At 31.0% G+C, this 72,089-nt stretch overlaps 8 protein-coding genes across 10 annotated transcripts; 2 read left to right on the forward strand and 6 right to left on the reverse strand.

The window, feature by feature from the left end:
• The first annotated feature begins 268 nt into the window (after positions 1-268).
• Positions 269-3,756, forward strand: LOC107409118 (root phototropism protein 3). 2 transcript variants are annotated; one of them, XM_048480114.2, is made up of 5 exons: positions 269-425; positions 550-713; positions 911-980; positions 1,125-2,417; positions 2,974-3,756. In XM_048480114.2, exons 2-5 carry the CDS (start codon positions 601-603, stop codon positions 3,520-3,522), a joined length of 2,025 nt encoding a protein of 674 aa, XP_048336071.2. In that variant the 5' UTR covers positions 269-425; positions 550-600; the 3' UTR covers positions 3,523-3,756. The 2 variants fall into 2 exon arrangements, with proteins under 2 accessions (XP_048336071.2, XP_015872039.3); XM_016016553.4 differs by having other exon boundaries at positions 278-713.
• Positions 3,757-6,935: 3,179 nt separating this feature from the next.
• Positions 6,936-11,649, reverse strand: LOC107427606 (transcription factor bHLH143). The gene is made up of 4 exons (XM_048480133.2): positions 11,380-11,649; positions 9,594-10,294; positions 9,218-9,369; positions 6,936-9,131 (listed from the first exon to the last, which is right to left on the reverse strand). Exon 4 carries the CDS (start codon positions 9,112-9,114, stop codon positions 8,014-8,016), a length of 1,101 nt encoding a protein of 366 aa, XP_048336090.2. The 5' UTR covers positions 9,115-9,131; positions 9,218-9,369; positions 9,594-10,294; positions 11,380-11,649; the 3' UTR covers positions 6,936-8,013.
• A 5,281-nt stretch (positions 11,650-16,930) lies between these two features.
• On the reverse strand, positions 16,931-18,179 carry LOC125424004 (mitochondrial uncoupling protein 5). Its single transcript, XM_048480139.2, has one exon. It carries the CDS (start codon positions 18,045-18,047, stop codon positions 17,070-17,072), a length of 978 nt encoding a protein of 325 aa, XP_048336096.2. The 5' UTR covers positions 18,048-18,179; the 3' UTR covers positions 16,931-17,069.
• A 999-nt stretch (positions 18,180-19,178) lies between these two features.
• LOC107408059 (peptidyl-prolyl cis-trans isomerase FKBP12) lies at positions 19,179-23,444 on the reverse strand. Its single transcript, XM_016015417.4, has 5 exons — positions 23,245-23,444; positions 21,079-21,112; positions 20,872-20,933; positions 20,302-20,354; positions 19,179-19,455 (listed from the first exon to the last, which is right to left on the reverse strand). Exons 1-5 carry the CDS (start codon positions 23,330-23,332, stop codon positions 19,354-19,356), a joined length of 339 nt encoding a protein of 112 aa, XP_015870903.1. The 5' UTR covers positions 23,333-23,444; the 3' UTR covers positions 19,179-19,353.
• Positions 23,445-39,556: 16,112 nt separating this feature from the next.
• LOC107409212 (protein ETHYLENE INSENSITIVE 3) lies at positions 39,557-42,947 on the reverse strand. Its single transcript, XM_048480117.2, has 2 exons — positions 42,648-42,947; positions 39,557-41,765 (listed from the first exon to the last, which is right to left on the reverse strand). Exon 2 carries the CDS (start codon positions 41,657-41,659, stop codon positions 39,824-39,826), a length of 1,836 nt encoding a protein of 611 aa, XP_048336074.1. The 5' UTR covers positions 41,660-41,765; positions 42,648-42,947; the 3' UTR covers positions 39,557-39,823.
• Positions 42,948-46,891: 3,944 nt separating this feature from the next.
• LOC107427658 (protein ETHYLENE INSENSITIVE 3) lies at positions 46,892-50,473 on the forward strand. 2 transcript variants are annotated; one of them, XM_048480116.2, is made up of 2 exons: positions 46,892-47,052; positions 48,042-50,473. In XM_048480116.2, exon 2 carries the CDS (start codon positions 48,199-48,201, stop codon positions 50,083-50,085), a length of 1,887 nt encoding a protein of 628 aa, XP_048336073.2. In that variant the 5' UTR covers positions 46,892-47,052; positions 48,042-48,198; the 3' UTR covers positions 50,086-50,473. The 2 variants fall into 2 exon arrangements, with proteins under 2 accessions (XP_048336073.2, XP_048336072.2); XM_048480115.2 differs by having other exon boundaries at positions 46,894-47,052; positions 48,182-50,473.
• An 11,249-nt stretch (positions 50,474-61,722) lies between these two features.
• Positions 61,723-64,650, reverse strand: LOC107418988 (aspartic proteinase 36). The gene is made up of 6 exons (XM_060820117.1): positions 64,049-64,650; positions 63,796-63,952; positions 62,895-62,977; positions 62,715-62,811; positions 62,469-62,538; positions 61,723-62,262 (listed from the first exon to the last, which is right to left on the reverse strand). The coding sequence occupies exons 1-6, from the start codon at positions 64,600-64,602 to the stop codon at positions 62,069-62,071; spliced, it is 1,155 nt and encodes a 384-aa protein (XP_060676100.1). The 5' UTR covers positions 64,603-64,650; the 3' UTR covers positions 61,723-62,068.
• Positions 64,651-67,869: 3,219 nt separating this feature from the next.
• Positions 67,870-68,966, reverse strand: LOC132799426 (uncharacterized). The gene is made up of 3 exons (XM_060811242.1): positions 68,433-68,966; positions 68,037-68,118; positions 67,870-67,934 (listed from the first exon to the last, which is right to left on the reverse strand). The coding sequence occupies exons 1-3, from the start codon at positions 68,964-68,966 to the stop codon at positions 67,870-67,872; spliced, it is 681 nt and encodes a 226-aa protein (XP_060667225.1).
• Positions 68,967-72,089: the final 3,123 nt, after the last annotated feature.

Raw genomic sequence — 72,089 nt, forward strand, 5'->3', positions numbered from 1 at the left:
ACCAAAATGGTAATTTTGTAAATTATGACCATTTCTATTGTGCAAATTAAAAAAAAAAAAAAAATATGGCCCTCTTTATTCTTTCATTGTATTTTGTCAGAGAAGAATGTTTTCCTTGCAATAAATACGAAATAATAGCCAATAAAAAAGGCCTAGAAATAATAATAATAATAAAATGAATATCAAGAAAACCAAAAACTGAGTCTCCACATTCTCTGCAATCAAAGTGAGAAAGTTTCTCAAAAAACAAAACCCAAAAAAAAAAAAAAAAAAAGCAAAGGGAAGTTTAAAAAAAAAAAAAAAACAGAAACAGTCAAACTGATCCAAAAACAGACTAACAATGCCCATTACTACACAGCCTGTAAGGAGCTCTTTGGAAAAACAATTAAGAAGCCGACAGTGGAAGATAATTCCAAGCATCCCATGTGGGATTTTTCTTTTTTTCTCTATCTTAATTCTCATTTATATCTCTGTTCACAGGCTTCTTCTTGTTCTTGTTCTGCTTTTGTTCTTCAGCTCATTTTATCTCTGTTTTTGCTCTGCTTTCAGAGCTGCTCTAAATCCAGCTTGAAGTTTTCTGGGGATTTTTGTCTTTTTACCATGTGGGAATCAGAGATAGAGTCAGTTTCTGGAAGAGATTATGGCAATGTAGTTCTTAGTTCAAGCAAACATGCTGTCAAAACTGATGGGTTTGAACTACGAGGCCAGTCATGGTAATTTTGTAGTTAGCTTAGCTTTACACATAAATGCTATATTTGATAAATTCTGTCACACAGAAATGCAAAATCATTATCTAAACATAACTTTTCATGGTTTTACTTTCTAAATTCTTATAGAAGTAGAAGAAGTTGGGAATGTTTAAGCTTTTGAAACATTTGCTGTTTTTTCTTTTGTCCCTTTGTGATTAAAGGTATGTTGCGACTGATATTCCAAGTGACTTTCTTGTTCAAGTTGGAGATTTCAATTTTCACTTGCACAAGGTACTTGATAATTTTTCCAAATCTTTCCCGATTATTTGAAGGAAAAAAAAAAAGAAAAAAGAAAAAAGAACAGAGTTTTTCTTTGAAATTGATTATTTCACAAAGAACAGAAATTCTTATGACTGTATTTGTTCTGTGTAAAAGTATCCCCTGCTTTCAAGGAGCGGAAAAATGAACAGAGTTATATACGAATCCCGAGACCCAGACTTAACCAAGCTAGGTCTGGATGATCTTCCTGGTGGACCAGACGCATTTGAGCTGGCAGCCAAATTCTGCTACGGAATTGCTGTTGATCTAACAGCAGCCAATATCTCAGGCCTGAGATGTGCTGCAGAGTATCTTGAAATGACAGAGGATTTGGAAGAAGGCAATCTCATATTCAAAACCGAAGCTTTTCTGAGCTATGTAGTTTTGTCCTCATGGAGGGACTCCATAGTAGTGTTGAAGAGCTGCGAGAAGCTCTCTCCTTGGGCCGAAAACCTCCAAATTGTCCGGAGATGCAGCGAGTCCATTGCTTGGAAAGCCTGTGCCAATCCAAAAGGTATAAGATGGGCATACACTGGGAAACCACCAAAGGTTTCGAGCCCGAAATGGAATGACAAGAAGGATTCTAGTCCAAGTAGGAACCAGCAGGTTCCGCCGGATTGGTGGTTCGAAGACGTTTCAATATTGAGGATAGATCATTTTGTTAGAGTCATCACAGCGATTAAAGTAAAGGGTATGAGATTCGAGCTCATCGGAGCTGCCATAACGCATTACGCGACGAAATGGCTACCGGGATTGATAAGCGAAGGGTCCGGAACAGGGGATGAAGGAAGCCATAGCAGCAACAGCAACACAAGCAGCAGCAGCACCAGTTGGAAAGGTGGGCTGCATATGATAGTCGCCGGAACGAAAGACGATCTTCCGACGGTTCAGGCGAAAGATCAACGGATGATAATCGAGAGCCTCATCAGCATAATTCCTCAGCAGAAGGACAGTGTGTCCTGCAGCTTCCTGCTTAGGCTTCTGAGAATGGCAAACATGTTGAAGGTCGCTCCGGCTTTGGCTACCGAATTGGAGAAAAGGGTCGGAATGCAGTTCGAGCAGGCTACTCTGGCTGACCTCCTCATTCCTTCATACAATAAGAGTGATACCATGTATGATGTGGATCTTGTTCAGAGGCTTTTGGAGCATTTTCTTGTTCAAGAACAGACAGAGAGCTCGAGTCCTAGTACACAGTCTTTTTTGGACACACACTTGTATGAAGGAACTCAAAGAGGGAATGGACCAAGTGCTAAGATGAGAGTATCTAGGCTTGTTGATAGTTACCTTACAGAAGTGTCAAGGGATAGAAATCTATCTCTAACTAAGTTTCAGGTGCTTGCAGAAGCTTTGCCAGAATCTGCAAGAACTTGCGATGATGGACTTTATAGAGCTGTCGATTCCTATCTTAAGGTAATTTCCTTCTTCTTGATAATTTGATCTTTTCTAACTAACCATTTTTTTGAAAGTAAATCATTAATGCAATGTTTGGATTGAGGATAAAATGGAGAAGGAAAAGAAAGTGATTTTCATACTTGTTATGGAAACTTAAAATTTTGAATGTAAAAACTAGAAAATATTTATGCAACTCACTCTTATTTTTTAAGTCAATATTATCATTTCTCATAATTAAACAAAAAGAAACCAAAATGCTTCATTATTTTCTTTTCAAATTTTTCCATGACATTTGAAGAATAAGACTTTTGAATGAATATTCGTAGGGTGTGTACTTTTAATAGGCGTGGCCTGCTTAACATGAATGTGCTACTCTTACAAGCATAGCCAAACTGGTTTTGTAAAGATAACAAGAACAAAGGAAAATAAAAGCAATGCCATTGGACATTGAATAGAGAAATTCATTCAGAAATCATTTTTTCAGAAAAAGTGTATGTTTTGGATCAAACATATTCTATTTTTTCGGTAATTTCGTTCGGCTAAGGAGTTGTTATGTCTCTACCAAATGAAACAGGCTCATCCTACACTGTCCGAGCACGAAAGGAAGAGGCTTTGCCGTGTGATGGATTGCCAAAAGCTATCGATCGACGCCTGTATGCACGCTGCACAAAACGAACGGCTGCCATTGAGAGTAGTAGTCCAAGTTCTCTTCTCGGAACAGGTTAAAATAAGCAGTGCCATAGCCAACAATTCACTGAAAGACGGAGCAGAATCCAATTACCAACCAATGGTTGTGAACCGAAAAACACTACTCGAAGCCACTCCACAATCGTTCCAAGAAGGATGGGCCACGGCGAAAAAGGACATAAACACCCTTAAATTCGAGCTCGAGAGTGTTAAAGCCAAGTACCTTGAACTCCAAAATGACATGGAAAATCTTCAGAGACAGTTTGATAAAATGGCAAAGCAAAAACAGACATCATCATGGAGCAGTGGGTGGAAGAAACTTAGCAAGCTCACAAAGATGTCAAACTTAGAACAACAAGATATTGGGCCTCAGATCCCAACTTCATCAGAACAAACTAGAAAAACACCAAGAAGATGGAGAAATTCTATTTCCTGAGACAATGACAAAAAAGCAAATAGCGGTTGCTTGCCAAGAAAATGATACAATTCTACTTGTTGATCGTGTTTTACAAAGATTTTTATTTTATTTTATTTTTTTATACTTTTTTAGGAGGGTGGAGTTTCTCATTTCATTGCAGGGAAACTGAGGCTTCTTTTCCTTTCTCTTTATAGCACTTGTTTGACAAAAGCTAGGTTAAGAATATTTTGTGACGACAAATTTGTTAGTGTCTTCTCGTGAGTGATTTCTCTGCATTTGTCATCTGGGTATTTATTTTATTTTCATAAAGGAAGAAGCTTTAATTATGAAGGAAAAGACCCTCTTGGCGAATTACTTGATTATTCTCATTTTTCATCTACGCTAAAATAAATACTTTGGAGCATAATTACTCACTAAAATGTATCTGATTTACCTATATTTTACTTGAATAAATTAGTTAACATCTTGTCTCAAACCATGGGATAAAGTATAAGTTTTCGGTACAAGTCCATATATAGACAAGAAAACAGAACTGGCTAGGATTATTACATAAACAACATCTATAGCAAATCTCTTGCTAACCACAATTATTTGTGATGACAATATGATCTGTGATTGAATACTCATATCTCCTCCAAAATAACTTTCCGTTTACAAAATAATGCCTTTTGTGCGATGGTAAATATTTGATCAAATTTGAATTCGTTGCTAAATTTTTTTGCCCCCCTAGTGTACATAGTTAATAAATTTTTAGAAATCATACTTTCTTTGAATTCATTGGGGGGTGTAGCATTAAAGCCTGGAATCTCTAATGGAAGTTGGTAAAGTGTATAATGGATCATAACTATATAGATAAGAAGAAGTTTGACATTTTACATGAAAATTGCTTAATTGATGTAACATGTCGTTTTGGAAGGTTCATAATCATAAAGAGCCGAAGCGATTTTCAATCTAATAGAGAGAGAAAAATGAATGTGTGGAACACAATTTGCCACGACATTTGTTTTTTATATGACAGTTTTTTAAATAGTGTCACTGGCCTATAGATTTGTGACATTTGGAATTGAATTAATAATGCTGAACAAGCACCAAGATATGGACCTGGTCGTAAGAATTTTTGGCACCTCATGACTGAATCAATGCGAATGATAGGAGGAAAACGAGTTTGGACCAAACTATTAAATGCATTTAAGAGATTGATATGTTTAATATATCAATAAGATTCTAAACAACCCAAAAAACTTGTGGTTGCAATAAAAATGATGGTTCTTTTTTTTGGAAAATAAACTTCCATTAATTAAAAAGGAAAAACATCAAGCTTGGATAAGAAAGAAAAGCTATGAAGGTTCCTCTTCGATCCAAATAATAAGTTCGTGACAACTTAACTGTATCTTTGCAAGCTCATGTACAACAAAATTATTAGAAAAGACATTCTAACAAAACATTGAGCCATCCTCTTAATATCCTCAAAAAGAGGACTATTAACCTCAAAGTTGTCATCAGGCTTCAAAAGGACATTAATAGCTAACAAAGAATCACTTTCAATGCCACCACATCATGATGAACTGATGTAGACCTAGAAGGAAAAAAAAAATTTTATTGCACTTCCGGGAGTACCAAAAACATACCCTAAGGAACATGCACGTTTAATAGCCCCCTATTTGAAATTCTGCTATACACGTTTTGTTTTGTTTTGTTTTTTTATTTTTTTTATTTTTATTTTTATTTTAATTCTGTCTATAAAAAATTTGCAACATATATTAATAAGCTATAAGGTTTACATGTATTTGATTTTATATTAATTAATTCTCTTCAATTATTTTACACTTATTTAATTTTATTCTATATTTTTTAATATAAATGAAAATATTAGTTATTTCATAAGGCTAATTTATTAACGAAATTTAATGTTCAACAAATAAATTCTTAATAATAGAGAATACTTAGACATTTTATATTTATGCATTAACTAGGAACTAGTTAGATTAAAAAAATATAAATATGATAACAAAACTCTCTCTCTCTCTCTGTTTCTTAATTTTGATCAATTGGGCTAGACCTTGCATGTTAAAGAACCATGGCCATTCCTTCAGCTCCGAATAGATTGGGCCAAGGATTTGCCCGACTTCGTTATGACAATGGACTGGATGTACCTGATATTGGACTAGCTTGACTTTTGTTCCTTTGAAATTATTTTATGAAAATTGTATTGATTTTGGGTTGTTTCATTTGATTACCGCCACTATAATTTTTTAAATATATCTAACATGAAAAATTTTGTTTGCCAATTATTGGTAGTGGGATCTATATGTATATAAATATGATATTAAAAATATTAATAAGTATTGTAGTGTTAAAATATTTTAGATAAATATTATAATTATATTAAATGATTAGGATTACAAAGAGAAATAAATAAATAAATATATATATATATAGCGAGAGAGAGAGAGAGAGAGAGAGAGAGAGAGAGAGAGAGAGAGAGAGAGAGAGAGAGAGAGAGAGAGGGGTGTGAGAAAAAAAGAGAATTAAAAAAACAAATGTAAAAGAAAAAATAGAAAGGAAAATTATTTTAAAAAAAAGCAAATTATTAAAAAATATATATATATATAATAAAAAAGTAAAAGGCATGATAAATTGACACGTGGGCTGTAAAAGGATGGTCATACACAGGAAGAAAACAGTAAAAAGTAGAAAGTAATAAAAATATGAAAAGTCAAAAAATCTAAGGAAGCACTTGTCCTCGAGGTCGAATGTGGGTCCGCCTCTGTTCTATATCACGCGCACTTTTTGCATCTTTCTCGCTGACAGTAAAATGCAATCCATTCTTATTTATTTATTTATTATTTCGGGGTAAATCAATCCAGTATGTTTTTGATAGAGCACATTGAAATCAAATCCTTATATAAAACCATAAACTTTTTTCTTTTTCTTTTTTTTTTTAATTTGTTTTTACTTTTGTAGATTCATTATATAGAAGCATGCTTGAAATGGACAAATAACTATTATACATTTCTTTGTGCATCTTAAGAAATTGGAATCATTCAACAACAGAACAAAACTAGTGTCATAGTCAAGTTTTCTATGACAAATGATAATGACCATTCAATTAGGAAACATTTGGATCATAATCAATCAAATACACTTTTGTTACCATTCTTTACATCAGGCCGTGATTATTACTTTTACAATCACAGGATTTGGTAAAATTTAGCTTTCCTTAACAAAACTCAAACAGTCTATTGTACCATATAAATAGCTAGTGTCTTTTTCTAACTCATCCTCATTGCATTTAGAAAAAGCTAAAAACTTGTATATTGATTATTGACAGATTTTTTGGGTCATATCCAAGAAACACACAAAGTTCCATGGGACCCATTTAAAAACGAAAAATAAAAAAAAAACAAAACATTGGGACCCACAATACCACAGGTACAAGTCATTAGTCATCCACTAGAAAACAACAGAATTCAAAAGTACATGGTTTTTCTGCTAAAAACCAAATACAAATACAAAATACAAACACGGAAAAATACAAAAGGAAAGCCAAAAGGTGTGAAATACATACCATAAATCCATTGTCCCAAGAACCACCATTGCCAACACCACCACCACCATTTCACACCCAATTATTGATAACACACACAACCAGAGACAGAACTGACAAAGCCATATGTATATATATATAAAAGTAGAGCATCAAACACCAAATCCAATTTCACTCATTGAGGCCCTCATGGAGCTCTCCATATGTCCTTAGAAAAAGACAGCAGAAAAACACCAATTCACTGTTCAGCTTCAGTGACTTTTCCATCACCACACTAAAACAAGGTACAACCTTTACTATGTGATTTGATCCCTCAAGGTAAAAAAGGGACCCCACTAAATTTCATCATTAAACATTAGCCCACCGTCCAAGCCCACTTCACTCCCCCACACCAGCAATCTTTCTGCATAACGCTTTTATGGATTTATACCAACATGATAGGCGTGAGAAGGTAAAAGAGGGAGGACAAGCATAGAATCAAAGAGGGAAAAGAAGGTGAAAGTGGGACCCATTTAAACGCGCATGCACTAAATCCATAGGGGGCTCTCCACACTTCCGAAAAAGAAGGTCTTCATTTTACAGCACAGCCCACCACTAGCCTTCCCATGCGTTTGAAAATTTTTGTGACTTTTTATTAAGCTTTAATCTCTCTAAAGGCTTAAAGGTAATCATTTCTGGTCAACAAACAAAAAACCTCCATATATCAATCCTCTTCCTAGCGTGCAATAACATCTCCAATAGTTTGTTCCTTTATTGGTCCATTATATACAACTTCTTTAGACAGAAAAGAGAGAAAGCAACAGATGAAGGACCCCACACAAAAAATACCAAAGCCACCACCAAGTCATTTCAAATTCATCAATCATTCAAAGCCAAGTATTTTTCTTGGGTTATTGCCTTTTCACCTCCTTCTTTCTACCCTTTTATCAAACAAACTACAGAATGAAAGGAGGAACTGCAACTTAATGGAAACTCATTCCCAAGTTTTCGGCTTTTAGCTTCATAGACTTCAAATAATCTATCGCTTCATCGATGACTATCAATGCGTCTTTGCCCTTTGCACCAGGAATTATGCTCTCCAGAACTTTCAATATCTCACGAATCTTCTCCTTTTTGGACTGCATCTTGCCTAAAATAAAACCGGTTCCATCTCCTGGGTTATGGCTATCAGCACGACCGGATTCTACATCATTGTCATACTCATTACATCTATCCAATTTTACTGACCTATCAGTGTCAGTTGGAGATGATTTGTTGTACCCACCATTAAGCAATTTCTGCCTTTTGTTTGGACCATCATAACTTGTAACTTCTTTTGTTAATACCTCAACCTCTTCTTGATATCCATTAACCTCTTTAATTTCCAATGGAGAATTACCGGTGCTTCTTACTTCGTCGTCATCCTCGCTATAATCATCATCACCGTCGCCATCATCATCGGAGTAGAGTAAGGCATTGATTTCTTCAGTGTCTTCATGCATCTCACTCTCTTCATCAGCCATGTGATTCTTACCAAATTCTTCATGTGAAACATACTTTGTTGGACCATTTTGATCGACTCTGACTGCATGCCCCACCTTGTACAAATCATCATAATTGTGATTGAGTTTTGCACTGGCAAAACAAGGATTCTGGATTGGAGGGAAAACAGAATTATAGATTAGCCTCGTATGATTCTCAGACTGATCAAAAATAAGGAGTCCCCTCTGACATGACACTGAATTTGTATTCGGCACAGCAGATTTTTCAAGCCCACAAGAAAATGCAGATTGCTTTCCATTAAAATCAGGGTTTGGAGTGGAAAGTGATGTCCGCAAGTGAGGAGGCAAATATCGAAGCAAATCATGAGCTTCATTTTTCTGTTCATTGTTAAACCTCTGTAGACCAGGATCTGTAGACTCTGGCAATTCTACATGTGCAGGAAACGTGCAAGTGCCATGGTCTGTATGTGATGGCAAACATTGCTGTTGCCTCTGTTCAAGCAATGTGCTCATACAATTCAATTGAGGCAGTTGCCAAGAAGAATGCTGCAGATGAAGCCAAGATTCGTTGGCCTTAACCATCCAACCAAAAAAATTACCTATAATCAAGAAGATAAAGTAATCACTCAAATGTACTACAAGATCAATTTAGCTATCAAAATCAAGAATAATAAAAAATACTTACAAGGTCCCTTGATATGCAATGTTCAATTTTTGCTGCTTCTTTCAGAAAGAAAGTATACAAAAAGAAAATCTACAACTTCCAGCTTGGGATAATCACTGAAATATGGAACCGATCTACGTAACAGGTTTAAGCAAATGACGGAAGTACTCGGCCTGGAAACATCATCAAAACACAGTATTAACCAAACTTTTAGAACATTAAGCACACTAGGTTAAGTATTCTTAAAGTCAGCAATGTGAGCAATGTATGACAACGATATAATGGAGATTGCACTAAAAAGCCAACTAAAAAACTGAGAATCCTTGAAATAGTCAAAAAGAAAAAAAAAAATATATATATATATATATATATATATTATAACAAGTGTTGTACGAACCTGGCAATCCTGTAAAGGTTGAAAACATGCAATGACTCTGACTATAATTGTTGGTTTTCCTGCAATCCCATTCTCATGCTTTAATGCCCGAAATCTTGTTTGGCTTGCTGCTTGGCACACCATAACTACTTTTGGTCCTTAAGAAAATCACTCAGTCTATCCAACTTAAATACCCAAAATACAGACCGTGGAGAGGATGAAACTATATCTGAAAATTAGCAATGGATTTGGGAACAGGTACAGACACCAACACTACCTACAGGTGCAAAAAGAAAAGACGGCCAAGCTAGAAACTACGATCAACAAAGTATCAGGGTTTCGGGTGGATTGAAATGAAATCAACAAGAACAGAAACTAATAAAAGGTGTTAAATGTTACAAGGCTTAGCTATCTATCTTTCAGCTAATCCTGTAAATATCAGGAGAAATTACAAAGAAGTGTTTTAGTCCCATGGAAGGTTCAATCGAGAACAAACTAGATGATAGAAAAATTAACTTCGCTCGGTTGAGTAATTAATTACAGAATAACCCTGCAATACAGGTTCAAGCGCATGACTGCGCGAAACACATCAACTGATAAACTCAACCAAAGCATACTGTTGTCCTTCTCTCTCTGCCAATGAATTATCCACAATTGCACACTTTTTTTTTCCCCTTTTTTCTTCTTTTTTTTTAATTTTTTTATAATATATAATCAATATCCTGCAGTAGAATTAGAACAAATATACCGCATTAGAAAACCAAATGATTTTGAAACTGATGAAAACAGGGAACAATAAACCTAAAAACTAAATATACTACAAGAATAAAAATGCTCCTGTTTCTCTAAGCACATAAAGGAAACAAGGGAAACAAAATGAAATCATATACCAAACCATGCTTTAGCATATTCAACATAAATATATAAACAAACCAAGTTCAAAACCCATATTGGTTCTGGTTTCTAACACAGCTATCAGATCATTTCAGGGAAAGTAAAAAATTTCGAATAGATATTCCTGGTAACATACACCACCTTTCCAGACCATATATTCTTGTTTATGTTAAACAATTTGATTAACAAAAAATAGAACCACTAATACATGTTTCCACAAACTTGCTAAGAGCACAAAAAATTAGGGCCTATAAATGAAATTCCATTTTCCTTTTGTCTACCGTTTACAAAATAAAGATTTAACAAATAACATTTAAATATTGAGCAAAAGGAAGAAGATTACAAAACTTACATATAATATTTTTCTCTAATTTTGCCAATAAAGTTTTTTTTTTTATCCGGAATTTAAATTTTTTTAAAAGAATCTCCCCTCAGTTAAACATATCAATTCAACCATTTGGAGAAACCATAACATACTAAACGAAAAGATCACTAAATTCAATTTCCTGTCTTTCATTTTCTCACCAACCAAACACAATGGCCTAAAAACACAAAACTGCCATCAATGGAAAATCTAAATAAATAAATAACAGTGCATACACAAGTAGCGAGCTTGAAACAAAAAGTTCCAGACTTTCCTACATATAATTAGCTAAATCACCACAATTTACCATAAAATTAAAAGTTGGCTAAAACTGAATAAAAACTTGGATTTTTTTCTCAGATCCAAAACAATCAGAATTCCAAGATCCAACAATTCAATCAGTTTCTTTCTGTTTTCCCAAATTTTCTCAGCAACCAAACAAACAATGAAAACCCAGACGGAAAAGAATGGAAATTGGGCAGATGAGAAACATAAACCAGAAAACAGTTGCATATATACAAAGGGGCAGGAATTATAGGAGAAACTTACAGAAAATAATAATAATAATAATAATAACAATTAGATGGGGTGGGTATGGATCTGAAGGAAGAGAACAATTGACTGGAAACTCTGAAATTGACAACAAAGAGAAAGATAGAGAACAGAACAGTGAGAGCAAAGATGAATGAAGGAAGAAAAATGAATTGCTTGGTCCAAAGGTGACTGGAATTGAGGCCGCTAAGATTTTATAGAATTTTTTTACATATAACACTGTTGCCTTTTTCCAATCCACTGTCAAACTTTTCTTTTTTTTTTTTTTTTTTTTGGCTCTGGCTCCTGATCCACTGTCAAACTTTTGTTAATTTCAACCTCTTTGCCAAATATAGCGGCTTCATTTACTTAAATCTTTTTCTTTTTCCCAAACTTTCTTATAAAACTATTCAATTTGTACACCGCACCTTTTCATTTATTTGACTTTCAATATTTTATATTTTATATCCATTTTTTAAAGTATAATCTTACTGACATGCGTTCACAGGATATGTACACTAAAATATTTACATATAAAAGAGTTTTTTTTTTTTTTTTTAACACAGTTTAAACACACTTATACTAAATAAACTCATTTAATTGTTTTCTTTTTTTCTTTTTTTTTTTTGAATAACTCATTTCTTTTATATACTATAATATATTTTTGTCCTTTTATATTTTTAATGTTATATAAGATGCCTGTTATTTTTGTCAGTTTTTATAATGTCTTCTTTCCTTCAACTGAATTTTATTTTTTTATTTTTTTTTTATGAAGTTTCTCCTTCAACTATTAAACTAAAGAAATAAATTCCTATGATACTAACGCAATGAAGATATTATTATTTAGTCATAAATAACTTTACGTTAAAAAGGAAAATCACTCAATCCTTTTAAAGAATGAAGGGTTAAAAATTTTTGTGTGGTTAAGAAATAAGAAGCATTAAACTTGATTTAATTGTCTAACAAGTTTGGGATTGTAAATGCTAATATATTCATAATTCATAAGATAGATAAATTTTAAAAATTGGATTTTTAAATATAAGTTAGGTATTAATTAAATAATATAACAATAAGTACATTTTTTTAATTTAGAGTAGTTTTTATTTATTTATTTATTTTTAAAAAAAAGTTAGGGTAGTTTTGTAAGTTGAAAATAGAGAGTCCAAATAGGAGTGTAAAAAGTTTATTGTGGAGTGTTAATAGTGCCTCCCAAAAGACATAATGTTTTGTTCAACCATTTTAACGCCCTCAATTTAGTCACATGCTATCGCTACTTAGCCCAACAAAAAAGATATTATGTTGAATTAAATAAAAATGAAAAACATCATTAAAACTCCATTAATATTTGGTATAATATAAAAGAAACCATCATAAATTTAAAATCCATTTGTTTCCTTCTCCTACCAACTATTAACAACAAAAAATTTAACCTAAATACTCAAATTATATGCGGAGGTTTTTTGATAATTATGTAAATAATGGTTCAATATTTGTAGGATTTCATTTATATTGAGCATCTAATCTAATAAGGGAAAAAAATTATACACTTTAAGTATGTGTGACAATTTTTACTTTTTTTTTTTTTTTTTTTTTGGGCAAAGGTCATTGACATATATTTGTAGATATATAACTCATCATTTTAGGAATTTATTCATTATTTACGTAATTTAAGAATGTTATTCAAAACTATACATTTGATAGTTTAGGTAGGTTTTGTATACTTTGTCCTTAACTTAAACCGTAGATTACAACAATATTGATAGTAAGAAGGAATAAGAACATCTAGCATAGCTTGGTTAATATTGGTAGTAAGAAGGAACAAGAACATCTAGCATACCTTGGTAATAAATGTTAATATTTTCTTAAATAATAATCCCGAATTCAAATTCTCCTCTACAAATATCAACACAAAATAATACTAATAATAATAAACAAACATATCTAATATATGAATATCTCACACAAAACATTACATGTGACATCCACTTATTAATAATCTAAGATACTCATTACTAATATAATCTTTATGGTCTTTTGAAATTAAAAGGCAAAAGGTTTCCGGGCCCTTTATTAAGAAGATATATATAATTTTTATATGAAGACCTATTGAATTATAGTTGAGTCATCTAGTGCAAGCTCCAATATGTTGCATACCTACAACAATCATAATTCCAATATATGATCCTCGTGTAACAAAAGCCAGAAAAAGAGAATAAATAAATAATACATATTTTGGAACCTATTTTTGTCGAAAAAGACGTTTTGATTATGTGAAGGTGGATCAATAATTTATGTATTATATAATAAACAATGAATAATTAAACGCATGGTGCAATACCATGTTGCTTAGAGTGGAGGGAACAAGTATAACATACACCATTTTTTATACTTATAAGTATCATAAGGTCTGCTCTTTTGGTAGCACCAAAATATGCTCTAAATTTAGCTGAATGCAGGAATTCAGGGATTCTAGATCCAATCTTATTAATTTATATTTTAAATTGAACAACAATAATGAAATCAATCACTTCTAGCTCTACTTTATTAACGCATATATGGGGCTATCCCATGTACCAACATTTTTAATCATCTTGGCCATTAAAATAATATAATTTAAAGGTACATAACTAATATGAAGTTAATCCAAAATCAAATATGGATATAAAATTTTGAAACTTTTCATCTTTTACCACCGTCAGATTATAGACCATTTTAATTGGCCGCAGTAATGATTTACAAAAGATATTGGTACATATAACCCTCCCCTACATATTCATATATATACTGTTAGGAAAAATACTAGTCTTACTAATTTTCTTCAGGGAAAAGAAAAAAAATATAAAAATTAGGATTGATACTTTTATTGAATCTGTCTAAAGGATTAAGTACTAGTTGGTAAGTGGGTCAAGTACTTCTTGTATATGGTCAAAAAATTAGTTTCCTTTTTATAATTAATTATGCTAAACAAATGCAAATGTGAGTTTAACTAATTGCCATTAATTAGTCCTAATGCCGTAACCCACTTGGTTTTCCCATTTTTTCAAATTCTTTAACCCAAAAAAAAAAAAAAAAGATACAAATACATGTATGTAAGGTGATGATATAGGAAAAGCAACTTCGGTGGATCAAGCATTGTAATGAGAGTGGAAATCTCATATATGGAAAAGGATGATACATATGTTAATACTCATAGTGGATGTACAAATGAACCACTAGATGATTATTGGGGGTTTCTTTTAAAATTTTCTTTTTCAGTGGAACCCTTGAATATAAATGAAATTAGAATTAATAAAGCAAAAAAGAAAAATTAAACCAATCATTAAAGAATTCAAATGAGTATTATATTTAATTATCATAGTGCTTAATACCGTCTACCTTCCTTTTTCCAAAGTATCTTAATATTTAAGGGTCCAGTAATCAAAATTTGACATTCAATGATGGTGTGCTGACCCTTTTACACAGGTAATCTAAGCTAAAGTTTCAACCTTAATCATAGTTTTAGCCCAATAAAAAGAACCAATAAGCGTGGCAAACTCTCATTAATTATTATTATTTTGTAAGATTTTTAAGATGACTAGGTTTGAACTCATGAAAAATTTGGTTAATTTGGACAGGTACTGTAGAGGACCAATAAACCCTATAAAGTTGTAGCAGCTAGTGTGAAAAAGAAAACAGTAATATTTTTAAGATTGAAATTTGAAAGTAGAAAATTATAAAACCAAAAGTATACAAGTCAATTAAATTAATTTGTCAACAAATAAATTCAGTCATAAGAATACTCTCTTACTGATAAAGACCAGGAAAAAAAATAAAACTCTTTAACCAAGCTCTTTGGGAATTAAAGTTGAATTTGTTTGGCCTTTATGCGGATAGACATGGATGCTACCCACCTCCACAAAATTTGCTAGTAATATTTAATACTTTTCTTTTTCTTTGTGAGTTATAAGTCAAACAGTAGATACTTAGTAACTTATTATTTTCAATGTCAAAAAACTACAAAATTAATTGATTTTATATAAAGCATTTAAATTTTCTGAAGAACCAGCCTTGTTTGAAGATCCGTATAATTAAATTCAAACTGGCTTTTATATATTATTTGATGAAGAATTTAAAAGGTTTTTCTTTACCAACATTATATATATATATATATATATTATCATACACAAGAAATAATGTTTTAGCAAAAGACAGCTTATTAGGTCCAGAATCAGCCATATTATAGATTTTGACTAGTTTGGTTGTAATTAAAAATGTTAAATTTTCAAATAGTTTTAAACTCCTGCAACACAGACAACCAAACTATATGTTATCTTCCTCTCTAGTTTTAACGATGTTGACTTTAAATTTTATAAAAAATAATAAATAAATAAATTAAAAAAATAAAAATAAAAAACGTAGATTACTCGCTTCTAATGACTTGAGGGGTTAGGCAGTGGTTTTTGTTACTATTTTTTCAAATAATAATCTTTAATTTTAAATTTCTATGCAATAATATTAAAGTAAAAAAATAAAAAATAAAGTACTCACTGATAAATACTTGATAATCAAAGGGACAGCGAGGAAAGTAATAGAAGAGGAGGGGAAAAAATATCAGAGAGAAATGACTAATTTGTCAAGAAAACAAAAATTGTACATAAATAATGTCGATGTCATTATGGTTAAAAACGTTTTTATGATCAACTCATATAGCTGTAAATATATAATATAAATATTATATTATATGGCAAGAAGATGGTTTTGTCGGTTTTGTTTAACTAAAGTAAACCTGAGTTGGCATTTATATGCAGTTGATATTGCCGACATGAATCAGAAGTTTGATTCTGAAGAGCCATATCAAGCAAACATTACGTCTTGAATCTCAACCACAGAACGTTGAAACCTTAAAGTTCTCAAAACTTTTGCAAAATATATATCTCAGAGCAGCCTGTTCTTTTAGTTGGCATATTTATATGTCACTTTCAATGTTGTCTTGCAAAACTGTCTCACACAAAATGAAAAATCAATTTTAATGTGTTTAATTAGCATAAAACAGAAGCAGCACCAAACCAATATAATTTACATTAATGGAGAAAAGTTTAACTGCAGTTGAGCCAAATTTTGTAGCTAGTAACTCTTCAGCCATAGTTTCAATTTGAGCCCTTTACTAAACCTCTATATTCGATCTAGCAAGTTAGTAGCAACAGTTTTCTTCTTCTTTAGGTCAGACTTCTGTAAGCTAATATGTTTAGATATATATATATATATATATATGATTTTACTACAAAAAGAATTAATTTCTCTTTGTACAGTGAGAATATAATGCTAAACATCATTTTAAAATGAAATAGAAAATATATTTTATAGTTATATTTTGTGAAAAAATATCTATTCTGCAGTAAAATTGATCTTTTCAAAATAATATTTAATATCTAATTTTTTTTTAATAGAGAAAACTTGATTATTTTTGTAGCAAAACCATATATATATATATATATATATTTTCAAACATATTCATTAAATTGTCATGGAAGTTATAATACTATTTCTCAAGTGAATTAATAATTTAATAATAAAGTGAAGTGCAAGTAGATGATTTAAACACCCAAAAAATCACTTAATTTTTGAATTCATAACTTACAAATAGGCACTCTCAATGTGAATCAGCTTATATAATAAATGAGGCTATACATATAGAACAAATATAAATTGTCTCCTTGGAAGGACAAAAATCAGAAATCTTTAAGCACTTTCCGGACCTGTTCCAGTGTCACAAACAATACCACAGTAAACGGTCCCTGCCTTGATACAGTAGGTATAAAGCCCTTGTACAAAGCCATGGGACCTTCTTTCTTCACAGTCTTCATGGCACAATCTAGTGCACCAGAGTAAGGAGGTATCCCTCCCGCCTCCACCTTCATGTTCATCACCCTCGTCTTGATCACATCCACCGGGTTCGATGCCACAGCAGCCACGAACCCCGCCGTAAAGCTCGCCGTTACGTGTGTCCCAATCCCATCCTTCATCACACCCTTCTCCAACACCACTTCCTTAATCTGATCATAAGTAGCGAGCTGCGCTGCTGTGACAATCATGGCACGGTTGACAGTCAGAGCCGAACCGCGCCACAGGCTAGCAATCCCCTCTTGCTTAGACATTTGAGTGATGGCATCGACGACGCTCTTATAGTTGCGGCGTTGGTCTATTGGGAGGCGACCATCAGCCTGCATGCGGACCATGGCAACATCGGCCGGGTTGCCAACCGCTGCACCGACACCGCCGGAGATAAAGCCAGCCGTTATCTTCTGAAAAAGTGGCAAGGTATGGGTTTCGGGGTCGGACCATTTCTGCTTAAGAATGTCGTAGAGTCCCATACGAGTTGTGGAGTAGAGTGTTTGGCGGAGCATAGTGGCCGAGACGCCTGAAAACAAGGCGGCTACGCCTTCGGTTTGGACAATCCGGACACCAATGGAAATGGGTCCAACACTGGGTGGTTTTGCAGCCGAGAATGTCGCCGCCGCCGGCACTGAGATATTGCCGGCTGTGGAGGTTAATGTTAATGAGGGACGAAAAGAAGCCTGCACGGCTGGATTTGGGATGTGGGATTCACCGTGAAGCTGCAAGCGGACCTTGATCAGGTCGAGAGGGTGCGTGGAAGCACCAGCTACAATGGAAGCGATGCCACCTTCAACAAAACCTTTCAAACCCATAATTACGCTTAAAAGGATATTATCAAAGCTCTGGTAGAAAATTTGTTTAGAAATGAGTTGAGCGAGGGAGCTTAGGAATGAGATTTAAGGAAGCAGAAAAGAGTATTTGGTTTAGTGTGTTGAGGAATCATATAACACACACACATATATATACACGCAACACACAGTGGGATTGAGAAGAAGGAAGGTAGAGATGATTAGGAAGTAGCTAGGAAGAGTTTGCATGACGAAGTTGAATACGCGGTTTTCTCAGCCAGCTGAGTCTCTGACCGTAATGGTTTTCTCAGTGTGTTAACATTATTTGTTAGGAAATTGTACATGTGAGACTATTCCTGCTCTTGAATGCCGTTTGCATTTGACTTTGACTTGGACTTGGACATCTATATTTAAATCTTTATCCGAATTTGGTTGAGTGTCTTTTTCTTTTCTTATATTTAATTTCCTAAGAAATCGGCGGGTGGTGGGTACTGAAGAATAAATTATTGTTTCATTTTGTGCCCTTCTTCGCTGTGGATCCCATGTGGGAAGACCATATCCCACCTCTTACAGAGTCACAGGACCAAGGCAAAACCAGCTCTTCTTGAACCAGTCACTAACTTCCTAGAACAAATTAAATCCAAGCTCATTATAATTCAAATAAATCCATATAAATTGGAAATGAAAACTGTCACTGCAAATACATGTTACTGTATTTGCAATTTTTTTTTTTTGAATTAATATTCTTTTTACCGTATTCTTCCTTTTAGACAAGAAGTTTATAATTTTCAAACTTTAAAAAAATGTGAACCAACAAAGATAAAATTAGAATAGAAACCTACCGTGCAACGATATACATATATACACACACAGACAGACACATGCAATACTTAGGAAAAACATTATAGATTACCATTATTGAACCTTGAAGTTGATTTGATTAAAAACAGCATTGCGTTTTCATTATTTCAAGTCGATTATATCCAAGTTCTGACATTGGCTTTTGAAAATTTTTCAAAACCCGCAAAAATATCAACAATTTGCAGATTGCAATACCATAATCCTAAGCTCTTAGAACATGTCGAAATATGCTGTCAATATATGAAAAAAATAATTTCATACTCAAAACAGTTTAAGAAATATGGAACACTGAGGGATCATAATCAAGAGAGTTTATTATTACTTAAAATACCCAGTCAGGTCAATTATTGAAACATAAACATTTATATATGTCACATGCATTTAGATATGTCCATCATATATAAAGCAAGTAGTTCTAGATACTTGGCTTGGGTTCACTGAAAAGTTACCCACTGCCTACATACTGTATTCACTCTACACTCAGAACTTCAATCTCAAAATCCAGAACTGAATTCGGCTGTATTCCCCATGCTGGAAATCCACCTGCACCGTATGCATAATCTGGAGAGCACTGTAAAATCATCAAACATGAAAATAAAAGTTAATAGGCTTGTTCCTGTCTGCAAATTTCCAGAAACATAGTCAAATGAAAAGCAAAAAGTGAGGGGCTTGCAGCTTCTTCTACACAGCCTTCAAAAGCAATTAATCTGACATGGCTATGTTGCAACAGACCATAAACTTGAAAACCACTTTAGCATATGGGACTATATGAGCAAAAAGGGAACTGGTTTCTGATCTTCTATGGATGATCAAACAGAAAATAAGAATTTACACTTGCAAAAATATCATGAAATGATTGAAACAGAGGTTACAAATCCTAAGGGAATAAATATTAATGGACCAGGCAAATTGATACTCAAATTTTTGGAACATAATTGGGTTACACAATTAAGAGCACAAAACTCTAATTTTTGGAGTGAAAGAAGAACAAGAACAGAATTCTAATAGAAATGTTAATCAACAAAATATGTCTAGGAGCTAACTCTATAGGTTTTTCCATGTAAGTTATTTATATTACTAGGCTATATATGTGTTATCAACACTGATTCTAGAAATATTTATTTAAATGTCTATGGAAGCTTTCCTAGCAGTATACATATTCATTATCTTTTTTTTAACAATTTTTCTGCTTTTCAAATAGAAATCAAGCAAGTCCTTAACTTCGACAAATTAATCACAAAACGCCTCTAATTATTACTATCACAATTTAAATCAAACAACTGAATCCTTAACATGTTGATAAGTTTTTCAATGGCCCTTTAACCATAACCATTTAAATTTAACATAAGAAAAGTTTCCTATCCACTAGAAACATTGCAGAACACAAAAAGTTTGAAAAAGTAAAACTGAATGTTACCCGTAAACGAGCAACTTCTCCCAGTTGCATCCCTAGCACACCTTCATCCCATCCTGCAATCGGTTCAAAAAGGAAAAAATGATCCTCTAAATAAACACATCTAACTATAAATATAACTAGTCCACAAAACAGATTGACTGTTGTGGAATTTTATGTTTACACTGCATATAAAAGCAGAAATGTACAGTAACTGCATGTTCATTCAGAGGAAAGAAATGAATATGATATCACATAAAGTGTTCCCAAATGGAAATGTGCAATGATCTATTCTAAAAACACAGCCTTGGTACACTTCCATACTTTCATTATTCAGAGCATCCATGCAACAGACTAAAAATGCCTTACATAAAATTTGCATTTCTTATCAAGCAAAGAATGGCTCAAGAGAAACAAAAGAAAATGGTCATTGAATATGTTTCTGACAAATTCATCAATTTAAAAAATTTAAATTACCAGAGACCCAAAAAAAAAAAAAAAAAAAGAGAGAGAGAGATGACAGCATGATGCTGCTTTCTGCGAGGAATTTATATTTCTTTACGACAAAGAATACTAAAAAATTGGCAGAGTTACCTTTTATAACAGAACCTTGACCAATTTTGAATGCAAAAGGCTGCTGCCCAGGGTCCTTTGTGCTATAGCAAAACAAACAAAAGGTATAAAAAATAAGATAAAATTAAAATTAATTTCAATTGAAAGAAACAAGAAGAAAGACAAGCTATATAAAAATCATCGTTCACTCTCTTTTTTTAACAAAAACATCAAACCAACAACCCTCACCTCCAAAACTTCGCAGACAGATTACCATTTTTACCTGCAGAAAGAACAACGGAGATCAGCACAAATTATTTTGTCAAAAATGCAGACAGTCACTTAAATAATTACCTAGAAATGATGTGTGAACTGAGCAAATAAGAAAAGTTAAACATTCAAAATAATAGCATAGTCATTCAATTAATGCCTGTCAAATTCATCAACAATGACAACAGGAGAAAATAGGGGGACGTTGCATTAGAGGCAACTGAAGAATGGGCAAATTCATTGATACACGTAGTATTGGGAAACAATACAAGGGATGGAAAAACTAAATGACTACTTTCAAAGACAAAAGCAGCAAAGTTACAATGGAGCTCTAGGAAAATACATCAACCAGTGGATTCCATACGGCCATAAGGAGTTCTTAATCTATTAGGCAATCATCTAAGTAGGTGTTAACTTCTATTATACAAATTTAATCTCTTTCAGTGATAAGGTTCCATTAAATTTCTTCTAGGTCCCAAACGTCCTTGAGGAGAATCTAACGTTTAATTTCTTTCAGCGGTCCTAATATTAACGTAGCAAGGCATAAGCTTAATTAATAAACTACCTTATACATGCTAATACGTCAGTAACAGTATAATTAAGAAACAACATTAAATTTAAGCGTAATTAACATACTTTATTCACCAGTAGTTGTTGACATTTCTGATCAGTTTTATAAGAAATCCTCACAATAAAATTGTAGCACAAATCAACTTCAACGAAAGCATGTGGTCTTTAAAGAAAGGAGCTACGCAATAGTCTTATTTCATTGAAGTTGATATCTTCCAACCATTTTTACACCCCTTAATTTCCTATATTAGACACTAGTAAAACAGAGAAGGGCAAGCTGGGATTAATGTTGAAGGGGAAAAGAAAATATCATTTTGCATATTAGTTATTTTAAAAAAAAAAAAAAAAACACACACACACACACAAAAAAAAAAAAAAAAAAAAGTTAAAGGGAAAATAAAGGACAAAGATAGTGGTTGAGGAAGGAGGAGTTAACATCTTTCTTCTTATTATATAAACAAAGCATGAGATTTCCATATATGAAGGGAAGAGATGCCATGACAAGTAGGAAGACAACAAACTGCATATTTCATATCTTTCACAAACCACATCAAGGAAAAGCAAAGAGTTTTTTTTACATGTATGTCTCAGGTCAAGCATGATGCAAGTGCCTAAATTCTTCAGCATTCCAGTGGAAAGTACTGAAAACTGTCTTGACACATACCTCTCGCCAAGAAAATTCATTCATCAAGTTCTACTTAACTGAAACAGTATTTTCTCATCTCTACTCCTAAAGCACTTACTTTCAGCATAAAATCCGATAATTAATATACGATTCTTTACTTTGAAAAAGTGGAACACACATTTAGGAATAATAAAAAATTTTAATCCAAACTTGAACTTTTATGAAATCATGAAAGATAGTGTCAATCGATCCAAATAAAATCATGAATTACAGAGGAGTCTGGAGGAAAAGCAGGATCTCACACTCACATCATATATCCATTGCAAAGGTTAGGAAATTTCATCCATCAAATTCTACTAATCTGAAACACTATTTTTCACTATCACTCTAACACCACTAACTTCGAGCAGAAAATCCCAGAATTCATAGCAATATTTGTTCTTTACTTAATAGCTGTGGACATACTAACAACAAATTAAGGAGCTTAATTCAAACACGAAGTAAGTGAAATCACAAGTCAATCCAAAAGAAAAGGGAAATATCCAAAATTCTTTAAGTAAATTGACCGCAAACAGCACTAAAACTATAAAAGGGATAAAATTCACTCTAAAGCTCATGTGTCTTCCAATCTGTTCAGCGGAAATAAGAATCACAAGGAACCCATCAAATTCATCCAAAAGAGCAATCACATGTGCCAATACAATACAGATGCTTGTACTTAGCAAATACGCCAAACAAATTAAAGCGGCAAAATAGAAGATATTTTGAAAACGCATACCAACAAAAATAACTCTCAATCAAGAATTCAAAACAAAAAATAAAACTAAATGAATCAATTAGGTTTCTGTTTGGTTTCCAAGAAAGCAACTTTGATTCTTTTTAAAAAAAAAAAAGTGAAATTGGAAAAGGGCGTATAAATTAGGGTTTTTGAGAGAGAGAGAGAGACTAACCATAACCAGTGCAGTGAACGGTGACCTTCTGACCGGGTACGGGTTTGGGACCCGTTCCAGGCCTCAGAAGCTGCTTCTCCACTCCCATTTTTGTTTTTGTGTGTTTCCGATGCTCAAATCTGCTGCTCCTCTCCTTTTTCTCTTCTCCTTTTACACAGTCCCTTGCTAAATTTCTTTTTTTTTTTTTTTCTTTGAATTTTGTATTATTTATTGCTTCTTGTTTATGGAATTTATTTATATCTTTATTTTTTTTATTATTATATCTTTATTTTTAAATGCATGAAATAATGAAATTGTTACGATGGAAGTATAAATATTGGTTAAATAAAACTGATTCTTTTTTTTTTTTAAACCAAAAAAAAAAAAAGGGATTCTACATGATTATTTTAAAGAACATAAAAAAATAGTATTTTTAATTTTTAAAAAATTTAAAAGCTTAGAAAATGATTAATATGTCAATTTCACAAATGAAGGAGAAAGGTAAATCTATATCTCTTTTTATAGGGTGTCAATGAAAATATTTTAAGTCGAGAGGAATTTTTTGTAATATTGGCGGAAGATAAGGGGGGAGTTGATTATATGTTTTTTCATTAATTATTTAATTGTTGTTTTTTTTTTTTTTTCCTCTCACCTTTTTGGCAATGGACAGTTGTTTGTTAATAAAAAAAAATATTTATAAAATAAAAAGGAGAAATATTTTATTTAACTTAATATTATTTAACAAGAAATTTTTTGTTTCATGGACTATAGTTGAATTAAATTTGAAAATCTTCCTAACAAATTTTTTTTCTCAAATAAAAATAAGCTTTAAGGAATAAATAAATAAATAAATATATATATATATAAGTTAGAAATATATATACATATAATAAAAATAATATATTTAAAAAAAACACTAAACAAGAATAAAAGCTAATAATATGGAATACAACATGTTTTCAGAATTGGAGCAAACTCGGTGTAGGTGAGAGTATAACAGTCAAATATGAAACTATTTTTAGAATTTAAAGGAGGGCATAACAAAAGTTTTGTTATAATTGATGGGTGTAGTTGTAAATAATAAAAAATTAAAAATTGGATGGCCATGTCCCCATATAATTTTTTGTTACGTACTAAATTGAAGAGAGGAATCTTATCATTGAATTATCATTATTTGCATTTTTAATTAGATTGTCTCAAAAGGATATTAGAGCAAATTTCATTTATTTTTTTCAATTTTTTTATTATTTCACTTAAATTCCATATTTTAAAAAAAAGAATAATTAATCTCCTTTAAAATTTTTATATATATTAAAACAGATAAATTTATTAATTTTTGTTAGTTTTTATCACTTAATTTTAACAATTAATTAGAGGCCCAAAAAAAATTAAAAATCTGTATTTTATGATTGACCTTTAACCAGTAAAACTGACAAGAACAGATAAATTAATCTCTTTTAGTAATTTTAATAATATAAAAAAAAATAAATGATAATTTTTTAAAAGCATAAAATATAAAGTAAAATAATAACAAAACTAAAAAAGTATAAATGAAATTTTTCCTATTTATTTATATTCGCAATTACTTTACGTGCTTTTCATTAAACAATTGTGACTTTAAAAAAAAAAAAAAAATGTTGTTATCTATCGCTTGCATTGAGACGTTGATCTACACATATGGAAATTAACTAGTTGGTACTAATTCACCAATATATATATATATATATATATACACTAGTTAGTACTAATTTTGTAATTTGGTTTTGTTTTTAATCGATTTTAACTTTTTAAACCTGAAAATTAATATGTAAATATTAAATTCATAACATTCTTCTAATTAATAATTATCATATTATTGGCTATTCTACTGATAATGATCATTATTAAATGACATATAGCAGTTTTTGCTCATAATCGCTGTCAATTTTTGTAAACGTTTCCTCTACGGGTTTCTAAACCCAAACAGAGGATTAAAAATTAAAATTTTAGTTACGGTCAATTTAGCCGGTCCAACCACAACCAATAAAAAATGTTAGAAGTCAAATAAAAAAATGAAAACAAATAAGAGAAAAACGTCAGAAGGAATTTAAAAATTAAAAACATTAAAATAATTTTTTTATAGATAAGATTGAACCAAAGACATGAAGAGTGGATAAACTCTGAGGCTGTACCTACAGAAGTACTATATTGCATTTTTGTAATCATCTTTTATGCTATTGACTGTTATCCTAATAATTTTATTTTATTAGTTTACAATAATTTTTAAGAAATAAGAGTTTCTGTTGAATTCAAAACTTTATAATGGTATGGGTGTGAAAGAATTTACTACTGATTAATCTTACTTGCATTGTCATTAGAATATTTGAAAGCTTCTTTTCTTATATAAGTTTACTTACTCTTTTTTTTTTTTTTTTTTTTAATAATTTTCAAGGTGAAAAGAAATTTAAATATAGATTTGAGGAAGCAAAGTATTTAAGGAGGACTTGAAGGTTTTTATTATTATTATTTTTTTTTCAGTCATTAGAAATACGGAATTTGAACTAAAGATAATTGTGTAAAAAAACATATACATGAAAATTGTGTAAAAAAACATATACATGTTACTATGGCATCATAATATTTAACGAGGGTTATTTATATTCTCACTCAAATGGATAAAATCATAGGAGCAAACATTACAAGGGTGGTGATTATCTCCGATAATCCTAGTCCTAGATCATTAGAAGATGTACCTTTTGATCGTCCATGTTTTGTGATTAGCTCAAGGTTAGAAAAATGGCAGTCAAATTATAAGTACATTTTATCTGTGGTGCTTCAAATCCAATAAGTAATGGCAGCCAAATTATAGCTAGGAGAGAAAATATCTTTATACAATGATAATGTTATAATTTATGAGGCATCTTTGGCTTGGCTTGCTCACATGTTGCTGGTGTATTGCATTGCTTTTTGAAAAGCAAGTAACCCAAATAGAGTCCTGCTTTTATAACGAGCAAAACCTTTGGATAACACTTTGAAGTTTAAACCCGATTAGAGATTATGGAAACAACCTAAAATCTGCTTCTTCTCTTGATATGTGTTATGATTTAATTGATACCTATAAGAGCTAATTACATCTTAATATCTGTATTTTAGTCGGTTTGCATTTTGAATTCTCAAGTTTAAAAAGCTCCACATCTGTATTTTAGTCGGTTTGCATTTTGAATTCTCAAGTTTAAAAAGCTCTACGCAAACTTTCAATTTACGATTTATTTCATATTAGTTAATCCAGTTTTTAAATTGACTCATAAATTAACTAACAAAAAGTTTAAAAATTAAAAAAATTGATTTTTTTTCTCAATTTAAAGATGAGAAAAAAAAATTGTTTAATGTTTAATGTGAAAAATAATCAATTTTCTCAAATTTTAAAATTTTGTATTAGTCAATTCTGAAATTAACATGGGAATTGAACTAATATGAAACAAATTGTAAATTAAATTTAATACGAAATAATTAAATTTTGAAAGTTCGATGTACAATCTATTTAGCCTACTACTAAAATCTAATTAACCTTACTAGCAGAGCACTTAATCCCAAAATTATTTTTTTGTTCGTAAAATAATCCGGGATTTATGATGCAAACTCAAGAAGATTATGTAAATCCTTTTTTTCTTCTTTCTCTCTCTCTCCCTATCCCCTTCCCTTTGTACGGCATCATTCCATGAATTCGTTGAAACCATTACAAGTATGTTTGGTATGCAAGATTATATTATCTTATAGGATACATTTGGTATATAGTATTAGATTATATTGGATTGTATTGTTATAAGATGTATTGTATTGGATTGTATTAGAACATATTATATTATACATATACTGTGTTTGGTGCTGAATTGTATATAATAATACATTGTTTGGTACAACAGTATGTTATATTATATTATTTTTAATTATTTATTATTTCTTAAATTATTACTATTAGAAAAATAAATATTATAAAAATATCATGTATTTTTCTTTCCATTCTATATACTATTATAATTCATGATAATAATAAAGTTTAAGATTAAAAATATAAAATTAAATAAATGGTATCATATTGTTTAGAAAAAATAAAAAAATATACAAAAAGCTTAAAATCTACTAAATTGCAAAAAATAAAAATCAGTTTTTACAATACATATACATATATATATATATATATAGAAAAAACAAAATATTACAATATAATCAATTTAATATATATATATATACGTAATCATTTTTCTCTTTCCTAATTTCGTTTACTCTCTCTCTCTTTCTCTCTCTCTCTCTCTCTTTCTTTGCCTTCTTCACCCAAATTTCTCTGCACCATTCTTCCTTCTCTTTCTCTCATTACTAGATTACAAGGAGGGAATAAATAAAATAAAATCGGCAGCCATTAATTTGCAGCAAAATGGGTTGGAATTTCTCTTCAATTTTTTTTTTTTTTGTTTAGATTGCAAGAAGAGAGAAGATGAAGGGACGCGTTTAATCTCTCTCCAAGGTATTCTTAATTTCTGTGGTCGAATTGGAAATTTTTTTTTTTCTTTTTGATTGATTTTGACTTTTGGGAGGTGTTTGTCTCTGGGTAAATTTCCAAAGGATGAAGCAATGGGGTTGGCTCTGTGTGCATCCGTGAGAAAGGGTGGACAACACAGTCTGGCATGGATTGTCCGTCGATCCCAACGGGGACCAAGGACAAATCAGTCAAAGAGAGGATCTCAACCTTCTCGTGGCCCCTCTTCAAAGAATCATCATGTTGGCTGTGTAGTTTTTGGGAGGAGAGGCGGGATAGTTGTAGATGAGGAAGAGTTGTATTAGATAATACAAAGGAAATTGGGTGTATTAGTAATACAACGTGAGCTGTATTGAAAAATACGGAGAGGTATTATATAATCCAATACCTTCACAATCCAAATGCATCCAAACGCTGTATTATATAATACAATACAATCCAATACCCATCAATACCGTGTGCCAAACATACCCATATTGTAATAATTTACATTGTATTGTGCTATATTGTAAAAATATTATAGAACATTTGGTGCATAATTGTACTGCAATACAAATTTTTATTAAAAAATTATTTTAACAAAAAAAGACAAAATTGATTTATTATTATTATTATTATTTATAGATTTTTTTTGAAATAACTACATTATTTAAGATAGATTAAATTGATTTTTTATTATGTATATAATTATATTAAATAAATATATAAAATATTTTAACTTCGTAAAATTACAATATATTGCAAATTAGTCAGAATAGTTATGGTATACCTATACATATATAAATATACATATACACATAATTCAAGGTTCAAAAAATCGATATCGATAAAAATATTGAGAGTTTAAAATACGAAAATTTCCATGGAAATATCGAAAAATATTGAATATCGATAAAAAATTACAAAAAATGATGAAAATTTGTTTTAAAAAGTGGAAATTTTTATTAAAACTTTAGAATTAGCTTATTCAATCCATTGATTATCAAATTGATTATAAAGCTTGCTAAAATATTGAATGGATGTTATATTCTTCTTAGTTAATTGATTTATAATAAGCATTAATGCTCATAGATGAGTTATTATTAATAAAAATATATCAAAAATACATATATGATAAAATTATTTATTAACTAAAATATATAAAATGATTATTACAATTAAATTGTAGTTTATAAATATCATCTTAATATCACATAGAACTTCTGGGTGGTTGAAAATTATCGGTTTCTTCCTCATTTTGATTTTGAGATGTGGAATGTGAAAACTAGTTATAAAAAAATGTATCTCCTTGATAATTTTGCATATAATTATTAATATGCCAATCATATAAATCTTGTATTATTGGTTAACTATATGCATAACTACTACTCTCTGATGGTTGAATTTGAGATGGTAACCATGAGTTACTACTTAATGACATTCTATACATATCCATTGAATAAGGATTATGAAAATGACTTCCAACCCTCATAGATCCAAAATTCATAGAAATTGAATCTTCTTCTTGTTGTGACATCTCCATCATAGATTTTTTTTTTACGTATATAGTATTTTCCAACAGCACCGAATTCTTAACCTACATCTCTACTCCCATGATCTTCATCTTGTGTTGCATGTGTGTAATATTGTTCACCAATAAATGGGCTTAATCCAACTTCTTGACTTGGTGATTCCCTTTGCCCACTACCTCTTCTAACTTCTAATTCAAATAATTTATTGAAGTTATCTTCATCACCACTGGAGCTAGAGTGACTACTAAGAGTCTCAAATTGTGAATGTGTACCACCTGATGGAGCTAAAATACTAGTAATTCTAGTTGGCTCTCTTATAAGCCTTTGAAATGAATCACTACCACTAGAATTTACTTCTTCAGCAATCACTTTTTGAACATTTGTTCCCTCTTTTTCAGCTTGTTGAGCAATCTTTGGATCGGATTCCTAGAGTTTCAAATTTTGAATGTGTACCACTTGATGGAGCTTAAGCACTAGTAGTTCTAGTTAGCTCTCTTATAAGTCTTTGAAATGAATTACCACTATTAGAATTTACTTTTTCAATAATCACTTTTTGAATATTTATTCCCTCTTTTTCAGCTTGTTGAGCAATCTTTGAATCATGATTCCTTTCATGTTCATTCATTGGTACATTTGATTGCCCTCTTCATCATCATCTTTCATTATAGTTTCAAATATTAAGATTTCCAAGGTTCAAAAATATAATCCACAATCTTTATATTTTTGCTTTATCGATATTCAATAAATAGGTAGAACTTATTAATGTTATTCAATTCAATTTATTCTATTTTGCTTATGTCACTAAATGTCTAAAAAGCAATTAAAGGGTAAAAAAATTATCAATGAAGTTAATTTGATAAAATGTTTTACAAAATATCAATAATATTTATGAATTTTTTTAAAAAAATTAAAAAAATATTGGATAATTTCAAAATTTCAGTGGAAATTTCGGAAATTTTCATGCAAATTATAGATTTTTTAACCAAATCATTAAGGATTTGATGTAGATATTTTATGGAAATTTTAGCGAAATTTCAGAAATTTCAATGGATATTATAGAAATTATATCAATTTTCATTTCGAACTTAAATTTTATTTCGATCCCTTTAAAAAATAAAAATATCAAAAAAATATCGGATATTTTAAATCTTGACATAATCTATATATTAAAAGAAAAAAAAACAACTATTTTTTAACTCACCTACTGCCGGTTAGAGTTCTAAGAATAACAAAACATCTATTCACAACTTCAAACAAGATGTTGTTTTCTATGTTAATTATACATCAACTACATGACAAAAAGTCAAAAAGTTGTTTCTAAGAATAAGATATCATCTTTTATTTCAATATTATACTAAAATGTTTTCATAAAACAAAAACAAAAATGCTTTTACTAAAATGTAAATTATGCCATTATAATTAAGGATTTTGTATATATTTTGTCTTTTGAACTAACACATAATATAAATTATTACAAAACACAAAAAAATATAATATTAACAGCATTTCTTTACTTTCTTTAAAATGTTTCTGGTAAAATACCTTTATTTTCAGAAATTTCTAGTAGACATTTTTTTCATTTTGTACCTTTTTAAAAAAATATATATATCTATATATATATATATATATATATAAATATTTATATTGAAAAACAAATACATGATTACATCTGGGCAAGGTTTAAAATATTCGATATTTTTTCGAAATTTCTTCGATATTTCTATTTTTTGAAGGGGTCGATATAAAATTTAGGTCGACATAGAAATGGATAAAATTTCCATAATATTCATGCAAATTTTCGAAATTTCATGAAAATTTCCATGGAAATTTCCGTAAAATACTACATAAACTCCTTAATGATTTAGTTAAAAAATCTATAATTTCCATGGAAATTTCCAAAATTTCCATAAAATTTCCATGGAAATTTCAAAAATATCTATGAAATTTATTTTTCTTTTAAAAATTCATAAATATTATTGAAAAAGACAATTCATAATTTTTTAAAAAATTTATAAATTTTATTTTTCATTTTCTTTTAAGAAGAAGACAATATATCATTCAATTATATCAATCAACCAAATACTCTCCATGAATTTCTTATACCATGGGGTATCTTACAATAGTATTATATAGTTTTAAAATTAAAAAAATTTTTTTTTTTGTTAGAGAATCTTAGTACATTATTATATAGTTTTAAAAAAATATTTTTATGCTAGAGAAAAAATATTTTTATGTTAGAAAATCTTAGTACATTATTATAGAGTTTTGAAATTAAAAAATATTCTTCATAAATGTATGTTTGACCATTGCTTGGGTACTTTTTTGTTTCCATATATTACACTTGCTTGTCCACTTTCTTGTTTTTGCATAATTTCACGTATCTTTTATATTAGTACATCATTATATAGTTTTGAAATTAAAAAAATATTCTTCATAAATGTGTGTTTGACCATTGCTTGGATACTTTCTTGTCTTTATATATTACACTTGCTTATTCACTCTCTTATCTTTGCATAATTTCACGTGTCTTTTATATTAGTACATTATTATGTAGTTTTGAAATTAAAAAATATTCTTCATAAATGTGTGTTTGACCATTGCTTGGGCATTTTCTTGTCTCTATATACTACACTTGGTTGTCTACTCTCTTGTCTTTGCATAATTTCACGTGTCTTTTATATTTTACCAGAGCCAATACATATTCTTCATGAGTCATGAGTGTCCTTTTGATTATAAAATATTCCATGGAAAAAAAAATTCACATTATTATTTTATTTAAAGAGCAAGTTTGATGCTTTGTTCTTAACATTTTTTCTGATACATATTTTCGGTTCTCACCAAATTTCAAGTTCTTTCATACAATTTCTTTGGATATCCTTTTTACAGGTTAGTTTCTTTATCTTAAAAAAAAAAAAGAGGTTTATATTTACTTTTATACTTTAAGATCTAAATTCTTTAATTCACTTGTATTATTGTTATTTGAATTATTAATTGTAAGCTAATTAATTATATATTAACATATGTATCTATCTCTATATATATATGGTGAAAATGTAACATGTATATATGTATATATATATATATATATATATATATATTTATATGTAGTAATCATAAATGATTAGATTTACAAACCCAAATTTAATATATACCTTAAACTTAATGTATGATGTGTGATTGAAAATATAATTGTTTTTTCTTATTGGATAAAAAGCATAACTTAAAAAACCCACTTTGTCATTTAATTTTTTCATGTTGTCTTCTACGTAAGCAAAACTTCATAATATAATATGTTAAAACTTATAAACAATAAATAAAAACTTGATTAGAAAATAAATCTTATACATATATATATGTCGGCTAGAATATACATTGTTAAAGTATATTAAATTTGCCTAAATATATTGGTTATTTCTTTTTTTTTCTTTGAAAATATTGGTTATTTCTTTATGTAGTGTTTTGTCCCTTTTCCAATTGTAAACATCTATACTCAAGGCATTGGAGATCTGTAAAGAATCATTTTCGTACCAGGTACATTCATTAAAAACGAATTATTTAATTTCAAAGATCTTGATTTTTTTGTTATACTAAATCATTTTTCATAGTTATAAGAAAATATTTTAATCAAATATCTCTATCTAATTCCAATTAAAAATTCAAATATATATATATATATATATATATATATATATATATATATTTATAGACAAATATTAAAATTGTTATTGTTACTATTACTGTTACTCTTATTATTATTATTATAGGATAATGGCTAGTGGAGGAAGCAAACGTGATCCTGCATGGGAACATGGTTTTCCAATTGAAGGTAATAAAAGTGGAACAATATGCAAATATTGTAATCACGTGATGAAGAGTGGTGGAGTAACACGATTAAAATACCACCTTAGTGGTATTGATCCTTCACACAATGCACAACCTTGTGGTCAAGTGCCTTCTGAAATTAAAAAATTCATAATAGATTTGTTAAAAGGAAAATAATAACGTAAGATCAAAAAAGCAAATAGAATGGAAGAGATTCATTCAGATTTACGAGTACAACTGCATGCTGAAACATATGATGTGGATGATGAGGATGATGATGACATAGCATATCCACCTGGAATGGATCCATATGAGAAAAATAATTATCGAGAGGCAATTCGTGCTTCTAAACAATCAGAGTGGGAAAGAAGTCATCTCCACAAAGTTCGATATCAAGCTAAAGAAGGCGAATCTAGCAGTCGTGCTAAACCTGCAGTACAACGAACACAGAGTCTTAAAGATCCACAATCAAGATTTGTTGCACCAAGCTTATACAAGTCCTCTCAAGCAAAACAAAAAAATATAAAAAAAAAATTTTTCTGGAGGAAAAATAAAAGAAGGTATGGGAAGAATAATAAGTAAATTTTTTATTTATGAAAATTTACCAGCAAATAAAGCATCATCCCATTATTTCAAGAATTTGGTAGCAGGATGCCAAGAAGGAGGGCCAGGTATAGAACCTCCAACCCTTATGAGATCAACATAAAATATTTGGATATGGAGTATGAGGAGATAAAAGACCATGTAAACAAAATGAAAGCGAAGTGGGAAACCTATGGTTGTACAATCATGTGTGATGGATGGACGGATCCCACCAGGATGTCTATTATTAATTTCATGGTTTACTCAAAAGGAAGCACAGTTTTTCTAAAATCTATTGATGCTTCAAATCAAATAAAGTATTATAAATACATATATGAGCAATTGAAGAAAATAATTCTGGAAGTTAGGAAGAAAAATGTGGTACAAATTGTAACAAATAATGGCTCTGCATTTGTTAAAGCTAGGAAGAAATTGATGGGAGATTACAATTTGTACTGGACTCCATGTGCAGCACATTGCATTGATCTCATGTTTGAAGATATTGGGAAGAATAAGAATGTGGCTATTGTGATCAAGCAAGCTAGAGCAATCACAACTTACATCTACAATCATAATTGGTTGCTAGCAAAGATACGTGAAACTTGCAAAGGTGACATCATTCGTCCGGGACTTACACAATTTGCCACAAATTATCTTGCGCTTGATAGCTTGGTCGAAAAGAAAGCAGGACTTAAGCAACTATTCACATCTACTGATTGGACTAATCATAATTATAGTGCTTCAAAAGAAGGCCAAACAGTGGAAAATATAGTACTTAATCATACTTTTTGGGATCAAGCACATAAGGTGTGTCAATTATTTAAGCCTTTATATAAGTTTTTACGTATTGTTGACACCGAGGTTTATCCAACAATGGGAGCAGTGTATGAGTTGATGCAAATTGTTAAAGAGGAACTTGACAAAATGCATGGTGCAAAGTGGATATTAAAGATTATCAATAATAGGTGGGATAAAACCTTAAAGCATCCATTACGTGCAGCAGGTATAAGCTCATAGTCAATTTATATAAAATATGTTAGACTTTTATTTTTTTGTTAATATAAAATACTTTATATCTTTCATTATTTATCTCTAATTAAACTAAAATATATATTTTTTCCCCCTTTTATATAGCTTATTATTTAAATCCTCAATATCAAATAGACCTGGGGTTGGAGAAGATTCTAACCTTATAAAGGCTGTACACGATGTCTATGCTACATTGGATCCTAAATCAGCCACAATTAGCCAGTTTGGAAAGGAGGTATAATGATGATAATTTATTAACAAAATATATTTTAAGGGTTTATAACTTTATTTTATTTTACAGCTTACATACTTCAAGGATACAAGGAAAGGATTTGCAAGACCAACAGCAATTGCTTCTAGAAAAGAGATGTCTCCTGGTAAGTTTAAATATTGTAGTATGTGAATATCAATTGATGTAATAGTACAAATATGTAATCATATAATAATTATTTTGTAACAATTGAATGGTGGGTCATGTATGGTGATAGTGCACCTACAGTAAGAAAATTGGCATTGAAAGTTTTGTCACAAACAGCATTATCCTCTGCCTGTGAAAGAAATTGGAGCACTTTTGCACTAATACATACAAAACAAAGAAATAGACTAGCATATAGTAGAATTGAAAAACTAGTCTATTGTTATTATAATATGAAACTCAAGTTGAGGGATATGGAAGCTGAAGAAGAAAATCATTAAGACTTGGATCCAACAATAATATTTGAAACTATAATTGAAGATGATGATGAAGAGGGCAACCAAATATACCAATGGATTAGAGATGTTCATTTAGATGATCATGAGGGGAATCATGATTCAAAGATTGCTTAACAAGTTGAAAAAGAAGGGATAAATGTTCAAAAAGTGATTGCTGAAGAAGTAAATTCTAGTAGTGATGATTCATTTCAAAAGCTTATGAGAGAGCCAACTAGAACTACTAGTGCTTCAGCTCCATCAGGTGGTATACATTCACAATTTGAGACTCTTAGTAGTCACTCTAGCTCCAGTGGTGATGAAGATAACTTCAATAAATTATCTGAATTAGAAGGTAGAAGAGGTAGGGGCCAAAGAGAATCACTAAGTCAAGAAGTTGGATTAAGCCCATTTACTGGTGAACAATATTACACACATGCAAAACAGGATGAAGATCATGGGAGTAGAGATGCAGATCAAGGATTCAGTGCTGTTGGAAAAGACCATACACGTAAAGGGAAATCTATGATGGAGATGTCACAACAAGAAGAAGATTCAATTTCTATGAATTTTGGATCTATGGGGGTTGGAAGTCATTTTCATAACCCTTATCCAATGAATAATTATGGAATGTCATCAAGGAGCAACTTATTGGTATCATCTCAAACTCAACCATCAGAGAGTAGTAGTTATACACATAGTCAACCAATAATGCAAGATCCATATGGTTGGCATATTAATAATTATATGCAAAACTATCATGAAAATACATCTTTTTATAACTACTTCTCACATTCCACATCTCAAAATCAAAATGAGGAAGAAACCGATGATTTTCAACCACTCAGAAGTTCTATGTGGTATTAAGATGACATTTATGAACTATAATGTAATTGTAATAATCGTTTTATATATTTTAGTTAATAAATAATTTTATCATATATGTATTTTTTGATATATTTTTATCAATAATAATTCATCTATGGTTATTAATGTTTAATTGTTCATTATAAATCAATTCACTAAGAAGAATATAACATCCATTCAATATTTTAGTAAGTTTTATAATCAATTTGATAATTGATGAATTAAATAAGCTAATTCTAAACTTTCCATAAAAATTTCCATCTTTTAAAAAAAATTTCCATTGTTTTTTATAATTTTTTATTGATATTCGATATTTTCCGATATTTCTATGAAAATTTCTGTATTTTGAATTTTGATATATCCGTTGGCATCGATATTTTGAACCTTACATCTGGGTGAAACGCTAACAATAAAAGTACAACATCGCGCCTCTTCCATTTTTTTTTTTTTTTTTTTTTTTTGGTGTGGTTGAAATCACGCCTTTTCTATTTGTTCAAAGAAAGAACAGAAACATTCTTATTTAATTACAAAAGACAACCAAAAAAAAAAAAAACAATGTTAATGAACTTGAAAATTAACTATTATATAGAATTTTCTTCTTAATGGACAAAATGTTAAATAGACTAATAAAACAAATTTGAAAAGCCAATAAGAAATATTTTATATTAATATCATTAGATGCACTCGTAAAATATTTTTTACCATGTAGCCCATTCAAGTTTCCAAAAACATCACGAATACAAGAATACCCATTAAATTGCTAAACAAGCTCTTTTAATTCTTTTAGTATTAAGAATGCATATCTCATATGTATAATATGAACATAAATATTTACAAATCTCATGGCATTTCCATCAAAATCGAAGCTTAATTAAAAAGTCGATTTAGATGTAACTAAACTTTTAATTAAATTTATTTTGCCAAAACACATTATGAAAAAAAAAAAATTTAAAACATAAATGCGTTTTGTGTAAAAAAATCTAAAACAGTAGACAGATGATAACATATTTACCAAAAAAAAAAAAAATGGAGAACATCAATATATATTCAAGGAAAAAAGATCGAAGAGATCACAGCACATGTTAGATCCACCATTAATCTAAATCCAGAAAATCAAACAGACCATTGAATTTGGCCAAAAACAATTGCACAGAAAACCACAATGTACAGCGTGTAATTCTCCCAAAATGGATGCAAAAGCAGACCACAAACTCTAGCTTCGAATAACTGCTCCAAAATGAAATGGGAATGGTTTTAGATTCCAACAGAAGACTACATGCATAATCAAAGAATAGTTATGATGTTAAACTTCTTATAAATATGCATGAAAGCAATAACTCATATATAGTTTGAATTCTAACTGTATCAAAATATAAACATTTATTGATTAACCATATTTTTCAGTAGCAAAAAATAAATTATATTATATGACTAATTAAGCCACACATAAAATGAAAAGCCATACTTCTATCTATATGTTCTTTAACTATATAAAGTGAACAAGCAAATTTTAACTTTGACAAACTCCAATTTGCACCTTACACCTCAGGTCATCAAATTATATTGGTGGCAAGTAATGAGCATGTTTAATATACAAGTATCAATATGGTGTATTATGAAGACCTCCCAAGGACATTTGGTACTAATAGGTTCATACTATAAGTAAGAGAAATAATGTTAAATGATCATTCAATCAAAGAGAAAAGAAAAGGAAAAAATTAATAAATAAATAAAGTGTGTAAATGCAAATTTTTGTGTTTCTCTTTGGCTAAAGAGCCTAAACTCAGCATTTTTGTTGTACGTGAAAATCCATGTTCTTCCAAAATACTAAAAAGGGAATCTATGATGCAAAGTGGTGCACACCTTTCACTTTGCTATAAAACTCAATTCACCTATTCTTTATTTTATCGGATTAGAATCAACTCATTTAGTTTGGCTTCTATATTTTGGCAAAATTCTATTATACAGAGCTTAGTTATGCATGGTTAAGATTGCTTTGAAACACAAAGATACTACCATTTACACCAGGTTTTTATGCCAAAACATTCTTTAAACAGTTCCCAGTTTCATAAGAACAGAAAAAACCAAAAGCCTGAATTACAATTTTTGTTTTACGCAAGGGACTTCCTCCTTAAACCATGTTTTTTTACTTTCTTCTCCTTCTAAAAGAGATTTTGACTTTGCCATATAAAAAAATAGTTTCTAGGAAAAACAATTCAAGGACAACAAGAATAAATTCTCCTTGGAGAACAGAATTAAAAACAGAGCATCTCATCAAACACAGAGAAAAGATCCTTAATGCTAAGGATAATAAAGAGTCTAAATTACATCAACAACAATACAGATCAAAACATACTTTGCAAACCATAACAAGAAATCTATGAGATTTACTTTACACCCCTGCCCTTCCTTTCTAGATGTCACCCAAAAAACACAAAGAGAAAAAGGGTTCACTTACAACCATAGTAAACTTGGGAAGAACCATTGAGAAAAGCTACTTAATTTTAGTGTAAAATAAAATAGATTGAAGAAATTCTTAAATCAGAAGAAAAAAATCTGGAAAATGTTATTCAAGATGAAAATGGAAAAATTACGATCCATAAACAAAGCGAAAGCCATGTCTAGTATAGGAAAGAAAAAAACCAAAAAAAAAAAAAAAAAAAAAAAAAAAGACAAAATTAAACCAGATACCGACCTGATCAGCACTGTAAACCCAGATTGAGAGAGAAACAAATCAAATCGTAGAGAAAACCCTTCTTATAGTGAATAACCTGACCAAGAAAATCGAAAAGCATTACAACCACAAATATTAGGGACAAAAACGAAAGTGAGGGGAAAAGTCATGAGAAGAAAAGCACCAGATGCCATTTCTTTGTCAACAGTTAGCCTGGGGGAGCACAACGTTTGGGAAACCTTGAGACACCTACATTGGCTAAACTGCAAAAACATTCTGAGAAGGATACCGGTTTATTTATATAGAGAATGAATCAAACTTGGAAGCCAAGAAAGATAATACTTGTAACAAGTGGCTTATGAGGTAGTCTACTATGACAGTAAAAGATTAGCAACTTTTCAAGGGTAAATGATGCCTCAAACTGGAACATGTTTTGACCCTCAAATTACAGACTAGTACAAGAATGTCACTGAGGGTTATAAAATGTATAGAATATTACAAGAATGTCACTGAAGATTATAAATGTAACCCACATCGGCTCTTTTAGTATAGTTATAAATATTTGACCCTCTATCAAATTAGAAAGTATAACAGTTTCTGTTAACATAAACATCATTAAAAATAATAATTAAAAAGGAGGAAAAATAACCTAACTTATTTATATAACATACATAAAATTAACAAACAACAGTGTAGCTTGTAAGACCCTCATCACACATCCATTATTTGATGAAGCTAAGGCCTTTTTTTTCTAACCTTAATTCTAAAAATCATATAAGAATACAAGTGAAAGGTAGAAAAACTAACAACAGATCCAGCCAAGTTCAACTTGATCAAGCAGAATCAAGGAGTCTCTTAACTCTATAAAAAAACAACTTCACAGACAAGAGGGGATACATTTAAGCGCTTTCATTAGTACCACAACGAAACATCCTGCTGCTGTTTCTCCATTGCAAGAGCAGGAAGATCTTCTTTGTAATCGAACGTGGACAAGTCGAATGGAGATCCAAACATCAACTGGAAGTTGCCATTGCCGTTGCTGTTGCAGTTGTTGTGGTTACCCTCAAATGGAGGATTCAAAGCCTTAAAACGGCCAAATAGACCTTCATCTTGAGAAAAGACCTGGTGATTCCCCTCCAATCCAACTCCTTGACTGCGGAAATACTCTTCTTGTTGATGCTGAAACTTTGGCTGCTGAGTTTGATTCTGATTTTCAATGGGAGCACTGCCGGGACTTACATTCTTATTTCCTTGAACATTGCTCTCATATGTGGACATTAGGTCAGTTATCATTTTTTGCCCATCTTCAGGGACACCAAGTCCACATAGATCAAAGGACGGTGTGCCGGAGTTAACTGGTGGGGGAACTGGCTTGGTTTGACCAAAGGATTGAGGGTATATGATAGGTTTAACATCATGATGGAAATTTGATGCTCCAAACTCCGAAGAACAGCTTCTGTAAGGGCAAGTCAATTGATGATTGTCCCTGGAAGTCCTGTCAAGAAAACCAAGATGTAGTTCACTGTAAGGACACTGAAGAAACTCACAGGTGTAAATTTTCTGATCCATCATCATGTTTAAATCACTGGTTGGCTTCCGTTTCCTTATGAAATCTATGTTACTGATAACCTCTCCCTTAATTGGATAAGGTGTCTGATGAAGAGAAAGCCCTTCCCTCATTCTCTCAATCCCAAATTTGGATGAACTAAACTTGTCAGGTTTGCACTCCTGCACGTCAAAGCTCCGCTCATCTTCAGCCCCTTCAACATCATACTCGCTGCAATCATTAATCACCAAAGATCCACTCCCCACAGCCGAGGAGAGAGTGGGGCAAGAATCAGGATAAAGCTCACGCGCCAAGGCCTCCTCCTGGTTAATGATGGCTAGCCAGGTAGCACTCTCCTTGGCCGTCATCTTATCTTGCAAACACTTTGATTGCCTAACAAGTTTCCGGATCTTAGCAATATCAGGAGATATGTGCTTGATAACAGCCGTGAGAACACCTACTTTCCATGCTTTTTTCAAATCATGAGGCTTCTTATAAGGTGGAGGTTCTTGATCCTTTGGCAAACCCAGCTGAGGCCACCAACCCTCATTTCCTGTAGGCCACCATGGTGGAGGCACACCTTTCTCCAAGGGAAATCGCCTCTGAGGAGGGTCACAGTGTTGCATCAGGGCAGATAGCAGAGAACCAAGGGTGGTGTCTTGGAGCTCTTGCAAGGTCCTTGGGGTTGGACCAATTGAGTTACAGCCATCATGCTGACCAGGAATTAAATTATCAGCTTGGTATTTGGCTATGGCAGCCGGGCCATTACGATCAAACCTGACTTTATCTTTCCACCATTCTCGAAGATTGTCAGATGCCCCAGTAACCGGTTTTCCCTTCTCCGGAATAATACCATAAACGAAGCCTTGAGCTTTGCAAACTTCCATCATCTTCAACATGTATTTCAAGATCCCATCTTGAGCCCTTGACATTTTCTTCCTCCTTGCCTGTTCTTGGGACTGTCGTTGCTTTGCAATTTCAATCCCATCCTTACCCTTACTTTGTTCTTTGAGACGTTTGAGGCGCATTTTGTCCCTCCACATCCTCCTCTCAAGCTCGTCTACATCTATCTCCTCATCACTATAATCATCCTCACCAGTGGCCTCCGGTTCAGCCTGTTGGACAGCTATTTCTCCCGCTTGATGGGCAGATAAGAAATCCAGATCACCACAGAGTCCCATCTCATCGAACATCATCATCATTCCCACAACAATAAACAAAGGATTTGACAATCTCAGAGCACAATATACAGATAAATGGGAATGATTTTATTTTATTTTATTTTTTCTTTTTACCTACAAAAAACAACTACGACAGAAAAAACAAAAATCCATTAGAGATCAAATAATTTCAACGTTTATGAGAGTATATAATCAAAGATCAAACAGTTTCAGATTTATTAACGACAATTAATAATTAAAATAGTAACACAGATAAACAATCACTTGCTCCATGGTTATAAGTAAAAGGCCGTCTGTTTCACTATAGTGCCCATAACATGCCTTTTTGGTTACTGAATAACTCCTTCCGAATTAGCATAAATGACCAGCAAAATAACATAAATTTCTCCCAGGTTTGAGCACAAAGATCCATCAACAACAAAGAAAAACACCAAATAATAAAATTGTACTTAATTTAGAATACGCATAAGAAAAAAATTGATTCGTTTACAGTACATACACATGCCCAGACAGATATGCTATATATATTAACACCAGCAAATTCAATTTTAAACCAGACAACCACATATCATCCGAGACTCATATCTCGTCTTGTAAAACATGAACGTTGGACCCTCAAGAAGAATTTAGCAAACCCACCGAATTTTCCAGATATTGTTTAAAAGTTTGAAAGAAATTTGGAGACAAGTCCAACTGATCTAAAGCCAGTTCCGATCCAAGGGAACTCAATCACCATAAGAATTATAGAAAACTCAATCACCATAAGATTATCATAGAGCATGCCCAAAAGTTACAATTATGCTAAAAACACACATCAACTGACAGAAAGGTTCAATCTTTACCCGATCAATCAGAGATAAAAAAAACAGTAAATAAGTAAAACAAACAACAACAAGAAGAAAAAACATAATTAAAACCCAAAAACTAGAAGCAGATGAAGAATCAGCAAAAACCCAAGTACCAAATCCAAAAAAATAAAAAAATGGAAAAACAATATTTATCCACTTACTTGAAGAAACTCAGAAATGGGTCCTCCTCCCCCAATAGCTTAAAAGTCAATACTGAAAGATGAAGTTTTCTGAGAAAGAGAAAAAGAAAGTGGAAGACATTATCTTCTTGTTTTTTTATTGAGAGAGAGAGAGAAAGGGAGAGATGGGTGGGCTGTCCTTGGTGAATAAAATAAAATAGACTTCCAAAATTGAGGAAAAAGGTGAGGACTTTGAGCTTTTAGTGATGAATAATATATATATATACACACACACACACAGACACATATAAACACACGCTATATTATTTATTGTGTATATAAGAAATGAAAGGGTCAGAGGGTAAATCGAATCTATCCAGGTCGTGGCTTTTGTAATGGCAGTTTTTATTTATTTATTTATGTAGTAGTTATTTATTTATTCTTGTGCAGTGTTTAAAAGACAAAACCAAGCGTGAGGACCGTGTCTAATCGTCTGCGTTTAGCCTTCCAAAGAAGGCACCTGAGATCATTAATGGAGTATATTGGCATTCATGGCCAAAGTGGGAATGCATTTACTGTTGGATAGTTTTGTGGAGGATTCGCCTTCTTCCAACTTCCAATTCATTATGTTTCCTCAATTTATTGTGAAACATTTCCACCCTTAATGTGCGATTTTTTTTTTTTTTTGGTTTTTTTAATTTTTTTTATTCATGTAGCAGCCATTTGGAAAACATGCTTAAAAAATTATGTATTTATGCTATGAATCAGAATAATTATAGTGGGTTATTTTTAAATTTGTTGCACTAGATTGTGTTTCCCTCTTGTGAATTTTTGCTTGTTTATTGTGATCAACTTTTCGTTCGTCAATTGATATTTCTATCAATTTGCTTTTCTTTCCTTTTCTTTTTATTTTTTTTTCATGGCAGTCCACTTTAAAACATTTGCATTTTATTATCAACGGTGTTATAAATAAATAAAATAAGTTTATGATACAATCAAATAATAATAAAAATGGACTTCTTCTTGAGTAATGTCACCTCTTAATTATGATATAATTTCGAATGGTCATCCTATAATAAAACTCCTTTTAATTAAAATTTAATGAAATTATCATGTAACATTTACATAAATAAATTTATGCAGACAATATAAACTTAAATTATTGACTTTTAGTATAATATAGGCTAAGAAAATGAAAAAGAAGAAAACATAAATTATTTCCATTTATGGTTTTGAGTCCCCTTTCCAATCCTCCTTAAAATTATTATTTTGAACATATTTTGTCTATATTGACTATCTAAATACACATTAAATGATCAATTTAACTAAATTCTAAACAAAATGATTGAAACAATTTTCATTTTTTCGTAAATCCAAATATAAAATTACTTCGAAAGCAGTAGTTCTAAGAAGCCAGGATGAATTTGGACTCATCATTTCATTCTTATTTTCTAATTTATTTCTCATCTCTGTTTTAAAAAAAAAAAATAGAACAAAGATGAGAGATCTCGGCGGAAAAATAGATTCTTTGTTTCCCACTCATTTATTTACCGATTAGATATTTTTATAAAAGAAAAGAGAAGAAAAAACAGAGATATTTTTTATACAAATAGATTTTTTGTTTCCTACTCATTTATCTACCGGTTAGATATTTTTATAAAATAAAAAGAAAAAGAAAAAAATATATATAGTTTTTATACAATTATCAGTACGTTTTTATAAAGATATGATATGATGAAACTTCAAACTGGAAATGAGTTTTTATGTGACTCCTATGTATATAAATAAAAGATACAATTTAGAGTAAATTGATGCAAGAGAGCATATAGATTTTTGTAATATTTATGCTATCTAGTAATTAATAATTATTATGCAAGATATTTAGATAATAACGTCTCTTTGATTCAAAATAAATTATATGGAAAATAAATCTTGCAACAAATTTATCATGTACAGATAGTAAGGGAACTATATATATTAATACTTAACTATAATAGTCTAACTCATTTAATAATATCCAGGGTTTTATTTTTAATGTATCTTGAATAATTGTAGGGATTTAAAATGCAAAAATAAATTGAAAAATGAAATATTAATTCTATTTTTATAAGGACTTCATATTCAATGCAGTCGAAGACAACTGGTTAATCATACAATATTATGATATATATCTTACATTTATTAAAAAAATACTATACTATGTCTTGCACGTTTTATGGGTGTACTATAAAATTTATGTTGAACCTTTAATTATAATAAAGTAATCATTTATTAGAATGATTTTTTATTGATTTTTGCTAATATTTTTATTTTGTTTTTTTGATGAGTAGTTTTTTTATTTTTTATTTTGTTGATATAGAAAATGGAGCGCAAATTCCACCTTGATATATACATTTATGTGCAAAAATAAAATTAATTTCTTATTTTTGTAAATTTTGGAAAGTCATTGTATTTTCATACATTTTTGTTACTTATGGTATATTTTTCATTCCATGCATTTACATTCATTCCATATTTAAAGAAAAAACTAAATTTGTTTACTCTTTTTCTTTTTGCAATACTAAATTTGTTTACCTAAAAGGATGAAATTTCAAAACAAACATACAAATAAATAATCTACTATACCCTCTCTAAAAGTTTTGGAAATATATAATGTCAAAACTTTTAAATTAGAAAGAAAAGCTAAGTAAAATTTTTTTTAAAAGTTTGAAGGTCTAAATAACAAAATGATTCAGGAAAACTATCATATTTTTTACTATCATATTTTTGATAAAAAAGAAAACTATTATTTAGAGTAATTATGTTGTTACAACGGATTAACTGATACAAATAGAAAATGATTCAAATTTGAAATACTTCAATTTAATTAATTCTAAAATGAAATTAATTAACGTTATTCCTAAGTATAATAGGTCAAGTACGATTAAACTATTCCAACCCCCCAAAAAAAGAAAAAGAAAAAAGAATGATTAAATTATTTTATTTTTCATGAAAAAAATATTAAATTATTTAATTTTAAAATTCATTAGAGGACCATGAAGTAATGGCCTACGCAACTGGAACAAGAAGAAATCGCCTCCGCCTCCTATTTATATATGCTTTATTCCCCATCTTTTTAAATTTAGCATCCTACTAAAAGTGAGATTTAATTTCAACAAGATATATATGTATATATATATATATATATATATTTTTTTTTTTGTTTCATAGAATAAAAGATCAAAAATCAAATGTTAGGTTTTGTCACATAAATATATTTAGGAAAAAAATGTTTTAGAAAATATTTGATTAATAAATTATGTGTCATTTTTGTTTGTAAGTTTATGAAAATAATTGCAACTAAAATGTAAATTGAATAAAAAATTTTGATAAACACATCAAAATTTTGTAATTATTGCACATAAAAAATTTGTAATTATTGCAAGAATATCCTGTTTCTACTGTTATGATTATATTATAAGAGCATATTTTCATATGAATATTTGGAGACAGTAAAATCCCCTTCAACGGTGAAAAGTTGGTCACACACTGAACCTTTAAGAGCAATTAGTTTGAATGAGGAAATTCTCTCTAAGAATTTTTGTCAAACTAAATATATTGTCATTACCATCAATTCCATATGTAAATGATCGATTGCCATTGGATAGCATCTCTAATAGTGTTTTTTTTTTTTTAAATATAATCATAGAGAATATTTATTTTATTTTTTTTTCTCTTTGCTTTGAAAAGAAAATTCTTAAATACAGATAACAAAATAACAAATACACTTTTCGAATCTTATTGCTGTATTACTTTTAATATAGGTGCAAAATTATACAAAGTGAATTGTGGAACTTTCTTTAGAATCAAATGATTGTTTTATTCTTTTATTTAAAAAAAATGATTGTTTTATTACTATTATTATTATTATTCACACACACAAAAAAAAAAAAAAAGAATGATTGGTTTTATTATAGAACAAAGAGAAGGATTAGAGAAGCAAATACCCCACTTTTGCTTTTACTTGTATATTTACAAAACAAAAAACGCTCAAAACATTTTTATGCATATACACTTTACATTTAAAAATAAAATAAAAACACCCCTCTAAATTTCATTTGTATTGCAGTATCATTCCTTTGTTTATGCGAAATTCCTAACATAAGTCTACAAAAGAGAAAATTACTAGATTCACCAAAAAAAGAAAAAATTACCATGCAGACCAAAATATAATTTTTTTTTAATAAAAAAACATAGATAATGGACCGCCCACCCGTCCAACTCTCTCTCTCTCTCTCTCTCTCTCTCTCGTGCAATAAAAGAGACTAGAAGATAATGTTCCCCACTCTCTCTTAAATCTCTCTCTCTCTCTCTCTCTCTGTGTGAAAGCTTTCGTCTCTCGGGATTGACTTCCTTTGAGATACTGGGTTTTGGGAGAGAAAACCCATTTCTAAATTTCTTTCTTCAGGTAAACTTATGCAAAATTGGAAATTCTTATCTTTTTCCTTTTTCATTTGTTTTTTTTTTTTGGTTACTTTGAGTTTTTTGTTTGCCCGGTTGGTTTTGTGGTCTGATTTGCTTTATGCTTTTTCTGGGTTTGGTTTTGTTTTGCTGTTTGTTTGTGGATTTTTGGTGTTTTTCTCAAACTCTGAGCGATATGTAAAAGCTTTAACCTTTTTCCTGTCAGTTGATGTATGTTCAATAGCATCTTTGCTGAGTTTTGGGACTTGAGTTTTAAGTTTTATGGGAACAAAACTGGGTTTGTATCAGATGGACTTTTCTCCAACTTACTTCTACAGTTTGTAAACAAATTCAAAGGAAAAGTTGGTGGATTTCTTTATTCTTCCTCTTTCTATTTTTTTCCTCAAATTTCACAGCTACAAAGTTTGTCTGTCTTTATCTGTTCTATCATGAGATCTGAGTTTTAGATAATATGATTATGGGGAAGGGAATTCTATATGCTGATGTCAATATTGTTTCCACCATAATGAATTAAAAAAAAAAAAAAAACACATATAAAAATATATCTGTATATACGTGTATGCTTTCTGGAAATGATATGATTCTGTTTTTCAAACATGTTCCAAATGATTTCCAATTTTTTGTGTGGGGTACTTGATCTATTTTCGATTATTATAAAATTAACCCTGCATCTATGAGAAGTTTGACACCGATCTGTTGATGGGGAAAGAATTTACTTTCTTCTTGGTTTGTATTGGAAAATTTACTAAGAAGTCAATATTGATTCAAACCAGCTTGTTTTTGGTTCAATAATGTTTGAACCGACCTTTATACTTTTCTTGTCATAGTTCTTGTGTGACAATTGAATGTTTATTTTGACGATTAGATGCACTTATTGATGTGGAAACTTTTTGATCTCTGATTAGAACACTTGATAACCTTCATATTGTTTGATATTGACCGGATTTCTGTGCTGGTGTTTTTATGTGTTTACAGGTGAAAACCCCTGCAAATTAAGTTGTTCTTATTCGTATCTGTATATAGTGCTTTGACATAGTCAAAGCATAGTGTAATCTGAGATTGAAGGTTTATAGTTCCATCCTTTTCAACATTTGTTTGAATTTTGAATTTATTAGGTGATTTCTTTTGGGAAATGATGATGATGTTCGATGAGATGGGATTCTGTGGTGATATGGATTTCTTATGCCCTCCTCAAGGGGGAGAAATAGCTATCCAGCAGGCTGAACCAGAAGCCACCGTAGAGGATGATTATACAGATGAGGAGATAGATGTTGACGAGCTTGAGAGAAGGGTGTGGAGGTACAAAATGCGTATAAAACGTTTCAAAGAACAGAACAAGGGTAAGGATGGAATTGATATTGCAAAGCAGCGACAGTCCCAGGAACAGGCCAGGAGGAAGAAGATGTCAAGGGCTCAAGATGGGATCTTGAAATACATGTTGAAGATGATGGAAGTTTGCAAAGCCCAAGGCTTTGTCTATGGTATTATTCCTGAGAAGGGAAAACCAGTGACTGGGGCATCTGATAATCTTCGTGAATGGTGGAAAGATAAAGTGAGGTTTGATCGTAATGGCCCGGCTGCCATAGCCAAATACCAAGCTGATAATTCAATTCCTGGCCGGAATGATGGCTGCAACTCAATTGGTCCTACTCCTCACACCTTGCAAGAGCTGCAAGACACCACCCTTGGGTCTCTCCTATCAGCCCTCATGCAACATTGTGACCCACCTCAGAGGAGGTTTCCACTTGAGAAAGGTGTCCCTCCACCATGGTGGCCAGCTGGAACAGAGGAGTGGTGGCCTCAGCTGGGTTTGCCAAAGGATCAAGGGCCTCCACCTTATAAGAAACCTCATGACTTGAAGAAAGCATGGAAGGTGGGTGTTCTTACAGCTGTGATTAAGCATATGTCCCCTGATATTGCCAAGATTCGAAAGCTTGTCAGGCAATCAAAGTGTTTGCAAGACAAGATGACAGCTAAGGAGAGTGCTACCTGGCTTGCCATAATCAACCAGGAGGAGGCCTTGGCTCGTGAGCTTTATCCTGATTCTTGCCCTCCTCTTTCCTCTGCTGGAGGAGGTGGGTCTTTGGTTATCAATGATTGCAGCGAATATGATGTTGAAGGGGCTGAAGATGAACCAAACATTGATGTGCATGAGCTTAATCCTGAAAATCTTGGTTCCAATTTTGGGATGGATAGAATGAGGGAAGGGTTATCTGTTCATCAATCACCTTATCTGGTCAAGGGTGAAGTTATCAGCAACATAGATTTCATTAGAAAGCGGAAGCCTAATGGTGATCTAAACATGATGATGGATCAAAAGATTTACACATGTGAGCATCTTCAGTGTCCTTACAGTGAGCTGCGTCTTGGTTTTCATGATAGGATTTCCAGGGACAATCATCAATTGACTTGCCCTTACAGAAGCAACTCTTCAGATTTTGGATCATCAAATTTCCATGTTCACGAGGTTAAACCAGTTATTTTCCCTCAATCCTTCAGTCAACCCAAACCGGTTACGCCACCAGTTAAATCCGTCTCGCCATCCTTCGATCTGTCACGACTTGGCGTTCCAGAAGATGGCCAGAAAATGATAAGCGAGCTAATGTCAATCTATGATAACAGTGTCCAAGGCGCTAAGATTGTTACTCCCAGCAATGCCATCAGCGAAAATCAGAATCACGCTCAGCCCAAATTTCATCATCAACAGGAAGAGTATTTCCACGGTCAAGGAGTTGGATTGGAAGGAAATTTTTTCGAAGAATCCAACATGCAAAGTAACCATCAAGTCTTTTCTCGAGAAGAAGGTCAATTTGACCGGTTTAAAGCTTTGAATTCCCCTTTTGAGGCCAACCACAACCACAACCTCAGCAACAGCAACAACAACAATAACAACAACAACAACAACAACTTTCAGTTGATATTAGAATCTCCTTTCGATCTGTCATCTTTCGATTACAAAGAGGATCTACAAGGTATAGCAATGGAGAAACAGCAGGATGTTTCTATGTGGTACCATTGAAGTGGTTTAAATGAACACCCTCTTTGGTCCATGAAGTCTTTTTTTTTTTTTTTTTTTTTTTTTCCTAAGAGTTAAAAGACACCGTGGTCCTTGTTCAAGTTAAACTTAGCTGGAAGTATCTTTTAGATCTGATATCTTCCTTTCACTTTGTATTCTTGTATGTGTAGAATTAAAATGTCAGAAAAAAAGAAAAAAAAAAGAAAAAAAAAAGAAAGGGGGTCCTTAGGTGATCAAAATGTATGTGGTAATGAGGGTCCCATAAAAACTACCCTGTTGTTTACTGATTATATGTAGCCGTGTCATATAAATAAGTTAGGATTTTTCTTTTTTTGGCTCTAAAAGGATTGTCTTTTTTTGAATGAATCTTGCGTGCTCATCTTTTCTTCTATCTTGACCAAGTACAGATATTAGCTTGCCAAGTTGAACTACACTTCCATTATTATATTTATGGTGGGTCCATTCAAAGATGGCTTCCCTTTATTTCTTTATTTTTTTGTTGGTAGCTTGCGGTCAATGTTATGCAACCAGCTGGCCACATCTCTGGCTTCTTCTTAAAGTTCTTGAGAGACTAATCCTTTTATTGACCCACAAAGTTGAAAATTCTAGAACAACATTTTATTTTTTCACAACGTGCATCCATTTTATTCACTGTAGAAAGTAAAAGAATCACTTTGACTGGGGAAAAAATTCGCATCTAATAGAACGACCATTGGCCGTGTGTTTCGTTTATGCATTATGATTCCAAAATGAATAAACTAGCTATGTCTATTGTTCGACATGTAAGTAAACAAGTTGATTGTTTTTCCGATGGAGGACCTAAAACAAAAAAAAATCTAATAATAATAATAATAATAATAATCTGTGCCCGTTTTAAGTGAAAGCACCAAGATAAAACGAAAAAAACAAAAAAACAAAAAAGTGGGGTTTTAAAATTTCAACTTTAAAAAAATAGGCACATGTTTTGAAGAATACGGTTCTATCAAATAATTAAGAATTAGTTGACAAATGAGAATATAATATTGGTAGCTGTTGAGTGACAGTTAAGTGTTGCTAGAATGAAGTGTGAATGAATATTGTAGCCTCATTTCTTAGATGTTAATTAATATCCTCCCGATCAATTGGTTAAGATCAACTTCGAATAATTTAATTACATAACCGAGTTATTAGCATTAATTAAATTTACGTTTATGTTAATAGGATAATGTAATATGACATGATCAATTTTAATTAATAATCAATTGAGTAATTATCCCAAACTCTTGATCATGAAATGTATTTATATACATATATCACATGAAGTCTATATTTCAGTTTCATATAATTAACACATGTTCTCAAGAAAAGTTATAATTATTTTTTATTTTGCTGTCTAACAAATTTAAATATAATTTATGAACCAAACATGTTTTTCTATCAATTATTTCAAGATTTTATTAAACCACTTTCATGTTGATTAAATAAATTATTTTTAATTTTTATTCTCGTATGATATAGTAAACAAGTTCTCATTATTTTTAGGTTTTGCGCGCACAGTTTTAAAACTCTATGCCATACCCATTTTCATATTTTGGTAAATTATCAAAATACCATATTATTTTATGAATTCAATGAAAATTGTGAAATAGCTTTTATAGACACATTGCAGCTTAAAAGTTTCCATGAATATATCTCTGTATATATATATATATATATATTATTTTCTCCATAATCCTTTTTTAATGGATCCGCTGAAAACTTTGATCAATGATTTCGATACTTGTGGTCGAATCTATGCCAGCATAAGATTCGGTAGTTCCAATGATAAAAAATTAAAAAATTGCACCAAGTTCAATTTAATTTATTAATTTTTGAAAATTACAATTAGTTTTTTTTTAAGGGGAATAAATTATATTATTTTAAAAGAGTTAATAAAATAATAGAAAAGATAAATAATAACTATTTGAAACCTAAAAAAAAAAAATTAATGATAATTTTGAAATAGAAAACCCAATTGTATTTAAGTTAAATTTTTTAAAAAAAGGGATGAAAGTAATCCTAAATAATTTGGTTGTGAAGAGTTATTCTTTTAAACATAAGATTTCGATTCCAAGATTTAATCCCACCCTCGACTTATTTGGTCATGGTACACTACAGACTAATATTTTTGTGTTTGCAATTTTATTTTTTTTTATTTTTTATTTTTTATTTTTTTTAAATGTGGATACAGCCAAGTTTGCAACATTCAGAAAGGAAAAGTAGGTGTTAAGATGCTAATTTCATGAGTACAATGATTATGCTGTGGTTTTTGAGCAAGTTCTAGGAATATGAACTTGCTTAGGAAATTAGTATAGGTGAATGAATCTAATTTTGATTGGTTTTCCCACCATTTTGCCGCAATTGTCACAACCAATCTGCATCAGCGTCACCATATGTGTCTGGTTTTGTCCCAATTTTCATATATGTATTTTTATTTTTTTTAATCATCGAGAAAGTAAATAAGATGAAAAATTAAGTATTTACGGCTGCATATTCAGAGTTTGGACCGGACTCTATAAAGGGAATCAAAAATAGTTCTCATTGTTTTTGTTTTTAAAAGAAATAAAAAAAAAAAAAACAAAAAAGTTGAATATAAAAATGAGAATAAAGTCATGTAAATGTTATATATATATATATATATATAATATATTCATTGTATACAAATTTATTTTTACTCTTTCTTTTCCTGTTCTTTTCGGTGAATAGTAGATGCCATGAGTACATGTTTCAGTAAAACCTCAAATTTATATAAAATTCAGATTTGTTACTCTTAAATTCTTCTTAATTATATAATTTATCTTTTTCTTCCACCATTTTCTTATAAACCAAATCACGGAAATTTGTAAACCAAATTCTTCCACTTTTATTTCATAGGCTCCAAACATCAATATTCCTTGAGCTTTATGCATATTATCAAAAAAGAATACATTTTTATTTTGTGTTTTGTTTGGAATCTTGAAAATTATACCTAAAAAAGTTTAAAAAGAAAGCGAGCACTAATTTCAGTAAGTGACATTCTCTTTCTCCTACAGTGCTAGCGACGTGATCGCCAACAAAATTTTGCCCACTCCCAACAAATCATTGCCTGCTTTCTATTTAGACCCAAAAAGGTCATCGTCCCTACTTCAACTTTCATTTGCTTTTGGCTTGAAAACCATGTATATATGTTTGCTTCTTCGGTATACAGACATGAGATTGGTAGGAGGACAACAAACGAAATCCTTTACCTAATTCCATTTTCTCTCCAATTTCAACTCACAAACTAGTGGGCTTTGTCATCTTCGTTTTCCTGTGGGTGGTCTATTCTCTAATGTTTTCTTGCTTCGTCAGTTGATAGAGGTTGCTTTCTTGTGAAATTTTTGATAGATCATAACTTTCTTGAATTAAAATTAAACATTATCCTTTCAAATATAATGAGTCCGTTGTGAATTTATCAGTTTGACAGTAAACTGTTAAAATTATTTGTAAGAATAATTTTTACATTCTGGTATTTTACTAATTTGAAATTTATGTTAAATTCGGAACTTTTCCATTAGATGCAAATTAAATCATTAATTAAGTCTTAATTGTTCAAATTTTGATAACAAATATATTTTCCGGTTGAATAGGGTGACTTATTCATTTAATCGCAGCATCATATATTAAAATTTTATACTAAATTAAATTATCTTTTAAGAATCGTTTTGAACTTTTCTAAGGCAAGGTTCGACTTGTGAGGAATAAAATATGTGCATATAAGCTTCACTATTAATTCACTTTGTTTATCTTTCGTTCTGAAATGTATTTTGAGAAATGGGTCATATATATTATATTTGATTAGATTATCTTAATCCTAGTCTTGCTTTAAGCTGGTCAGTCAAAGCATTAAATTAATATAACATATGTATGATGTCTCAGATATACTAATGCATGCCGCATCATCATATTCAAATATAAGGCTATTGGCAAATAATTATACTCTCTCTTTTTTACACTTATTGTAATTAAAAAGCCTTTAAAAAGATTATTATGATTGTGTCAATATTAATTAAAGAACTTTTAAGAAGATTATAACAACGATGTCATTAGTATTAGAAAAATATTATTTATCATTATTAGTGAATAACTATCTATAGAATTCAAATAACAATTTAAATGATTATGTTAAAATATTCTTTTTTAAGATTTTAAAATAAAAAATATAATAAATTACAATATTAGCCCACAAGCTATGCCACCATCTTCTAGTCAGTTCTTGAAGAATTTTTTTTTGCATTTTAGTCTTTTTAAAAAGATAAATTACATAATTAGTCCTTAAATTATCCCACTGTTGATTCCATATGTATATCTATATATGTTGCAGTCTCCAAATTCGTTTAAACATTAAACCATCAGTCTTCTATCCAAAATCATATTCTTTTAAGGATCTATTTGTAACACAAGATATAGTTTGGGGATCTATTTGTAACGTCTAATATAATTTGATAATTAAATGTGATAATAGATTGATTAAATAGTTAATTCTCAAATTATATCGTAACTTATGTAATGATCTCCAAATTATATTCTGTATTACAAATTGGTCTTTAACACAAAATTTACGCTTACATCTAACAGTAAATTTTGGATAGAATAATATTGAAAAATTAACTATGCAATATTTTAATGAGTTCGGGAACTAAAATGTCAAAAAAAAATATTAGGGATCGATTTGTAAACGAGATATAATTTGGAAACCAATTTTGTAATTTATTTTAAAAAATAATAAAATTAAATGCTTCAATTAAAATTTATTATACATTATAGTGATTATCATTAATGATGACAAATAATAAGATTCTTTATATCATAAGTTTTTTATTAACGTGCAAAAAAAGGGGACTGACTTAAATTTAAGAGCATTGTTTTGTTGAGAAGTTGCAGAGGGCATGAAGAGGCAAGCAGATGCAGTGTGTGTTTTTTTTTTGTTTTTTTTGTTTTTTTTCTCTTTTTTCTTTTTTTAATAATTAATTAATTATTTATTTATGCGTTAAAAATTGTAACATCCGTAGCATATATAAATCTTGCATTAATGGTGAACCGCAACAGCTGGTCTTGTTAAGAATAGAAAGGAGATAGTAGGACTGGTTGAAGGAAGAGAAAATTAATGTGGATGGAGCTTTGTCACTGCAATTACATAAGGGCTGGTATTGGGTTGGTTATTATCAAAGCCTTATAAACCAAATGATGCCATTTGTTATACAGAAGGTGAATATCAATATCAAATGAATATGGTCAATGCAAAAAGTGGAATTCATGGAATATGAATGAATTTATAAGTGGAAGACATCAAAGACTATGCTCAAAACAGAAGTCAATAAAAGCGGGTTTCCATGTTACCTCAATATAAGAACGGAGACATGTGCAATGCAGGATTTTATGATTGTGACAAAACAAACCCACATGGGGATAATTGTAACTAGATTCAATAGTGATCCCTACAGTATAAAGTTCTGCATTTTATTTGGTAATATAAGGGTATTGTCAACTATGCACAATCTTTCTTTCCCTTTCATAATCTCAATTCCGCTTAACGAGAATTGATAGGTATTAGTATCCGTTTGATTAATTTCCCTGTGCAATCAATTATGTAATTGGCTATATCTGTCAGCTTCTAACACTCAACAAGGGAAAGGGACTTGCTTACCAAAGAAAAAACAAGAAAAAAAAGAAATGATCATCGTAATATTGAAAAGTTCAGTGCTTTTTTGTTTTTGCTTTTTGGTTTTGTTTTTTGCCTTTTGTTTTGTATTTCGGTTTTTTCAAATCTCTTATATTGTCTAAGCAAGGATTTAACTTCTGCCAAATAGCGTTCTGTCAAGGCCCAAGTGTTTTGGGTAAGTTCCGCCTAGGCCCAATCAAGCTTAAGATCCAACTGACATTTCTCTTTAAGAGATGACATCTGATGTTGCAGGAAACAAAACGATGTGAGAACAGTGTGGAAAGGAAGAAGAGGCCCAAAAGATGAGATAGAGCCCAGAGGCATATGATATGACACCGTGGGCTGAAAAAGGAATCAACGATGGGTTTTTCCCATAAATAGTCCCCTTACAACTCCATTTTAGAAAAATAGCAAATTTTTTTTTTTTTAAAAAACTAGCCACCTTGGGACAAAAATACCCTTGATAAAATTGAAAATTACACAAAAGCTTTCCTTTCTTCTACACAGCCGTTCGTTCGTGGGGGTGAGATTTATACAAAACTGTTCGTGGGGTTTCTCTAAACTCTTTGCATCTCATCGCCTCTCACTCTCATTTTTTTGTATTTTCTCATATCTCAAACTAAAATCAGGTAAAAATTTTATCTTTTTTCTTATTAGATGAAAGTAAGGAAATATATGTTTTTTTTGTTTTTTCTCTTTCTATTTTTTCTTGTAAGTTTTATTAGTTTAGGGTTTTTTAAGCTTTTTATTTGATATGGGTATGCAAGAAATTGATTTATGAGATGTTCTATGTGATTTTAAAGATACTTTAGGTGGCATATGGTTTGAAAATGGGAGAAATTTTGTGTAAAACTGAAAAATCGCGAAAAACAGTAAAAACGGAGGAAATTTGGCGAAAAAGATGAATTTCCGCCAATTTCCTCCAGTTTGTCAGTTTTCGCAAATTTCCGCCAATTTTTCGCCAATTTTCCGCCAGTTTTCTGCCATTTTTCCGCCAGTTTTCCGCCAATTTTCCGCCAGTTTTCCGCCAGTAGGAAAAAGCTATATTTGGCTCAAAAAAAAAAACAGAATCAACTTTTTTAATACAGTTAATATGTTTGTTTAATATTATTCAAAATTTTATATATTTATTGATTTAGTTTAACGTTATTCATTTAATTTTGTAGTCAAATGGAAGATGATGACATTGTAATTGCGGTTTTATACAATGGAACATTGGTACAAAATGATAGTGGTGATTGGGAATATCGAAATGGTAAAAATGTAATGGTTTCCGTCGGCAAGAGATGCACAAAATCAGAGTTAGAGGATGAGATTTTCAATTCTATTGAGATAGATCGAAATGAATATTTGCTAAAGCTAAAATGGATATATAGACGATGTGCAGAAAAATTGGATCCTACAGAAATACGATGTGATAGGGATGTGAAATGCTTTCTTCAAGAAGTGAGGAATGGAGGGATGACAATGATGCGGCCTCCATTGTATGTTGAGGTGATTTCAAAAGTTGAACATGTATGTAGAAATTTTCATCAAACAGCATTTGCTTCGGATAGTGGGAGTAATCTTCATTCTTTTTCTTGTCCTCCAATTGGCGGTCGTCTACCACAAGCTTCCGGTACTGAACCAATTCAGGCTACATCTCAGGAAATTATGGTTCAAAAAACTCAGTTTAGAGATCAAGTTGATGTTCGTGGGGGGGCCTGGACATCATTTAACATTCACGAAGGAGTTGATGTTGGAGGTGACTATGCTGAACGGTTTCCTAACGACGAGGAGTATGAGCAGTTGCATCATATTGATCATGATGAGAATTACAATGCAGCAGGGGATGATGTTGGTCATAATGATGTAGATTTTGATCATGAGTTGCCGGATAATGATAATGATATGCATCCTGAAATGAACAATGAAGGAGTTGATGATGTTAGGGTTCATCGTGCTACAAGTGACCACATATCATCGAGCAACAGAAGTGGTTCTATGGCCATATTTTCGTCAAAGTTCACTGGCTGTGAGAGCATAGTAGTTGGACAATTATTTCGCAACAAACGTGACCTACAGAATAAACTGAGTATCTATTGCATGCGAGAAAATAAGGAGTTCAAGGTGACACGATTAACTACACAACGGTATGAGGTTGTATGCTTGGAAAATACTTGTAAATGGCGACTACGTGCAACCACATTTAAAAATGGAGAAATATTTGTTGTGAGAATTTTTGATAATGTACACAGTTGCTCGTTAGATATCGTGCATCGAGAACACAAGCAAGCCAGTAGCCGGGTTATCGGGCAATGTATCAAATCTAAATATGAAGGTATTGCACGTGTTTACAAACCCAAAGAAATTCAACATGATTTTTTGCAGAAATATGGGGTGAATATAAGCTACAACAAAGCATGGAGAGGTAAAGAGTATGCACTTAACAGTGTTAGGGGATCTCCAGAGGAGAATTTTGCTAAGTTACCTGCCTACTGTTTTGAGTTAGTGTCGAAGAACCCTGGGACTGTTACACGTATCAAAACAGACGATAATAACAATTTTGTATATTTCTTTATGGCGATTGGAGCAAGCATTAGGGGATTTAAATCCCACATAAGACCCGTATTGGCTGTTGATGCAACTACATTGAAAGGGAAATACAAAGGGTACATGTATATTGCATCGGGCATGGATGGCAATAAGCAAATATATCCTTTGGCTTTCGGCATTGGAGATGGAGAGAACGAGCAAGCATATACATGGTTTTTCCAAAACCTGAAGGATGCCATCGGAGATTTTCCAGATTTGGTGTTTGTGAGTGATAGACACCCCGCTATTGAAAGGGTATTACGCAAAGTTTTTCCCAATGCATACCATGCGTTGTGCACGTACCATATAAGCAGAAATATTAAAGCAAATGGACATGCGAAAGATGAATCAATAATACAATGTTTCATGCTCGCAGCTAGTGCATATTTGGTTGAAGATTTTGAGTTTTATATGGGGCAAATTGAGGCAAAAAACAGTAGGGCTGCCCAGTACATTCGATCATGTGACCCTACAAGGTGGGCACGTTCTCTTTGTCCATGTAGAAGGTACACTATCATGACCACCAATATTGCAGAAAGCTTGAATGGCATTCTGCTAGATGCTAGAGAGATGCCAATAGTAGCATTAATAGAGCACATACGAGATTTACTGCAAAGGTGGTTTTATGAGCGACGTACTGCAGGTGCAAAATTGACAAAACCTGTGACTGACCATATGGAAGAGCAACTCAAACTACGAAATTTGGAGTCCATCGGACTACGTGTGAAAGCCATTAATATGCATGAATTTCTTGTGGAAGGTGGGAGTTTGAGGGGTACAGTTAATCTCCAATCAAAAACATCTCATGCAAAGTCTTCGATCTTGATCAATATCCTTGTGATCATTGTATTGCCGCTTGCAGAGACCGAAAAATTGCTCCTTATGGCATGTGTTCTCATTACTACACCGCGGATGCATATCGTGCAGCTTATGCTGAGTCCATTTATCCTTTGTTAGATGAAAAACAGTGGCATGTCCCGGATGACGTGGCAAGTCGCATTGTTCTTCCACCAAGATGGACACGTAGGCGAGCCGGTAGACCGAGGATGCAACGCATACCATCCGAAGGTGAAGATGTTATTGGACGTAGATGTAGCCGATGCGGTGGTGTTGGACATTATAGGCAGAGATGTACGAATCCATTGTCTTATGCTTCGAATTAGAAAGTTTTAATTTAGTGTTATGGTTTAATATGTTTTGATAATTATTTCATATCTTTTTTTTTTTTTTTGAATTTAATCCTAAATGAAAAGATGCTTTCTGGAATTGATTTTCAATCTTTAGTTTACATATCATTTTATGAAATGTCCAAATGATTTTGAAAATAAAAACAAACATATATCAATTTTATTTTTATTTAAAATGGTTATTGATTTTAAATGTCACTACATTTTTTGTTAATTCCATCTTCATCTTATATAATATTTGTCTCCACTCCCAATTTTTTTTACCCTACTATTAACTTATATAATCTATTAGAAATTGATTTTCCAAGTGGAGGAAATTAGCTTCTAATAGGAGTAAAAATTATTCAACGATTTCCGCTTGGAGGAAATGTTTTCCAACAGGAGGAAAACTATTTCCGCTTGGAGGAAAATTTTTCCGCTTGGAGGAAAACTATTTCCGCTTGGAGGAATTAGTGACCTTTCGCTTTCCGCCAAAATACGTGTCACTAATACGAGTAGAGATGTTAACCTGCCTATTGGGTTCGTAACCAAACCGTAGACCTGTAATTATGGTGAAGTCCCTCTGTGTAAATCTAGCACCACGCCCTCCAAAATTGAATACCATAGAGTCCTTGTCGTCGCAAACACATTGCCTATACAGCATGCTGTTGACGATGTGGCCACTAAATTGTATCTCGTTGGCCTTCAAAAAGTGGCCAAAACAGCTATCCTCAAACTTCTTTATTTGGGCTGGAGTCAGTTTGAACTTAATATCCGACACGGCTTTCCAGAAGTTCGATCTACAATTAACCTTTGCCCTCGATATCTCCGAGTCCCAAAACCTTCGTTGGTAATCTGAATCCATTTATCTGCAAATCAAATACAACAAAACATAACAGATGGAGGAAACATTTTTTCCGACACGAGAAAAGCCTGAAGGACAATTTTTCCGCCTGGAGGAAAAGGTTTTCCGCCTGGAGGAAAAGGTTTTCCGCCTGGAGGAAAACATTTCCTCCAGGAGGAAAAGGTTTTCCGCCTGGAGGAAAATGTTTTCCTCCTGGAGGAAATTCGCCTGGCGGAAAAAATTTCCTCCAGGAGGAAAACATTTTCCGCCTAGAGGAAATTTTTTCCTCCAGAAGTAAAAAAATTCCCTCCAGGAGGAAAAAAAGAGAAAATATTTTCCTCGGGGTGGAAAATTTTCCAGAACCAAAATAACATACACCTAACGGGATTTTCAAACCAGCGCATAATACATTATACATTAGTAGTGTACATTATACATTGCTTCGTAAAGATAACCTATAGATATATTATGGTTTCACATTCAAACCTCCCATTAAATTCAAACAAAAACACAAGTTCACAATAGTTTTAATTTCACATTTCACATTCTAACCATGCAACACAAACATTTCTGACTCACATGCATATACAAGAGAACCTAACCATCTTAGACACATAAACAGGGTTATATGATAAAGAATAAATAAACTGACTCACATCCTTAAGAATAGGAGCAGGAAGGTAGCATATGTATTGACCATCTGGATGTCTTTCACAGCGTTGTTCTTCACCAGAATTCAATTTAGAGTAGCGTAAGAAAGACGGTGGGAAAGGCAATGTTGGAGAAGCTAGGCTTAATATATATTTTGTTCCAAAGGCAAATTTCAGAGCCGACAAGTCACTTGACAAGGCACACTCCGATTGATTTATTTTTATGGGAACCTCCGATTGATTTATTTCCGCAATTAAATTTATAGAGACGAAATAAGTTGAGGTACTTTGATTTCCCTTTCTCAAATGCAATGCTCTATAAGCCATATATCTTAACCCAAATAAGGTAGATAACTCGATTGCGCAAATTAGAGACAGATACTTATAAAAATTACAATACATCTACTATGGAAGTTTACACGAAAAGAACTTTCTCTTCATATATCGAGTATCGACCCAATAAAAAATCCCACTATACAAATCAGCTTTTAGAGTGGCTGAAGCTCTTGCTCAGGAACAACCGCACCAACAGGCTCGTAGGCACCGATCTCTTGCCGTCTATTGTTCCACAATAACCACATCCCCAACGTCAATACTACAAAAATCAAAGCAACCATAGCTCCAGCACTCACAGCCCAAATGTGTTGCTCCCACCATAACCTGCAATCCTCGAAATGAACCCCAATGTGATAAAAAGGAGACATGAAATTTCCGCTTCAAATTTCAGCTTTGTTTTCATACTCATCATCCATTACAATATATGATCATACATATCCAACTACAAGTTCACACATCTAGATTTACAGAAATGACCATAGCTAAACACATCATCTCACTAGCTTACATCCTAAAATAATACTAGTTTTTCTGCTTGTGTGAAAAACAGACTTTTGTCTATCTATAGGCTTAATGTTCAACAGGTGAATCATTGATCAACTCCACATATGGATAGATGCCTAGCATAATTGTGAATTTGTGAAAACTGTAGTTTCAATTTGTGAGGCTATGTAAAGGCCGTTAGATGCTTGAAACGTACTCTACCTGGAAAAACATTCTAAGACAAGTCAACTGGAACTACAGGAGGCAGAATTTCTGTACTTCTATTCTGGCTATCAGAAGGTAACCGAGATGGGGGAGGAGCACTAACATAATTCAATCTCTTTCCAAGTTCAGAACAATTAGTTTTCCAAAAGCCAATCTTATCATTCTCTCGATCATAAGTTACAAGGGTATTACGGACAAGAATTCCTGTAAAAGTTGAATAAAGAAATAGTGAGATGCCCATTTGTAAATCTAAATGCACAGCACATGTAAGAAGAAAAGGGATCTATTGTCATGTGTATAAATGACAGTCCTACACAAGATGGCTTGAGCAATGAAGAACCATATCTCAGAGTAACCTTTAAAATACAGAGAGAGAGAGAGAGAGAGAGAGAGAGAGAGGGTTGGCATACCTCCCAAAAGCGTAGTTGAATCCGCATTTTTAAAAATTCCCAAGCAATATGCACCACTAACCTTTGTATGCTTTTAGTGGCCAGAGGAATAAAGAGGTAGAAAACAAAGGAAAGAAAAAGTTCAGTGACTGTATACTTGCAATTAAACTTTGAATAGAAAGAAGCAATATCTTCAAAATGAGTGTAGATAAGCCTCCATCAAAGAGTTCATTTTGATTTCAAAATATGGGTAGCTGATCAAATTACCCGAAACAAGTAGTTTTCAGGAGACAACGACCATTTTTGCCCATTGTTGAAAACCATATCAACTTCTGGAAATATTTTTGATAGTTGAGTGACATCCCTAATAACAAATTTCAAAATCATTAGATTTATAACCACACAAGTTAGTAAAACCAAGTGTTAAAGTTCAAGTTGTATGAATACCTTCCAGCACCAGAAAAACAAATATCGTTATAACTTGGGTCAGGACCATGAACTCGTTTGAGGAAATGAATTTTCTTTATTAACTGCATATTACACAACAGAATTATGATAAGTTCATTGTTTAACATAATAGTTATAAAATGTAGACAGATGGAAAACTAAGAAACACTTAATCTTAGAGGTATTATATCTAAAAGAAACTTAACAGAACATCATAGAAAAAAAATTTTAAAAAAAAAAAGAAAAGAAAAATCAGCAAATTGATTTGGAATATTGATAGCGATTCAAGAATCTACAGGCTATGATGCATCTCCTGCAACTTTCAACTCTAGCTTATTATCTTTTATTTAAAACCAAAAATAAATAAATAAATAAATAAAAATAAAAGAATGATTGAAGATAAAGCTAGTATATTACAAACATCAATATTCAAAAACTATTGAAAATATCTTCTGATTTGTTCATAAACAAACAGCTACTGCATCAAAGCTCCAATAGCCACCTTATTCACTGATTACAATATTGGAGCCATGCTCATGCTGCTGATTGCAATAGCTTCAGGAGGAAAAAGGATGGTATATCTTTACACCACCTAAAAGCAAAGCTTCCCTATCCAACTAAAAATTAAACCTGTCTATAATAAGGTTATATACAGCTTAAGTAACTAAGAGATGGTGAAGCTTACTAGCTATTGATTATTAATCTTTTAAGTTTCTGCTAAGCAAACATATCTGAATCACGATCTAGACTTTTTGATAAAACTTCACAAGAAATGAGACAAAATACCTCCTTGAAAAATATTAAACCACCTTTCTATTTTATTTCACTCATATTAACAATGAATTTGATCTTAAATGTAATAAAATAAAATAAAGGATGGAACTAAAGCATGAAAGCTTACAGCATCCTTAAATGCGAGAAAAGCTTCCTCAGGAAGATAAGCATATGTAGTTCCACTATCCAAGACAGTTCCATGTCTTTGATCAAAAACTTTTGGGCTTAATTTTAATGGCTTCCCCGCCACATGTATTTCCTTCAGCTCAATGTTGTAATACGGACTGTTGTAATCCCAAAACTAAAGTATATGTGTGAGATGCACAAAATATACTTTTCAAATACCAAATATAAAGTTCACATATTGTAAAAGTACATACCTGCGAAATGGGTCTGAATGGGTAAATACCATACCAGGGGGAGAAGGGATAGCACCAAGAACCATAGCACCCCCACCGACGCCCATCCCACCATAACATAATGAAAATGAATCATCAATAACCCTCTTGTCAACAAGCTGATCCATCACACTAAGCCTACCACGCCCCAAACCCATTATTCCATCGGCACGTTGGCTATATAGATCACCAGTTTCCAAAGTTTCACAACCGAAAACTGCACGCTGGGGTACAAGTTCACTTTCATTGCCAAAAGAAACGATGTCCTCACCAAGGACGCCACTACTGGAGCTCATCTCAGCATAGCGGCGCTCATAAGTGCATTGAACCCCTTCATTGTCACAGTTACAATTGATACTGCACTTTATAGGTTGATACGTGCTAGATAAATTCGGTTGGAACCTTGGATCCTGCATGGAAAAAAGAGTTACTCTTAATCGAACGACTCTTGCCGACACAACAATGGACGAGGACGATGCCGGCGAATGGGAGACGAATGTCGGTGAAAATGGTGGCCGGGATGGTAAGATGTGCATATGCCCTAGCTGCGTTTTCAAACGTTTTCAAAGGGAAAGTGAAAAAACAAAACCGAAACCAAAAAAAATAAAAGGCTTTTTGATAGAGAAAAGAAAAAAAAAAATATAGATAAGGGTATTTTAGTCCAAATGGGTAAAATATTGGTTAATTTTTAAAAAAATAAAAAAATTTGCTATTTTTCTAAAATGGAATTGTAAAATGGCTAGTTATCGAAAAAACCCAATCAACGATTCGCTGCATAAAATGGAAAGTAGTGGGTGGTGGTAAGTAATTCAGTAAAAAAGGCGTAAATAATTTATAGAATTTTATTAAACCAAAAAAGAAAAAAACATAATCAAAGATTTCATCATTTCAATAGAATAATTAACATCAATTATATGTACTCGTTGGCATGGCGTAGATATGTGAAGTGTTAAATTTATGGGAACGACACAACCTATACATTGATAGCTTTTTTATTTTATTTATTTATGTTTTGCTGATTGATGTTAGAAATAGGCTCAGGAATATTTGATCATATATAAGCATGACATGGCAAGCTACTTAGAAGACAAATTGGTCAACCCAAGTATATATATATATATATATATATATAGGCTGGGTGTATCCCTTGCTTGATAGGGTTATTTAAGTCATTCAAAAAGGTAAATCCTAAATAACCTTTTGATGCCCAAATTATGACCTCTTTCCCATGTGAATTGCTATACATGTAAACCATCTAAATTTTTGAGTCTTTTGTTTCACCTATGAGATTCCTAGTTTTGGAACCAGATCTGATATATCGGGTTGCTCAAATGGCCTGTTGTCCAGATGTGAGTGCTAGAGTTTATAATCATGTCCATTCAAGATAAATGAATCAAAAGAGCTTGTTTTACTTATGCATTTTAAGGTGAGAAAAAGGATGTATCTAGTTAGCAGAGGTGGGTTAAGACTGCTGAAGTACTTTTGTCTTGTGATCAGCTTCTTGGTTCTCTATCGAAGAATTCTTGTTCAACAGACTCAATTTAGTTTTGGCAAATGAATTTCTTGATGCTGGAGGTCTTCTGATTGCCTTCGTAAAGGATCCTGATGGTTGCTCCTACGAGCTTATTCAAAGGGAAAATCCAACTTACTTCTGAACCACCCTGCCAAGTAATGCTTTCTGTTAAGGGTTTTTATAATTGTATGGACTTTTTATCATATGTATATGAAACTGATCATCTAAGGCTTTGCGTCTATCATAGTTGCTTTTGTTTTGGTTTACATCTTAGCGATCATAATTGTATAATGTGTACTGTACCTTGCAGTGGTAAACTTAGAAAAACAGCGGGCCTCTGCTAAGCCAGTAAAGTGGAAGACAATTTTTCTTTGAGCATTTCAGGTCAGTTTTTGCTGACTGTGATAAGGAAACGTGTTTATAGATAATTTCCTGACCAACAAATTGAATTTGACTTTATTTTCTTAGGATTGTACAGTTTTTCTCATTATTTTCTTTCTTTGTGCAGTCATTTTTGTTTCATGATTTTCCTATTTCTTTGGTTAGAACAAGGGCAAACACAGCTGTATTAACTACATTTGTTTTCTTTGGGCAATGTAATATCCCATCCCTTCATACTGTTTCTTAAACCATCGGCTCCTACTTTTTTATGAACAAATGAAATAGAGGTAATATAGTTTTAATACAAACATGGTTTTTGCTGCTGCTGCTTCTTATTGTAGTGGAATGATGATTATCTACAAATGTCTTTTATTTCATGACCATTTTTTCAAAAGATTCGTCCGAACTATGTCTGGGGCTAGTTTTGAGGCAAGCTATACCCCCCCCCCCCCCCCCCCCCCCCCCCAAAAAAAAAAAAAAAAAAAAAAAGGAGTCTTGAGGCTTAAAATTTGGGCATTATTTCGTTTTAGTCTTAGAAGACGAGGATATTGTTAAATTTGATCTTTTTTATTATATAAAAAACATCTTTCTTTTACAAATTATTATTTTATAAATTAAAATTATGTTTTATTGTATATTTATTAATTTTACATTTATGTAAATTCAAATTGATTTATTTTGCAGTTTAAAAATTATTTATATTTTTATCATTTATTTTATATAAATCTAATATATATTTAATTTTTTAGATATTAAATTTTAATTTTCAAAAAGCCTATGCTCAAACACCCTAAGGTTTACAATTTTTTTTTTTTTTTGTTTGTTTGTTTGTGGGTTGCTGAAACGTTTACATCTCGCCTCATAACAACAAAAATGCCTATTTTGCGTTTTCGCCTTTTAAAATACTGTTCACGATTCATGAGGAGCAGAGAGCTTAGAGGATTGTATTTAATTTTTTGCATATATGTACTCGTGAACCTTATTTATATATAAATGGAACTTGTGTATTATAATATTCCTAAGATTTATAAAATCATACTATTTGTCTGAGACTATAAATTGAAAAAGTGTATATAAATGCTGTCTATTGTAAAAGGTATACAAATAAAATTTACAGTAGACTAATATATATTGTATTACTTTGAGTATTTACAACACATTTTATTTTGTAAATGACACACCATATGGTTGTAATATAATTTTAACAACATAAACGTTTTGCTTTTACAATAAAAAATATATTTATGCGTTGTAAAATGTCTAAAACCTTTACAACCACCGTGTATACAAGAGACAAATGCCTATTGTGAGAGGACATTAACAATAATAACTGTTTCTTGTAAAAAAATGTTTTTTCTTATTTATTTTTTAACTTTTTTACATAATGAACCATTTACAATATTTTTTTTTTTCATTTCAATATCTCAAATTCATTATCTCTTGATTGTAAATATGAAGGGCTTACGCCAATTTCATTTTTTCCCCTCCAATTTATGCATGAGTTCTACATTAATACATGACAGTGTGCGCGACCAAAGCCAGTTCACTGTTGAATTTTGTGCCGAATTATTGCCTTTTTGTGCGGTGCTGATCAGAAAAATGATGGAAAAGGCTTTGAAGCATTTAATGACAAAAGCCCCTGCACGGCGACCAAAAAATTCCGCATGTTTAATAATAATAGCCAAATTAGATGATCTTCAAATGAATTAGTTTCCTTTATTGAAAGAGAGGTTGCAAAATGCTTGAAGAGTAAAAAAAAAAAAGGCCTACTATTCACCTATCTTTGTTTTGCTGCTGTAGATAGCTTTCTTTTTTTTGCTTGAAAAGTTGGGATTCATAGAAACCAAAAGAATAGGCCATTACAACACAGCCTAGACTCAGGAGGCTCCCTACAGTATACTCTCCCAAGTCAATCAAAACCAAAAGATAACGGAAGCCCATTTGGATCTATAAGCTCATATATCTCTTGGCTTGCTGCCCATTGACAAGTTAAGTAGGCTAAATTATTCATGCATCTAGGGGCCCAAATAAAATAATAGTGACCAAAATAAGAAATATTATCCAAGATTTCTTTACCAATAGGCTCGGCAGCCCAATGCAAATTGCTTATGTCATTCTCCTTTATCGCATTGATAGGTGATAGAGCATTTGATTCCACCTGCACATTACTCCACATAAAATTCTTGGCAACTGTAAGGCTTTTCGAATAGCTTCTAATTCAGCAACTTCTGGAACAGTTACGTCCGATTTGTAGGCATGGATATGGAGGACCTTTCCTCTATCGTCTCTCGCAATTACTGTCAAATGACTCCCATTACTTCTCATCGCCGCATCGGAATTCAGCTTGATGTAACCTATCAGTGGGCATTTCTAGCTGCTATTATCTTTGGTAGTGATAGCCAGATTTTGTGAACTATCATCACCATGGGGCCTTATAATTTTTTTCAACTCTCTGAATCTTTCCATAACAACCTCTAGAGACAATTCTATCCTCATGTCTTTTCCTTTATGCACTACATTATTTCTTAACCACCAAAGATGCTCCAGGGTGATAGCACTGAAAATAATGAAATATTCCTTATCTACAGAATGAACTGGAAGGGTACCCATTGGATTGATTGAGCACTTTAGCATAGACATTATGTCATTGATGCCCGATTCCTCCCATCTAATTCCCCACGGGCTGGCAAACGACAATCTCCTCACCACCTCACATTGAAGGAAAACATGAACTTCATTTTCAACACAATTACAACCATAAGCACAATCCAAATTGTCTAAAGTCACTCCTCTATCAGCAAGGTTTGAAAGCAGTGCATTGGCCAGTTGCCAAAGAAAAAACTTGGTTCTCTCATGAATTTTGCTTTTCCAGAGATGTTTCCACCAGCTAACATCACTCTCTTCACCTTCTTCTTCCAAATTATAAGCCGATTTGATCGTAAAAGAGCTAGATTTAGTTGCTGTCCATATAACTTTATCTTCCTGGTCATTTTTGACCCAGAACATCTTCTTAATACAGCTGACCGATTCTCTCTCAAGCAGACATTCAAGCTGGTTGTCATCCTAAGACCCATTGCTCAGTTTTAGAAAACTTACCATGCCCACTGCATGCTCCTAAGTAATCTTTGGTTTTGGAATAAACTTTGGAAGGTTTGGAATCTATGGATCCTCCCAATAATTTATTGAATTTCCTCTTCCCACTCTGTAATATAATCATTTTGCAAGTAACTATTTTGTTGTTAGAACACCAGTTCAAAGCCAGGAACATGCCCTTTTCTTTTTAGACTTCATGAAAGTGTGTGGGAAATATTTAGCTTTTATTGTCTGAACCCAAAAATTATGCATACATAAGGGCATAAATGTAAATTGTAAATTATTTTTTAAAATTAAAAAACTGACATATGCAACTTTTTTTTGTTTATGCTCAAAGAGCATTTGATTATGAAGATGAGGATCCACCTGGTTTAACCTCCTGGGAGATAAAATGATAATATATAAAAGAAGAAGGGTGAGTGTCACGTGTCAGCATATTATCATTTTAATTTCCTTTCAAAATCATCTTTTTTATTTTAATTATAGTTATTTATGTTTGTGATCTTATCTTTTAAAGTTGTACCCAAATATATATAAAATTAATTTTTGTTTTGAAATAAATTTTAAAAAATAAATTTTTTTAAAAATATCGATAACCATATACTGAACGTAATAAAAGATTGTACATCTCACAAAATTGCAAACTCATTCTTTTATTATAAATATTATTATTACAATATTATAATATTTTTATAGTATTATACATTTTTGTTTTTCGGTTTTTTTTTTTTTGTTTTTTATGTGATAGATTTGGGTTTAGGAATGAAGAAATAAAAAATATATAATTTTATTATTATAATATTTTTATGACATAAAATGTATTTGTATATACATTGTTTGCTTAATTAAATAGATTTTAAATATTTTTACATATATAAATATGGTTACATATAAATTAATAAAAATATCTTTTTATTTTGATATAAAAAATATAATATCATAAATAATAATTGTCAAATATGGAAAAATAAGATTTATTTTTATATATAATAGATTTTCTTTAAAGAATGAAGGAATAAAAATATATATTTTTATTATTATAATATTATAAATATGTATATATATATATCATAAAATATATTTGCGTATATATTGTTTCCTTAATTAAACATATTTTAAATATTTTTACATCTATAAATATGGTGAATGGAAATTAATAAAGATATCTTTTCATTTGTACATAAAAAAACATAATATCAGAAATAATAATGGTTAAACATAGCAAAACAAGATTTATACTTAAAACAAATTATTTGATCTTATTATATTTACCAATTAATTTTTTTTTATTATATTATAATATTATATAATTGATTGAAAAAGTAAGAGATTTTTTACCTTTTATGGTTGTACTTAAAATATATAAAATCGATTTTTGTTTTAAAAAAATTTAAAATAAACACACTTTCTTTGTTAATATTGATAACAATCTATATATATAGATATATATACATATAAATTATGATACGTGTTATCGTATGAATACTTAAGTTTTTATTCAAAAAAAAATTATTAATTATTATAAGGTTGTCAAACAGTTATAACAAGATTTTATCATATAAAAAATGTATATATTTGATTTTATTTATTTTTGATAAAACTGACTGTAAAATTAATGGAATGAATATTTGATTCTAAAAATTTTATATAGCAAAACGATTAATATTGTATACATTTGATTTTATTTAGTTTTGGTAAAATTGATTGTGAAAATAACGGAATGAATATTTGATTGTGGATATTTTATATAGAAAATCAATTGATATTGTATATATTTGATTTTATTTAGTTTTGGTAAAATTGATTATGAAAATTATGGAATGAATATTTGATTGTGAAAATTTCATATAGAAAATCAATTGATATTGTATATTACAATAATATATATATATATATATATATATAATATTTTATATAAAAATCAATATGATAAGATTATTTGTAGTTATTTGGACAAGTATTATATGGAAAATAATAAAGATATACATGATTTTGCCATACAAAATTACATAAATAAGGTTTTATTTTATTAATAGGAAAATTTTGAAATATTCTTTTCAGAATATAATTGTTAAAAAAATATCTTTTTTTTAATTATTTATTATTCTATCAAAATATTAATTAGTACCAAATTGAGCACTTATTTAAAAGTATAATTTTTTTTTACCTTTATTGGTTGTATTAAAAATATGTATATTATTATTATTATAATATTAGATAATTGACTGAAAAAGTATAAAACTTTTTATCTTTTATGGTTGTATCCAAATATATATATAAAATCAATTTTTGTTTTGAAATAAATTTTAAATAAATATTTATAATATTATATATATAATTTTACTAGAATGAATATTACCATGCACATTAAATGTAGGATATAAATATATTATATGTAATATTAAAATAAAATACATACAACACACCATAAGTTATATATAATTTGATACTGATCTGTATTATAATGTACAAGTTGACATATATAGTAGTAAAACAATATATATATAGTATGTATATATATATATATATATATATACCCCTTTTTAAATTTAAATTATTGGTAATTAGGTTATAATAATAATAATAGTAATAGCAATAATAATAAATATAATTAAATTATATTATAAGGATTTAGCATAGAAAATTAATTATTTGTAAAGAATTAAAAAATACAGTTGAATTTGAATTTGAAATCCATATATGGAAATATTAGATAAATAAATTTGAATTTGAATTAAATTATATAAATACATTTGAATTTAAATTTAAATTTGAATTTTAAAGGTGGAAAAAATTAAGTAGGTAAATATTTTTTTATTTGAATTCCGTAAATAATTTACCTTATAATGTAAAAATATTTTTATAGGATAAATAATAATAATAATAATAATTAATTAATTAAATTGTATTATGAGTATTTAATATATAAAAATTAATTATTTGCAATGAATCAAAAAATTCATTTGAATTTAAATTTAAATTTTATTGATGAAAAATATTATTTAAATACATTTGAATTTAAATTTAAATTTCATA

The sequence above is a fragment of the Ziziphus jujuba genome, chromosome 9 (assembly GCF_031755915.1).
Source record: "Ziziphus jujuba cultivar Dongzao chromosome 9, ASM3175591v1".
Classification (NCBI taxonomy): Eukaryota; Viridiplantae; Streptophyta; class Magnoliopsida; order Rosales; family Rhamnaceae; genus Ziziphus; species Ziziphus jujuba.

Coding starts and splice junctions, on each gene's coding strand:
- LOC107409118 (XM_016016553.4), top strand. CDS start 424: ATGTGGGATTTTTCTTTTTTTCTCTATCTTAATTCTCATTTATATCTC. Junction 714..910: donor GAACTACGAGGCCAGTCATG/GTAATTTTGTAG, acceptor TTGTGATTAAAG/GTATGTTGCGACTGATATTC. Junction 2,418..2,973: donor CTGTCGATTCCTATCTTAAG/GTAATTTCCTTC, acceptor CAAATGAAACAG/GCTCATCCTACACTGTCCGA.
- LOC107427606 (XM_048480133.2), bottom strand. CDS start 9,114: ATGGTTAAGGCCAACGAATCTTGGCTTCATCTGCAGCATTCTTCTTGG.
- LOC125424004 (XM_048480139.2), bottom strand. CDS start 18,047: ATGGGTTTGAAAGGTTTTGTTGAAGGTGGCATCGCTTCCATTGTAGCT.
- LOC107408059 (XM_016015417.4), bottom strand. CDS start 23,332: ATGGGAGTGGAGAAGCAGCTTCTGAGGCCTGGAACGGGTCCCAAACCC. Junction 20,934..21,078: donor CTGTCTGCGAAGTTTTGGAG/GTGAGGGTTGTT, acceptor GTTTTGCTATAG/CACAAAGGACCCTGGGCAGC. Junction 20,355..20,871: donor TCAAGGTTCTGTTATAAAAG/GTAACTCTGCCA, acceptor AACCGATTGCAG/GATGGGATGAAGGTGTGCTA.
- LOC107409212 (XM_048480117.2), bottom strand. CDS start 41,659: ATGATGATGATGTTCGATGAGATGGGACTCTGTGGTGATCTGGATTTC.
- LOC107427658 (XM_048480116.2), top strand. CDS start 48,199: ATGATGATGATGTTCGATGAGATGGGATTCTGTGGTGATATGGATTTC.
- LOC107418988 (XM_060820117.1), bottom strand. CDS start 64,602: ATGCACATCTTACCATCCCGGCCACCATTTTCACCGACATTCGTCTCC. Junction 63,953..64,048: donor CATTCAGACCCATTTCGCAG/GTATGTACTTTT, acceptor GGATTACAACAG/TCCGTATTACAACATTGAGC. Junction 62,812..62,894: donor TGTTTTTCTGGTGCTGGAAG/GTATTCATACAA, acceptor ATTTGTTATTAG/GGATGTCACTCAACTATCAA.
- LOC132799426 (XM_060811242.1), bottom strand. CDS start 68,966: ATGTTCTGGGTCAAAAATGACCAGGAAGATAAAGTTATATGGACAGCA. Junction 68,119..68,432: donor GGATAGAATTGTCTCTAGAG/GTTGTTATGGAA, acceptor AGTAATGTGCAG/GTGGAATCAAATGCTCTATC. Junction 67,935..68,036: donor TTGGGCTGCCGAGCCTATTG/GTAAAGAAATCT, acceptor GTCAATGGGCAG/CAAGCCAAGAGATATATGAG.